The sequence below is a fragment of the Schistocerca americana genome, chromosome X, assembly GCF_021461395.2.
Source record: "Schistocerca americana isolate TAMUIC-IGC-003095 chromosome X, iqSchAmer2.1, whole genome shotgun sequence".
NCBI lineage: Eukaryota > Metazoa > Arthropoda > Insecta > Orthoptera > Acrididae > Schistocerca > Schistocerca americana.
In genome coordinates this window covers 121887375-121959463 of record NC_060130.1, presented here as the reverse complement: position 1 = coordinate 121959463, position 72089 = coordinate 121887375, and the positions used below count along the sequence as shown (strand labels likewise).

The 72089-nt window shown below is 41.2% G+C and overlaps 1 protein-coding gene across 1 annotated transcript; it reads right to left on the bottom strand.

Annotated features, from left to right (window-relative positions):
- Nucleotides 1-23160: 23160 nt before the first annotated feature.
- On the bottom strand, nucleotides 23161-63588 carry LOC124554757. The gene is made up of 4 exons (XM_047128408.1): nucleotides 62967-63588; nucleotides 33096-33389; nucleotides 27215-27430; nucleotides 23161-26016 (listed from the first exon to the last, which is right to left on the bottom strand). Exons 1-4 carry the CDS (start codon nucleotides 63249-63251, stop codon nucleotides 25588-25590), a joined length of 1224 nt encoding a protein of 407 aa, XP_046984364.1. The 5' UTR covers nucleotides 63252-63588; the 3' UTR covers nucleotides 23161-25587.
- Between the last annotated feature and the right edge of the window lie 8501 nt (nucleotides 63589-72089).

The window sequence follows — 72089 nt, the reverse complement described above, 5'->3', positions numbered from 1 at the left end:
TACACGAGATTTCCACACTCCTAACCATCCCTAGGTCCACTGTTTCGCCGGCCGCTGTGGCCGAGCGGTTCTAGGCGCTTCAGTCCGGAACCGCGCTGCTGCTGCTACGGTCGCAGGTTCGAATCCTGCCTCGGGCATGGATGTGTGTTATGTCCTTAGTTTAGCTAGGTTTAAGTAGTTCTAAGTCTAGGGGACTGATGACCTCAGATGTTAAGTCCCATAGTGCTTAGGGACATTTGAACCATTATTTCCACTGTTTCCTATGTAATAGTGAATTGGAACCCTGAAGGGACACGTACAGCACAAAAGGGTACAGGACGAACTCGTCTGTTGACTGACAGAGACCATCGACAGCTGGAGAGGATCATAATGTGTAATAGGCAGACATCTATCCAGACTATCACACAGGAATTCTAAACTGCATCAGGATCCACTGCAAATACTGTGATAGTTAGGTGGGAGGTGAGAAAACTTGGATTTCATGGTCGAGCGGCTGCTCCTAAGCCACACATCACGCCGGTAAATGCCAAACGACGCCTCGCTTGGTGTAAGGGGCGTAAACATTGGACGATTGAACAATGGAAAAACATTGTGTGGAGTGACGAATCACGGTACACAATGTGGCGATCCGATGGCAAGGTGTGGGTATGGCGAATGCACGGTGAACGTCATCTGCCAGCGTGTGTAGTGCCAACAATAAAATTCGGAGAGGATGGTGTTATGGCGTGGTCGTGTTTTTCATGGAGAGGGCTTGCATCGCTCGTTGTTTAGCATGGCACCATCGCAGCACAAGCCTACACTGATGTTTTAAGCACCTTCTTGCTTCCCACTGTTGAAGAGCAGTTCGGGGAAGCCGATTGCACGTTTCAACATGATCGAGCACCTGTTCATAACGCACGACCTGTGGCGGAGGGGTTACTCGACAATGACATCTCTGTAATGGACTGGCCTGCACAGAGTTCGCACTGAATCCCACAGAACACCTATGGGATGTTTTGGAACGTCGACATCGATACCTCTCTTCAGAGCAGCACCCCGTGAAGAATGGGCTGCCATTCCCCAAGAAACCTTCCAGCACCTGACTGAACGTATACCTGCGAGAGTGGAAGCTGTCATCACGGCTAAGGGTGGACCAACACCATATTGAATTCCAGCATTACCGATGGAGGGCGCAACGAACTTTTAAGTCATTTTCAGCCAGGTGTCCGGATACTTTTGATCACATAATTAGGTATCCCTCTACGCCACCCTGTCAAGTTTAGACTGAATCAGAGAGTGAGCTATGGCAGACTTCTCATGAGATCTGCTAGTTAAACCTCGCTAATTGATAGTGAGCCCTTGTAAGTGCATTCACAGAAGATTTACATCATCTGGACCTCATATTTGATGGTAATAAAGACCGCGCAAATATCGACAAGCAAAAATTAGAACACATTCGTGTGTCCATAAGAAGTTCAATGCATGAAGCACGCAACTTTCACTATTATACCTTAGTGCAAGTTCTTGAACACATTCTGAATTCGAATATAATAAATTTTCTTCAGACAGAATAGCTTCTGACCACAAATCAGCCCGGATTTGGAAAGAATTGCTCATTTGAAACTCAGATTTCCATTTTTCCACGATATCCTACAAACCACAGGAGGCGGCCAACAGGCAGATTCCATATTCCTGGATTTCAGAAACGTGTTTGAAAAGGTGCCCCACTGTAGACTGATATGGTAACGAAGGTACAGGCATATGGAAGAGGGTCCCAGATGTGCGAGTGGGTTGAAGACACTATAAGTAACCTAACATAGTATGTTGCCCTCGATAGCAAGTCCACAAAGGTACAGACAAGACTGCTCTTGTTCTTTGTACACATAAATAATCTGATGGGCAGGGTGCACAACAATTTACGTCTGTTTGCTATGACACTGTGATGTATGGGAAGGTGTAGTGGTTGAGTGACTGCAACAGGATACAAGGTGATTTGGAAAGAATTTCTAGTTAGTGTGATGAATAGTAGTTTGCTCTAAATCTGAAAAAAAATGTAAGCTAATGTAGATGAGTAGGGAAAAAACAATCCTGAAACGTGAATAAAACATTAGTAGTGTACAGCTTCACAAAGTCACATCTACACGTAACATCGCACAGTGATATGAAATGGAATCAGCACATGAGGCTGGGAGTAGGGAAGGTGAATGCTCGACTTCACTTTATTGGGAGTGCAGTAGCCACCAGACAGATCGGGGGAGGCGCACATCGGCAAGTCGCGTCACGGACGGTAGTTCCCGCAAGTAGAGTCCCGTCCACCAGAGGGCACGCGAGAATTCGGACGCGACCTCTGCCGGCGTAACAACAACAACAACTCAGGCAGCACGGGCCGTGCCCTGTCAGTTAACATCGGGCCTGCCTAGGACTCAGTCCCGGTCTATGCTAAGTGAAGTGCTACGTAAACGTGAACAGTGTTAATACACAATTGGCGACGAGTAGGGTCGTTCATTCGCGTGTTGCGTCGTTGTTCCGGTTTCGCAGCTTCTCCACGGCATGGAGGATTTAGTGCGTGTTTTGGTTGAGCAGCAGACGGAGCTCATGGCCACCATGAAACAAGTGCTTCTGGCGTTGCTCTCCACGCAGTCTGCTCCAGCGCCGTTCCCTCCTCCCTTTCCCCCGTGTGACGAGACGGCGGAGGATTGGGACGCATATGAAAATCGCCTTCGGCAGCATTTCCAGGCGTTTCATGTTGCCGATGCGGAGGTATGTCGTGCTCTCTTCCTTGTCTTGGATATCTCCCTCGCTGTATCAAGTTTTGCGGCAGCTAGCGCCGTTGCAGGAACCCTCGTCCTTGTCTTTTGACGCATTGTGTTCATTGCTGTCTTCATATTATCGCCGCCGCACGCATGTTGTGGCGGCTAGGGTCGAGTTCTATCAATGCAAGAAACAGCCCCATCAGTCTTACCGGGCGTGGGCCGCTACCCTGCACGGTGTTAGTCGCAAGTGTCATTTTGTCACGGAGCAGTCGCGAGAGTCGTATGCCCACGTTATGGTACGCGACGTCATTGTTCGTTCGGCCCCTGATAGGGAGGTCCGGCAACGGGCCCTGCAGTTAGAAGACTCTTCCCTTGAGGAAGTCCTGTCCATTGCTCAATTGTATGAAGTCTCTCACGCCGCAAGTCAACAGCTGGAAGCGTGGTGCGACGTCGCGGCGGTTCAGGGCGGCGCGTCCGCGTCCACTGTGTCCGAGGTGGACGACGTGCGAGCGGTACAATCCGGCCGTTACGGCCGCTCCCGCACGGCGCGTAAACAGAATTCCGGCCGCCGGCCCCTGTTGCCATCCTGTGCGTCGTGCTATATACATCACGATCGGTCAGAGTGCCCGCAGCGTTGGGCCGTTTGTCGCAAATGTAATAAAAAAGGTCACATTGCTAAAGTTTGCCGTTCAGCCTCAAAAGAATCGAAGGAAGCAGGTACAGAGAACATGGACGTTGACATTCAGGAAGTTTCATCGGGCCAGGCTCCCGACGCATCGGCCCACAAACTCGCCGATTACAACTGCAAGTAGATACGGGCGCGGCAGTTTCTTTGTTGAATGCACAAACTTACTACGACCTTGGGTCGCCCCCGTTGGCGCCAGTTTACCGGCGTCTACGCTGTTATGGTAAACAGTTCATTCCCCTACTGGGTCAATTCACTACTCACGTGACTTACAAATCAGTCACTAGGCCTATTACTTTTATTGTTGCCAGTGATACGAGCTCCACTAACCTTTTTGGCCTGGATGCCTTTCAAGCTTTCGGTTTTTCTATCGCTGACACCATACAGTTGGTCTCCGAAGACGTTCCCTATCAATCATTGGAATCTTTGATCTCAGACTTTCCAGATATCTTTGAGGAGGGCCTGGGGCATGTTTCAGATTTTGAAGCTCACTTAACGTTGAAGGCGTCGGCTCGCCCGCGTTTTCTACGCGCGAGGCAGATCCCCTTGGCTCTCCGCCCTCAGGTAAAGGAAGAGCTAGACCGGCTGACAGCCCTAGGGGTCGTTCTTCCCATTTCTTCTAGTGAGTGGGCTTCGCCCCTCGTTATTGTAAGGAAGCCCTCGGGAAAATTACGTCTTTGTCGCAATTTCAAGGCCACCATTAATCATTAATTCCCAATTGGTGGTGGACACCTATCCTTTGCCTCGTGCTGATGAATTGTTCTCTGCCGTGGCGGGAGGCCAATATTTTTCGAAAATCGATCTTTCGGAGGCTTATCATCAGATACCACTTGATGAGGACTCCAAACGGCTGGCGGTCATCAACACACCATTTTGTCCTTTACCAATACCAGCAGTTGGCCTTCGGAATATCCAGTGCCGCGGCGATATTCCAGCGTTATCTTGAGCATGTCACGCCGACAATCCCTCATTGTATTAATTACCTGGATGACATAACTGTCACAGGCCGCAGCACGAAGGAACACTTGCACAACCTTCGCACCCTCTTTCTCAAATTCAGGTCTGTGGACTGGCGTTGAAACCTACATAAGTCAAACTTCTTCCAACCGTCCATTGAGTATGTGGGCTACACCATCTCTCAGCACGGCATCCAGACACTAGGAAGTTTGGTCCAAGGTATCGTCGACCTTCCTCGGCCCGCTTCACTGAAACAGTTACAAGCTTTTTTAGACAAGATAGGCTATTACCACCAGTTCATTCCCAGGGCTTCCACCGTAGGCCGCCCCCTGTACTGCCTTCTGTGCAAGGGTGTTCCTTTTCATTGGTCGCCTGTATGCAGGCGAGCGTTCACCTCGTTGATGGGCCTCCTCACATCAGCGCCTTGTTTGGCTACTTTTGACCCCCATAAGCCATTGGTCCTGGCTACAGATGCTTCGCAGTATGGGGTGGGGGCGGTCCTGGCCCATCGCAACACAGACAGTTCCGAGCAACCACTGGCGTTTGCGTCTAAAACTCTTAGTCCCGCGCAGGCCCATTACTCCCAGGTGGAAAAACAGGCTCTGGCCATTGTCTACGCTGTTACCAAGTTTCACCCTCTCTTGTATGGCATGAAGTTTCAGTTAATCACTGACCATAAGCCGTTAATATCGTTATTTGGCCCCGCCTCTCAAATTCCGGATAGGGCGGCCCACAGACTGCAGCGCTGGGCCTTGTTCCTCTCTAAGTACCATTATGACATTCATTTTCGCCCTACTGGACAGCATGCCAACGCCAACACTCTTTCCCGTCTTCCGGTGGGCCCGGATCCTAAGTTTGATCGAGAGGAGATTATGTGTTTTCATTTGGATGTGAGTTTGATCGAGAGGAGATTGTGTGTTTTCATTTGGATGTGGCGTCCCGCCAAGTGGTTGATGGCTTCCCGATCACTAGTTCTAGAGTCGCAGGGAAATGGCAGCTGACCCGGTTCTCCGGCAAGTAGTTCGCCTCATTCAGCAGGGGTGGTCATCCCGCCCTCCAGGCCAGGCCTCGGACCCTCTTCGTAATTATTTTATTCTACGAGACTGCCTCTCGGTCTTGGAAGGAGTTCTCCTTCTGGCTACCGATGATACAGCTCCTCGCGTGGTTGTTCCTGCAAGTTTACGAAGGGAGGTCCTCATGTTATTACATGCGGGGCACTGGGGTGTTTCCCGTACTAAAATCTTGGCTCGCAGACATGTGTACTGGCCCGGTATTGACAGAGAAATTGAGCACTTGGTGGCCGTCTGTTCCCAGTGTGTGAGCCAACAGGCATCTCCCAGGGCAGCGTTCTCTCCATGGCCGCCGGCAACCCAAGCATGGGAACGTGTTCACATCGATTTTGCAGGCCTGTTTCTCAATGGCTTTTGGCTCATTGTCATTGATGCTTATTCCCGATTCCCATATGTGGTTCACTGCTCCTCAACCACTTCAGAAGTTGCAATCCAGGCACTAGCCAAAATCTTTTCTGTGGAAGGTCTGCCAATCACCCTGGTCTCGGACAATGGATCGCAGTTTATTTCGCAGACTTTCCAGGAATTTTGTACGCGCTTTGGTATTCAGCACATTTGCTCTCCCCCCTTCCATCCACAATCGAATGGGGAAGCCGAGCGCATGGTGCGCACATTTAAGACGCAAATGAAAAAGTATGTGCACGAATTTCCTGCGGAGGAAGCATTGACGTTTTTCCTGACGGCATACCAGACCACACCAATGGGAGAACACAGCCCCGCAGAGCTCCTCCATGGGCGCCAACCTAGGACTCTGCTGCACCTCCTCCGGCCTGGTCCTCGCCAGTCTTCGCAACACGGAGTACCTGGCTTTCCACTGGGTATGTCGGTCTGGGCCCATGGGTTTGGTCGCAATCCACGTTGGATACCGGCGGTGGTCCTGCGCTGAAATGGCCGCCGGCTCTATACCTTGCACGCAGGGGACCGGGTGGTACGTCGGCACCAAAATCAGCTACGTCCACGTTTGAGCAACCACCCTCCGACCTCTCGGACACAGTCTTCCCCATTGCCGACACCCGTGTTGGTTTCTCAGGGGACGTTACCGCCTCTCCCCACTGTGACTCGGCCGCATTGCGATGGTTCTCAGCCTTGGCAGCCTTCAGTAGCTCCAGCACCAGTATCGCCATTGTTCGAGATTCCCCAGCGAGAGCCAGCCCCCCTCGGAGGCCCGATTTCTCAGGAGGCTGGTTCACCTGTGGTCGTCCCTTCCCCATCAACCCCGCCACTGGGTCTTGCCGCTACTGAGGTGGAACAGGATCCGGAGTTCAACGGTTTGTCGCCCGTTCTGTCCCGGGCTCCGGTGGTGGGACAATGGGGGCCTCTTTGTGTGGGTCACTTCCAGCCGTATTCGAAGGTTCCAGCTCGAGGGTTGGCAGATCCCCTCGACTCCCGCCTTCCAATGGATGTGGAGGTCATCGCCCCTGCCCGACGCTCCCCCTTCTGACGCAGTGGATCACAGTGGCTTCACCCCCCGAAGGAGGAGGAGTGCAGTAGCCACCAGACAGATCGAGGGAGGCACACATCGGCATGGCGCATCATGGATGGTAGTTGCCGCAAGTAGAGTCCCGTCCACCACAGGGCACGCGAGAATTCGGACGCGACCTCTGCTGGCGTAACAACAACAACAACAACAACAACAACAACTCAGGCAGCACGGGCCGTGCCTAGTCAGTTAACATCGGGACTGCCTAGGACTCAGTCCCGGTCTATGCTAAGTGAAGTGCTATGTAAACGTGAACAGTGTTACTACACGGAGAATTTTGAGAAAGTGTAGCAAATCTATAAAGGAGACAGTGTGTGGAACACTAGTCGACCCATTCTTGAGTACTGCTTGAGTATTTGTGATCACCACCAGGTCAGAATAAAGGAAGACATAGCAAATCAGAGGCATACTGAGATTTGTTACCAGTACATTTTATCACTGTCATTATAGAGACGCTTTGCGAACTCAAACGGGAATCCCTGGAGGGAAGACGACACTTCACAAGACACTATTGTGGAAATGTAGAGAACTGGCATTGATTTTACTGCTACCATCATACACTGAGGTGAGAGAAGTAGTGCGAGTGTGATATGCACAATATGCAGATGGTGTTAGTACCGTGTACACCAGGTATAAATGGCAGTGCACTGGCAGAGCTGCCATTTATACTTACACGATTCATGTAAAAAGGTTTCTGATGTGATTACGGCAGCACAACATGAATTAACAGATTTTGAACGTGCAATGGTAGTTGGACCTAGACACACGGGAGATTCCATTTCGGAAATCCTTAGGGAATACAGTATTCTGAGATCCACAGTGTCGAGTGCGTACTGAGAATATCAAATTTCAGGCATTACCTCTCACCATAGGCAACGCAATAGCCGACAGCCTACACTTGACGACCGAGAGCAGCAGCGTTTGAGTAGAGTTGTCAGTGCTAACAGACAAGCAACACTGTGTGAAATAACTGCAGAAATCAGTGTGGGACATATGACGAATGTATCCATTAGGACAGTGCGGCGAAATCTGGCATTAATGGGCTATGATAGCAGATGCCCCATGTAAGTGCCTTTGCTAATAGCACACGCCTGCAGACCTCCCCCGGGCATGGCTTGTGACCGTATTGGTTGGACCCTAGATGACTGGAAAACCTTGGCCTGGCGAGATCAGTTCTGATTTGAGTTGGTATGAGCTGATGGTAGGGTTCAAGCGTGGTGCAGACACCATGATGCCATGGACCCAAATTGTGAACAAGGTGCTGTGCAAGCTGGTGGTGGCTGTGTTTACATGGAACAGACTGTGTCCTCTGGTTACGTTTGTCTACTTGGAGGTCATTTGCATCCTTTCATGGACTTCCTGTCCCCAAAAGACAATGGAATTTTTATGGATGACAAATCACCATGTCACTGGACCACAACTGTTTGCAACTGGTTTGAAGAACATTCTGGACAGTATGTGCAAGAGCTCAGTTCGTGCATAAAATCCTGCACCGTCAACACTTTCACAATTATGGATGGTTATAGAGGCAGCATGGCTAAGTATTTCTGCTGGGGACTTCCAATGACTTGTTGAGTCCACGCGATGTCGAGTTGAGTCCAGGCAAAAGGAGGTCCGACCAATATTAGGAGGTATCCCATGACTTTTGTCACCTCATTTTGCATATTAACCATGAAGATAAGATGAGAGAAATTAGAGCTCATGTGGTGGCTTATAGGCAGTTTTTTTTCCCTCATTCTGTTTGCAAGAGGGACAGGAAAGGAAATGCCATGTATTGTACTGTGGTTTGTGGAGTATGTATGTAGATGTGGATGTATCCAGTTGCTGCACTGCAATTCGGTTCTCTCAGGTCCATAATCTGTCTCATCACCCCTGCTAGCCAACCACATAATTAGTCCTTAGCATACGAGGGATATGTGAATCGAGACTGGGCATTGGGTATCTCACGTTTCCAGAATCAATGACCAGCTTCCTCTGCTTGATGTCATGGCATAGACCAGTTTTTCTGCTGATATTGTCAATCGGTCCGAATTTTCTACCATTTTTGTACACAGTGGTCCAATTGTTTTGCTGTGGAGTGTAACTGCAAACCACTTTAAATGATATTCAGTAAGAGCACAAATATTTCAAATATTTTATACAATTATGTTGGATAGTAGTTACATTTCTGCATGCTGATGAATGCAAACTGCTTCAGAGAGTTTGATGAACACATCATTGTTGTTGTATCATGATAAACAGCAATTCTATTAAGTTGTCTAGAATCTCGTAACTCAAGTGGAAAATGCCTTACAAATTAATCAGTTAAATTAAAACAAGTGTGTGTGTGGTGGGGTGGGGTGGGGAGGGGGGGGGGGGGGGGCAGCACATGCACAGTACAGTGAGCATTCCTCCATGGGACTTCTGTTGAGAGAGGTAAGGACAAAATGTTGAAATATTATCGTACAGAACTATACAATGAAAGGAAAGTAAAAACCACTCATTAACATGATTACTGTTATTGACACTGATCACATGAAGTTGTAATATGACTGAACCATTTGACAGACATTATCTTTTTTTCTTTCAACTTGTAGTTATCAAATATATTTAGTTTTCTAATGTGGAAGGTTTATGCAGGAAGTAGTATGACTAAGTATTTAAAAAATAATTTATTGATCAGAACGGTACAATGAAGCAAATTAAAAAAACGACTCTCCTATGTCAACACATTTTTGCCAGCAAGCTTTCTGAGTGTTGTAGGCATACTGGAAGCCCTGGGCTGAGTCTTTTAGGGCATGTGTAATAGCAGCTTGCAGGTTGTTGTTGGTCTCAAAATGGCCTGCTTTCAGGAGTGTCTTGACTGGAGAGGGAGTGGAAAAAAAAGTCTGCTGGAGCAATGTTATCAGGATTGTAGAAGGGGCTGGGGGATAGTGTTTCCACTAATTGGGGGGGGGGGGGTATGAATTGTCTTGGTGGAGATTTCCATGACTAGCAACGTGTGGTTTGATGAGTGTGGTTTTACTTCGTTCTATGATGTGCTAAAAATTATCGTTTTGTCCAAATATATGTTTGCAACAAAGTTCTTACTGCCTACCATTTCAGAACACTTGATGTTCCAGAGCCCTTCAAGGATCTCACTTACAGACATTGGAAACTGGTGCCAGTGTCTAACACTGCTCATCATTTTAGAAATCATAAAGTAATTTGTTGTTGTTTTTGTTTTTCCATGGATAATGTCTATGATAAATGGAGTGAATGCCTTGCTGTTCACATTTGATGCAAACATAGACAATCTGCTTTTGTGATTCCTGGATGAATTCATGAAGAAAAGTTTATTGAACGTGATCCAATAGGTATTGAAGAAAACTGTATTCATAACTGCCTAATTTTGAAACTATCTAGTGCAGTAGGGCGTGAGAACTTCGTGGTGCCTATAGTTGGTGTCAGAAAAATTCAACATGTTGTTGTGGACTTCAGACCAAAGATTGGTTTGATGCAGCTCTCCATGTTAGTCTATCCTGTGCAAGCCTCTTCATTTCTGCATAACTAGTGCAACATACATCCAGTTGTACCATCTCTGGCTGCTATGTGGATGACCTGGGTTTGATTCCCGGAACTGCTGAGGATTTTTCCTTGGTGGGAATGCCGGAAAGGGGTGCACTCAGCCTTATGACGACAACTAAGTAGCTACTTGGTTCAGACAACTGCCCAGACAACACTGAGCTGACACCATGCTCCTTCATAACTCATTAAATGACACTGCTTACAGATTGGATTGGACTGGATTGATGGGCCAAACTACGAGGTCATTAGTCACTCTCTCCTATATGTGTCCAGCTGGGAAGAGTCCTCAGAGAGGAAAAACACAGAAATAAAATCCTGATGAACCCAAATGTAACTGAAAATCAATCAAATCAAGAGACAGATGCAAGTAGAAGTGAGAGAGTGGTATGAGAGTGAAGATGGCAGAGATAGTCTGACCAGAAAGCAGCTGGAGCCCCAGGAGCATGTTATGCAATGGGAGATGTGCCTTCTGCACCTGACCAGTATTTTCACACCTTCCATTGCCATATGAAAACCAGTAACACAAACAAGTTGATAAAATCTCAGAAAAGAGAACAACAATGATGAGGTCATAAACCAATGACAGATGTAAAAGAATAAGAAGAATTAAAAAGGTGAGCAGGGTTGGAGCCTGGCTGGACTCCTCAGTAAGAACTGCCATGGCCCCGCCTGGGTTGCAGCAGACAACAGGGTACCCTTCTAAATCCTCAAATAGCTGACAAGACCAATGTGACCTATCTCACAGAGAGGAGTAGAAACCCCTGTTTACAGGTAAAACAAGATCAGCTATTTGGCATTATCTGCTAGCACTAGAGGCAGGATGCCAGCAAGTATAAGGATTCACTGTAAGATGGCCAAATTGGGGCAGTCGAGTAGGATGTGGGCCACCATTAGACAGGTACCACACAAACAGGGGGGTGGATCCACATGTTGTACAATGTGGCCAAGGGTCAGCCAAGTGTGGTCAATGTGAAGCCAACAGAGAATGGTAGAATGGAGGAGGAGGAGGAGGAGGAGGAGGAGGAGGAGAATAGCGTTTAATGTCCCATCAACATCAAGGTCATTAGAAATGGAGCACAAGCTTGGATTAGGAAAGGCTGCAGGAGTAAAGTGACCATTTGCCTTAAGCAATTTAGGTACATCACGAAAACCTAAATCAGGACAGCTGGACACGGCATTGAACCGTCATCCACCCAAATGTGAGTCCAGTGTGCTAACCACTGCACTACCAACCCTTGATAGCTAGGTTGAGACAGATCCAAGGATGGGACAGATACCATGGGGATATAGGCTATTGTTTCCTGACATGAGGCAACAGTGGGGGATGCTGTATTTCAGAGCACAGACACTGTATGTGAACTGAAATCATGACTGCAGACCTAGGCTGCTGTTGTCGGAGGTGGATCTTCCTATCAGGAAAAAGGGCATAGTGTATGGAAGCTCGGGAGGGGATGGGGGAGGGGGCAATGAGTGCATATTGCATGATGGAGCTGCACCTGGTGCTTGATTTATAGTGGAGGCCTCTGCGAGTAGGCTGTTCACAGGGGTGATCTGAATGACATCTGTAATAAGTTGGACCTCACAATGGCAACTGCAATGCTGAGCCATATGCCCAACTACCATATCATAGATGGGACAGGAACAGAGCTGTGAAAAACTGCAGAAGTGTAGAGCAGTCTGCATCCCAGCTGGTGTTACTGAGGCAGTGAAGAGTATTAGTGTCAGCAGCACATTTGCTTAAATTGGCATAGGTGGGTAAGCCACACCAAATGGGCAGCAAAGACTATTCTCATAAAGTGGTAAGTCTCCACCACACTGAGCAGCTGATTATCGAGTAGATTCTGGTTGTGGATGGACAGTATGATGGCAACAAAAATGTATGGCATGTCTTGGTGGCTAAAAAGTGGACAACGTGTGGGAGCCCAGGACTGCGCCTTTTGTATGGCAACCTGTAGCAGGCGTACAGAAACACTGACAGTGGAAGAGCAATAGTAAATGCAAAAATCAACAACACAGAGAGAGGGTAATTCTGTAGCCTCCACAGCTGCAGCTAGACCATTGATAGCCACTACAAAAAGAGGCACACTCAATAGAAACCCATGCGTGACCCCATTCTCTTGTGTATGGGTGGTACTGTGAAAAGTACCAACTTCAAGCCAGAAACTAACGTGTGACAAACAATTCTGGACAAAAATTGGGGGCAGACCCCACTCATGTAGGGTAACGAGGATCTGATGAAGCCATGTGGTGTCTTAAGCCTTTTGCAAGTTGAAGACAGTGATAAGGTGTTGACACTGGGCAAAAGCTGACCGGACAGCAGACTCCAAGCAGATCAAATTGTCAGCAGTTGAACAGCTTTCGCGAAATCCACCCTGGAACAGAACCAAAACAGCCACTGCCTCACCACATCTGGGCAACTCGCATAGAACATTAGTAAGAGTAATGGGATGATAGCTGTCCACCTTAACGGGGTATTTACTTCGTTTCTGTACTTGCAGTCCCCAGCAATCTCTTTCCTTCTCATCCTGTCCAATAAATATCCCCTGATCCAGGTTCTGGGGTACTTTTCTGAATTCTCTCCATTTCCTAAACCTCACCAGTCCTCCTTCTTCACTCCTCTTCCTTCTCCGTCATCGACACTTCTGCCAGGAGGAGGAGCCACTGGCTCCAAAAGATTGCAAGTTTTAGTACCTTTATATGTACGTGTTCTCCTGCTACCACTTTGTGAGTAGATTTTTTATATATCCAATTACATTACAATTTCAAAAATTGATTATTGTTGCTAATGTACAGAGGTACATTAAAGTATAGAGGTACATTAAAGTACACAATAAGCTGTCATGATAAAAATTTGTTCGAAAAATCAAATGAATTATTCACTTCATTAGTATTAAATTACCGCAAAAACATATTTTACCACAAGAAAAATTAGTTTGTCCAAAACATCACAGTCCTATAAAATTAGCCCACATGCAGTTTTATTGGAGTAACATTTCAGTATTACTGTAAAACTGCAGAAATATAGTGGTGAGAGTGGCCATACAAATGACACCAATTAAGAAATTACCCACATTGTGCAATAATCAAACAAACTGAATACACACAACAACAAAACCTGAAAATTATGTAAGCTGATGTGGACATAAGCAAATGCTTAATTCTGCCCTTTCAAATTTTTGAAGTACAGATCTGTCCCAGTGAAATGATACTAATCAAGTTACAATTATCTTACACTAGACGACTGGAAAGATACTGTGTGGCAATACAACGGAAGGGTTTGGGTTTGGCGGATGCCTAGGCAACATTACCAGGCATCATGCATAGTGCCAACCATGAAGTATGGAGGATATGGTATTACAGTATGGGGGTGCTTTCTGTAGTTAGGGTGTGGTCTCCTTATTGCACATAAGAAAGCACTAAATGCAGAAAGATATCAGAACATTTTACAGCACTGTGTACTGTGTGCAGTAGAGGAACAGTTCAGAAATGATGATCATGACAATGTACATTGTAGTAAAGCAGCATATGCAAGGCAATGATTTGTGGTCAAAAACATTCTTGAAATGGACTGGCTCGCCCACAGTCCCAAACTGAACTGGACAGAACACCTTTGGGACGAGTTATAATGTCGGTGTCTCATTGAAAGCTTCCCAAGCAGTGTTCAAGCCATCAAAAAGGTGGACATACCTCATAGTGTACTCGTTTTTTTTTAAGTTATTCTACTTCATGTGACTCCAGACAGTTATTACTTCGTATTTTACAGCAATTACTCTCTCCTGTGATTTTCCACCTGTAGGGTATCTCTTCACCTACTTATGCACAATACATTCTATTTATTTGTGTCCAGGGTTGACAGCTATTCCCTGCACTGTCACACCTGTGGAATTCTTACTGCATTTTGCTACAGTTGTCTGACATTGCAACCTTCCTGCACTAAGAGCATCATTTGTCAATAGGCTCACAGCGCCTCCAATGTTATTCTCTAGATCATTAATAATAATGGCCATATTATACACTCTTGTGTACTCCCTAATTAACCTTTACATTTGTCAACAATATTCCATCAAGAAAGATGTGTAGTGTTCTGTCTGCAAGGAAGTCGTGTATTCAATCACAGATCTGATCCAATCTTGATAAGCTTGTATTTTGTTCACTAAACAGTGTAGAATTATACTGAATGCCTTCTGGAAATTGAGGAACATGGTATCAACCTAAATGTCTTTGTCTACAATGCTTTGGATCTCGTGGGCAAACGGTACCTTTGTTTCACATGATCTCTGCAGAATCCACATTGAATTAAATAGAGGATATTTTCACTGTCAAAAATCATCATTACGCTTGAGCATAAAACACATTCCATAATTTTACAACTGACCAATGCCAGGGATACAGGCCTATAATTTTGTGCTTTGGCGTGATGGCTTTTCTTGATAATAGGAATGATATACACTTTTTTTACGATCTCTAGGTACCTTTCATTGCCCCAGTGATCTACGATAAACTACTACTAGAATCAGTCAAGTTCTATCACATAGTTTCTGTAGAACCTAACCAGTACCTCATCTGGTCCTGTTGCCTTCCCACTGTTGAACAGTTTGTTGATTTTCTGTTCTGCAAATGCCTATAACCGTATCTGTCATTTCAGAGTTTGTGTGATAATTCAGAGGAACTGGTGAAACAATTCTGGAAGACCAAATTCAGTATTTTGGCCTTCTCTCTGTCATCATCTGTTTCAGTACCAGATGGTGACCGAGTGGTTTAAGAGATGATTTTGATTTGATTACTAACTTTACATAAAACCAAAAATTTCTTAGGATTTTTAATAAGCTCTTTCCTTGCAATTCACTGAATGCTCCTCACATTGCTGTCTTCATGCTCATGTTGGCTTCATTTCACTTAAACCAGAGAGGAAAATCTCTCTGCTTTCACGGCAACTTATTACACAGCTATTGAACCACGGTGGATCTTTTCCATTCCTCACAAACTTGCTCGGCACATACTTGTCTAAGGCGTATTGTACAATGAGTTTCAGTTTTACTGATTTGTGCTCCACATATTCCTCCTCACAGCTGAATATGTGATGATCACTACTTTGATACTCTGCATTTTGTCCCATTGCTCTTCCTAGACAAAAATATTTAAATACCATTTTCAAAATTCCTTGTAACATCTAAATTCATTGATGCTATCACAGCCTTATGATCACAGTTCTCTCCTCAACATTCACTAAACCAAAAAGGTTGGTCAATTACTCCTCGACATTCACTAAATCAAGAAGTTCAGTCTGTTAGTTATTAGGAGGTCTAAAGGCATTACCTTCACACACTATTTCTTGAACTATCTGCTCAGATTAGTTTTCAGACAAGTAATTGAAAACAGCTTCACATGAATATCTTCCTCCGGTCCAGTTTTAATTGTACGACTCTCTCCTCCTATAAATGGCTAGTACAAATTTCCCCTTTTACAATAACATGATCAGGAAACATACTGGTGATAACCTCCAAGTTCTCTCTCAAGTAGTCTGACGCTGCAGCTCCTGATGCAGATGGCTATAAAATCACCACATTATCATGTTTGACCCACTTTTGGTGCTTACCTTCACCTAGACTATTTCACATTTGGAATCTGTAATAATCTCACTAGATATTATTGTTTTTTGTGCCAATAAATATGCTGCCACCACCACCACTGGCACCCAGCCTACCCTTGCGATATGTACTGCAACCTCAAGTTAGTACTTCAATGCTGTTCATTTTTGGTTTCAGCCAGCTTTCAGTTACTAATACTACATGGACACTATTATCTTTAATATGAGCATAGTTTTGGGAACCTACCATGCATGTTCCTACAGTTTACTAATAACACATTTTGTGACTTTGTAGGCTTTCCTGGTGAGATAAATCTTGGTAGTCCCCTCGGGTTTTCTGCCAGACCCTAAAATCAATGTGACTCAACATTTTGATGCTTCATCTGTCCACCATCTTCATGATAATGCTGCTGCTGATGCTAAGGCTGCAAACTGTTGTCCTATACACACTATGTGATCAAAAGTATCTGGACCCCTGGCTGAAAATGACTTACAAGTTTGTGACACCCTCCATCAGTAATGGTGGAATTCAATATGGTGTTGGCCCACCCTTAGCCTTGATGACAGCTCCCACTCTCGCACGCATACGTTCAATCAGGTGCTGGAAGGTTTTTTGGGGAATGGCAGCCCATTCTTTACGGAGTGCTGCACTGAAGAGAGGTATCGATGTCGGTCGGTGAGGCCTGGCATGAAGTCGGCATTCCAAAACATCCCAAAGGTGTTCTATAGGATTCAGGTTAGGTCTCTGTGCAGGCCAGTCCACTGAAGGGATGTTATTGTCATGTCACCACTCCGCCACAGGCTGTGCATTATTAACAGGTGCTTGATTGCCTTTAAAGATACAATCGCCATCCCCTAATTGCTCTTCAACAGTGGGAAGCAAGAATGTGCTTAAAACATCAATGTAGGCCTGTGCTGTCATAGCGCCACGCTAAACAACAAGTGATGCAAGCCCCTCCATGAAAAACACGACCACACCATAACACCACTGCCTCCGAATTTTATTGTTGGCTCTACAAACGCTGGCAGATGACGTTCACCGGGCATTTGCCATACCCACACCATGCCATCGGATCGCCACACTGTGTACTGTGATTCGTAACTCCACGCAACTTTTCCTACTGTTCAATCGTCCAATATTTACGGTCTTTACACCAAGCGAGGCATCATTTTGTGTTTACCGGCATGATGTGTGGCTTAGGAGCAGCCGCTCGACCATGAAATCCAAGTTTTCTCACCTCCCACCTAACTGTCATAGTACTTGCAGTGGAGCCTGATACAGTTATGAATTCCTGTGTGATGGTCTGGATAGATGTCCGCCTATTACACTTTATGACCCTCTTCACCTGTTGGCAGTCTCAGTGGACCTAGGGATGTTTGGGAATGTGGAAATCTTGCGTACAGATGTACGACACAAGTGACACCCAATCACTTGACATTCAAAGTCTGTGAGTTCCGTGGAGCGCCCCACTCTGCTCTCTCACGATGTCTAATGATTACTGATGTCTCAGACATGGAGTACCTGGCAGTAGGTGGCAGCACAATGCACTTAATATGAAAAAGATATGTTTTTGGGGGCGTCTGGACACTTTTAATCACATAGTGTAGGCTTCCATACAATACATGGCGCATGTGCCACCAACTACAGCTGTTGCCCCTAAGACTGTGCTAATGACGCCACCCCTAGAAGAACACTGGCAGAAACAATATATTGCACTGAAAGACTATCTTCAAACACTCAGGCCAGTTGCATCAAATAGTGTAGTGTTTTGTTGTGAAATAGTACACAGTTCCATGTCCTATTCAAAGAAAAACCCTTGTCTTTCTAAATCAAATCATCTGCCAGCCTAATTTCAATTCCCTCTTTACAAACACTGCTCCTAAACCCAGAAGTACTGGCAACTATCAAAGTCTTGTCAAATTTCATCCCGTGCCCCTCATTTAAACAATATTCTGCTAACACCGATTTTGTCAAACTGTTGTAGCCTACTGGGATGGCGATATTTCTCGCACCTGTCCTGAACTGTGCTTACTGAATGTCCGAAGGTAGCTTTCCCAACAGACACCAGGTTTTGTATACACCATGCTTCCTAGTCCAAATCATCTTTGACAGAGTCGAGTAGTGCCCTGATCTTGGAAGGTGGACAGAACACTCGCTTCATGCTGAAACTCCTTATAAGTCTTTAACAATACACCCCCAACAAAAGGAAAAGAGGCCACAGATCTAGGCTCCTCTTGATGCACCTCCAGGGTTGGTCCAGACTACATAGCCCAATGAATCTGCTTCTGAGTATCCATTTTCTTTAAACACAGCCATCCAGTTTGCCAGTTTCCATGTCAAACTGTCCACACTGGAAATAGCATATAATCTGCATGTCAGAATCCTAAGGATGCCATGCGTTTGCCGGGTGGATGGCAACTCTAAGCATGCAGATAGCGACCGTTACCCTAAAATGAGGTGAATCTGACCAGGTGGTGTGAATCCGATCATTTACCTACTTTGCAACATTTAGATATCTGAATGCAGTGTATTGACAAGAACACCTTACTGACCATTGTTGTGAATTATCGACAGATTTATCTGTAAAGATAGCATATTGGAGCACATGGTAATAACAAATGACAATGCCAGTAGATAAGAAATTCATGTACTGCCCTTGTAAAGTAAATACATCAGTATGAAACCTTCTGTTGGCATTATGTATTTCCAGTGTATTATTGGTTGTTGTAATATTTTTAGTTGCCTATGAACATCTCAGGTGCTGCTGTTTCATTTTTAAATGAACTGCTAATGTTGCTTATGCTATGCATGCTAATTACAAAACTGCATTTTTGTAGGGTAGATCCAATCATGCAAGTATAGCAAGGATGTTCTAAATCCAACCCAGAAATTCAACTATATGTCATGAAGACTGTAAAATCGGGAAACTTAAGGATTTGTAAAGATTCAGAAAATACGCAGTATTTTATACAACACTGATACAAATATAAAATAGACGGCCAAAGAGCAATAACTAATAATGGTGAATAAATCCAGTTGAAAGAATATTGTAATGTGCACAAAGATGATTTTGTTTAAGGAATAATAATGTTAGGAACACTGTACAGGCATCTCTTAACCAAGCAGGGCCAACTGAAAAAAAGAGTTCATGACAATCGACAGAGTTGTGTGTGGGTAAAATGTTTCCTGAAATGAAATAAGAAACCAACAGCTAGAGTAAATGAAAAATGTGAAGAGGGGAAAGGTAGCAGTTACTCAAGAAACAGTGAGTGATTATATCAAGTGACTTGAAGTGTCCTTGAATTGTGTTCCTCCCTTCAACATCGTAAACTATGATGAGACCAGCTTTAGTGATGACCCTAAACAAGTGAATGTAATGGTGAAGTGAAGTACAAGAGATCCCGAAAGGGTTGTGGATAGTATTAATTCAAATATCAGGGTAATGATAGCAGTGACTGTCGACAGCACAACGCTCCCACCATACACAGTTTATATGGCAAAACATCTCTATGATACTTGAACAGATAGAGCTTCAACTGGTGCCGGTTATAATATGAACAAAAGTGATTCGCTTGATCTAACAGTGTTTGAATCATGATTTATTCAAACTGTCTTGCATTACATCTGGCTTTTAGCGAGACTGAAAGTTATTATAGGTTCAAATCTCTCAAGGCATCCATCACTTGACATGATTAAACTGTGCCTGGAACATAACATTCAATTTGTGCTTCTATCACCTAACTCTACTAATATTTGTCAGCCGCTTGATGTGACCTTTTTAGACCCCTAGAAATTGCCTGGAGAAATAAGTTAGATGGCTGTGAAACGAATACTAGATGGTGGCAACAAAATACAAATTTCCTTGGTTGTTGAAAGGTGCCTGTATGTTATATCAGGGTTTTGATAAGTAGGAATTTCTCCTTCTGTCCTGATAAGGTCATTTCACAGATTTCAGACGAAACTAATACATAACACAAGGACTCACCAGAAGTTTTTTGGATAGCAGACTTCAGAATGTATATCTAACAATAATGTACAACAGCACCAGTCAAATGAAAATGAAGGGATCGGCAAAGAGAAGGATAGGGATGGCCAAGAATTCAATAAAAATGATTTTACCACAGTGAAATTTTTTATGAAATGAAGGTTCAGGTTTTTTACTGATAAACTTGATAACCTCTCTAATGACACTTATGAAATGATGTTTCCGAGACATAGTTTTTGATGGTAACATTTACTTTGTCTTTCTAAAAATTAAAGATGTAACTGAGGTATAACAAGCCCAAATCATTAAAAAAGTTGAGACAGAACATAGAAGGTGAGGTAAATATATACTTGAATGCATAGATATTTATGATACCGAGTCAACATCTTTCATGCTGATACTGAAATCTATTTGCCAACTTTCCTGAATGCAAGTGTTTCACAGCATTAATGTTGGAATTTAATGTACCTTTGAAAACTTATGTGGACTAGAAAATGTAATATGTTGTTGTAAATACACCAACATATTCTAAAATAGTGATCTGATTAACTACACAGGACAACTGATCTTGTTTTTGCATAAGAAATAAATTAGTGATCAGATTCATGCCACGGGCGAAGTGAAATTGATCAACAATTAAATTAATATAATAAATGCAATTGTGAATTTAAAATATACTAATACTTGAATACACCATTATCAAAGTTGTACAGTTAACACTTCAGATTCGTATTGCAGTATCATTACAGTAAATGGTTGACATCTCAAAAACCTGTTTTTTTTTTGTTTTTTTTTTTTTTTGTTGTTGTTGTATGTATCAGCTTTAAGTAAACACTATGTCCCAAAGTACCATCACGTTTCCTGTAAACCATGACATTCAAAAATGGAATTTCTCCCATAAGAGCATCACTTCCCCATGGCCAAACAAAAAATGTATTGTCAACATGTCTCCAGAAACATGTTGGATGCAAAGCTCCATGAATAAACTGGCAACTATCAGCGATAAAGGACTACCCATAGCCACTCCACCGTTCTGTTCAAAAATGTTTCAATTAAATGAAAAATATGTGGATGTCAGTACATGATGACAGATAGTTATCAACTCTTCATCCAGTTTTTCACTAATAAAACCCGAGGAGCCTTCAAAAGGGCTTATGTGAAGAGAGATAACACATCAAAGATCACAAGTAAATCTGAAGGTTCCAGCTTCAAAGACTTCAGCCTTCAAATAAAATCTACTGAATTGGAGATATGGTTTTCACACTTGCCAATGTATGGGTTAAGAAAAAATGTTTTGTATGTTGCCCAGTTATAAGTGGGTGCACACAAATTATGAACTATAGGATGTAAGGATACCCCTTCCTTATGTATCTTTGGTAGACCATACCAGCTATGCGGAACAACAGCATCAGTACGATGTTTTTTGCGGAACTCTTCTAAAAATGTACACATTTTCACAACAGAGAGAGTCTTGAGCTTAATCTTTTCTGTAGGTCACTACTACATCTACATCATCATCATCATAATCATCATCATCATAATCATCATCATCATAATCATCATCATAATCATCAGCATCTGTAATTTAGGACACCGAGCAATGAATTCGTTTTAAGGCTGTAATCATCTCATGTCGAAACAACTTTGGTATTCCCCTTGTCAGCTGGTAAAACTACGTCATCATTCCTAAGGGAACAAATAGCTGTTCTCTCCACATAAGAGATGTTATTTCATAGTGGCGAAGACCGATGGAACATGTGGAACACTTCTTGCCTAATTTCTTCTTCCTGGTCCTCAGAGAAGCTGTGTAGTGCTTGGCACTGTAGGACGAGGTTAAATAGACTTTCCCTGGGAGTGTATGAAGGGGAACATTGATCAATGTATTTCATGCCTAATGCTGGGGGCATGTTGTTTAAGACTGAAAGAATTTTAAAGAGTTTTAACATTAAGAACGTTTTGTGTCCACCTTCCGATATTTGGGGAATACTTATCTCTGACAAAGATGATTTCAGACTTAGAAAGCTTAGCATATACAAAATTCCATGTCAATGTGGAAAGGCTTAGATCAGCCACTTGAGTTGTACAGCACTGGATGGGTGTGTACAACACTGCTGTCACATGATACTACAATGGCCTGAAAAATCAGCAGAAGTGGAACATTTTTTTAAATGAGGCACATGGGATGAAATTTGATGAGACTCTGGAAGTACTGGCAACTACCAGACTCTCATCAAATTTCATCAACATACACATGGGTTAAGAGGCAATTGAAATTTGGCTGCCAAGCAATTTGATCAATAAAGACAAGGGTTTTCCTCTTAGTAAGATGTAGAACCCTGTCCCTGTACTCCATGCATCAAAACACAAAACTCTTTGATGCAGCTGGACCAAGTGTTTGAGTGTGATGTATTGTTGGCACCGGTATTCTACTATCAGCGGCACCACCAGCTCAGCCCAGTCTTGGGGGCAGCAGCTGGGGTGGGTGGCACATGTGCCATGTACAGTATAAAGGGGTATACATGACAACTATTTGCAGCACTGCCACTAATTTTCAATGGGACTAAGCTGCTGCAGAATCGTCTGAGCCTCTGATCTAGACAGTGCTGTATTTTTATGCAACATGACAATTGAATGTTTCTGATAACGTTCCTGGGACTTATTTATTCATTGTCTGCAATATCTCAGGTCATCCTTTTTATGAAAGAGTTAATATTCAAGATAACTTATCTAAACACAAAAAACAGGCATTTTAAGTTCAGTTATGTGTTCAAATAATTCAGAAGTGTAGTCTTTAGATTTACAGAACCTCTATGAGATAGGAGAGCACTCCCAGTAAGCAAATGTCTGGTTAGATCAGAAAAGTGTATACAAGGGTGTTAATGACTGGCATATTTTTTTATCCTCTTTTTAGAAGATAAATGTCAGAATTCAGTTTTTCTTGTCATACTTTCATGCACCAGAAACAACATTACTACACTCTGTACTTACTGGATAAGGAATCACAATTTCTGAGCAAAGTTCTTGTTACTTCTTAGATTTTCTGAAAAAAATTTTATGTGAAGCAAAACAAGAGAATTAATTTTTAAAATATTTGGATGTGATATTAAGACAACTACAAAGTACACAAAAATTTATTTTTTCAGTTTCACAATTCACAAGATCTCTGGATTTTAAAAATTTAACACAGTCCACTAGATACTATCAGAAGCATTGTTTATGTATTAAAAGCAAAACTAGTGCCTTTTTTTTAACACTAGAATCACACTGAAGATACAGTTAAGAAACCATTTAAAGTAACATTGACACTGGCAGCCAGTTTCAGCTACAGAAGAATACTCCATCACAAGTCAAAAGCAGAATATTTCAGCCACTTAAGTACACTAATTTAAACACCTCACAATGTCCAGTTCTTACATTAAATGAAAAGACAAGTATATTTGTTTGACTATTATTTTTAGTCTGATATCAGTGATCACTTCTTTTCTTAAAAAATAATTTATTTCAACATTTGTTTGGCCAGTGAACGATGTCAATTGTATCCTATAATATTACAGAAGACGATACTCAGTGGCTATAAGAACTATATGAGGGTTGAAACACGCACAATACAGAAACGAAATTTCGGAACTGCAGGATCAATGGGCGATTTAGGAGCTGCAGTAAACAAAGAAGAAACGAAGAGGGAGTGAAGGTAACCACATGATGCTCACACAGTAACTCAAAGAAGAAACTTACAGAAAATATAAATACAACAATAAATGAAATTGAATCCTGTACACATGAAAAACATGCTGAAAGAATAAAAATCAACTGCTCATTTAAATGTGCATGGGAAAAAACAGTTCTGGACACATAAAGTGACTTAGACAGGTAAGCTGAACCAAATTAATAAAAAGATATAAATATAATGACTAAATAAAGTGAAAATAAGAAATATAATGAAATACAGAAAAATGGGAATATACTTTTTCACAACAAGGAAGGACAGTCATTACAGTTGTGTGTGAGTAGCAGAAAGAAGAACTCTTCAAACTGCAAAATAAATGAAGCATACATCAAATTATAATCAGAGATGTAGAGTAATAGGGAAAAACAAGCTGAGAAGTGGGGGAAGAGTCATTAGTAATAGATGAGTTTACTGAACATTGTAATTTCAACATGCCTGTAAACACAAGTTATATATTGGCTGCGGAGTCACTTATCATGAATTTATTAGATAAGCTTATGTTACAATCAGGTGTACAGTAGCAGCGAAGTTGACGTTCAGTAATTGGCTTCCCTCTGCAGAGCTCCAAACAAATGGTACTAGAGAGGGAAACAATGGATCTAACAAGGCAAGCACTCTCTCCTGTCTACAAGATACTATTGTTCTGTCACAACAGGATGTCTCAATGACAACACATATACTAGTCAATAACTTTATGGCCATAATTTCAATGTAGAAAGACTATTTGTAGAATAACAAAGTGACAATTTGGTAACTTATGAGACTCCATCTTATTGGAAGAAGAAATGTAGTAAAATGTGGATTAAAAATGCACAAGGTACAGTGCTCAGTCATGGAAATAACACACAAGGACAGAAAAGCGGGCACATATAAGTAAGAATGGCATTAACAAGAGAAATATGGAAGAAGACATTGAGTAGGTCAATGTTTATAAGCAATGCAACCTCTACAAAAGTAGTTAGTTAACTTATTAGATGCATGTATTTTTATCGTTAGTACAGCGGCAGTTTGAAAAGTGGGAAAAGCACAGATATTTACATATGCAATGGGGTGATCTGATACCTGTGTGGGACAACCCAACAAGTGAGATTATTCCTGCAACAGGATTCTGTATCTTTAGTTGGTCCATCTATGACCTAAGGGAGGGAACAATTCTTGTAAAACAATTTAAAATTGTCACTGAAATTCATTAACCAGTGGTTGCCTTCAATACTGCCACAGGCTCTAAAATGAGTGAATATTCCAAATGTCAAAGAGCATGTAACTGCTGTTTAGTTCAGAATTTTCAAAATATTTACATTTAGTTTTCTCTAAGTTTGTAGAACATAGACCTTTTAAATTTGACTTGCACCTTAGGATATAAAAGCACATGTCACATTAACACAAAATGAAAGAAATAAACAGTAGCATACTAAGTTGCATTATAAATAGTGGTCTAATAAAAATTAGTTGCACTAAAATTGTAAGACACTAATAGTACCCAAAAGTAATACTAATATTTCTCAGAAATTTTTAAGTTTTTCAAAAACATTGTTCTTCCTCTAAAATCTCATTATCACCATTTTTGTGCTTCTTAAATGTGGCCTTGGATATAACCACAGCTAAATATGCAGCCAAAAACCCAAAATGAGGCTTCGTTTCCCATAAAATCACTAGCAAAGATTAACAATGAAAATTCCTCTATCAAACTCAGACCTGTCCTCAAAAATGCTTGAATAAGAGTATGAATTCCTTGACTCACACCCACCCAATCCTCAAACACAAGTAATGTCACTTGCACTTGTGGCAGAGACTGAAAGAAATTTTCTATTGGAGTTCTATCCTGGCCTGTGTAAATAAGAGACACGATTAATAAAATCTTGTGTCCACTTATCATGGGCACTGGTAGTTGGCACTACTACTTCATTAAATTTAGATCTGTGATATAATACATTAGCAGACAGTCTATCCGTTAAGAGGGTTGCTTTCTTATCTGATGATGTTTCTGACAACTTTATGCTACTTGTACACTGTGCTGACATATCTGTGGATTGCTTTAACCTTTGCTTTCTTTCTAAATAAGATGAAAGTTTGGTATATGCTTCCTTTGCTTCCCTTTGACCAAGTGATGCAGCATACTTGAAAAGTTCTTGAGCATGAGAGAGGTCCTTTGCAACACCACCTAAACCATACATATGAAAAACACCAAGATTGTATATTGCAGTTGGATGTCCTTTCTCTGCAGCCATTCTGTAATATGAAGCTGCCTGCAAAAGAATTTTATACAAAAATAAGTTAATGAAAGAGGATCATGGTAAATGAGTAACAAAATAAATTATTTATATAATGTGTGGTGTCTGTTCTTTCAGACATGTCTGAAAGAACAAACACCATACATTCATATAACTGGTTCACCTCAATGGTCAATAAACCCACCACCTTCAGTCTGGATGCACAACTACGTTCGATTTCTTATGGGAACATCAAAACAGCGAGCCTGGAGGGCATGGACAGGGACTGCAGATAGGTGGTGCTAGGTGGGAAAGTGGGCCAGCCGAGTGACATGCAAGATATTCCACGTAACTGTGATCAACACTGTGGAATGCACAGTGGTTAATGCAACTGCCTAGTAAGCAGGAGATCCAGGTTTCGAATCCTGGTCTGGCACACAATTTCACTCGTTGTTACAGATTCCACATAAAGTCCCAATGCAGTTGAAATCAACAGTTCCTTCCTTCCCCCCACCCCCACCTTCACTTACATAAAACCAATTATATATTAATAATTAATAGGGTTGAACAAAGATTTTTAAAACCAGTGCCCTCTCTTTTCTTGAAACTTCCAGGCTGAGAAGCTGCATCAATGCAGGAAATTACTCATTAACATTTCCTCCTTGTCTTCATCTGTGAAGATGTCATCCACAAATGTGGATGAAACATTAGTAAATATTCTTATATATCAACCTCAAGTTTCAACAGAAATCAGTTAGTGAAAAAGGCCTTTTTGTAAAAATACAACATTTTAGTGTTTGAATCCAGTTTCCAGCACTGTTGTGCTGAATCTGGTGGGACATTCTGTTCCAAACAACAATCTGCCAACTTCAAATTACACTTCTGAGAAACTGAGCTGCCCCCCCCCCCCCCCCCCCAGCCCGCATGCAAGCATGCACGCACACCTAGTAGCATGTAGCTTTCCATTTGTCCCGATGGAGGTAACTAAACAGAAAAGTGGCAGAATATATCTACTTGCATGATTTTTTCCCTTTTTTATGTTGGACTGTAGCTTACTTTCAAGTTGACATAACCATGAGAAATTTTGGGCCTTTTTCGCTAAAGGTGGTACAGCAACGCAAGAAATTGCTTGGATGTAAACAGAAGATTTTTAACATTATATATATATATATATATATATATATAAACATATATAACATTATATATATAAAAAATAAAGGATGCTCCAACCCACCTGAGTCAAATCCTTCTCTACACCAAGGCCCATTTCATAGCAAATGCCCATATTAAATATAGATGTTCTGTTGCCCAGCTTTGCTGATTTTAGAAAGTATGTAGCTGCTAGCTTCTTTTTTCCTGATTCCATGTGCTTCACTCCAAGCTTATTATCAACAGCACCAGCTAGTGCTTTCTGAATTTGTGCTAAATTGTCTGTAGCTTTATCCAGAGCCTAAAATGTAGAAGAAACTTAATATAACATAAAACTTAGTTATGTCACAGTTAAAGTATGCACAGTGTTTCAGGAGGAAACATACAATAATTAAAACCTGACTGGCTGATTGTATGCTATTTCCCCTTCAGACTGTTCCACATCAACATAAACACTATTCACAATAGTTTATGATGTAACACTTTTTGGCTTTTAATGCATACTGATATCACACAGACATTGGGAAGAGACCATATTCATGCAGTGTTTAATGTCTTTGAATACACTGTTCTGCAACAGGCTGTTCCAACAGTGCCCCACAGAGCAGAAGCACTCCAGAGAGTTCACTGCAGCAGATTGTAATGCACATGGGGGTGGAAAATGAATTTACTGCTCCCTGGTTGCATGAAGCCATAACTGATGCAACAATGTGCATTGCCGGCCGCGGTGGCCATGCGGTTCTAGGCGCTGTAGTCCGGAACCGCGCGACTGCTACGGTCGCAGGTTCGAATCCTGCCTCGGGCATGGATGTGTGTGATGTCCTTAGGTTGGTTAGGTTTAAGTAGTTCTAAGTTCTAGGGGACTGATGACCTCAGATGTTAAGTCCCATAGTGCTCAGAGCAATTTGAACCAACAATGTGCATTCAATAACAGCAATGGCTAGTTGTGGAAACCATGTCTCAATTGGAGGCTACATTTCTATTTACTGATAGGGATGGATGTCCACAGTGCCTGTATGTCACAAAATGCATAATTCTGCTACAAAGTACAACATACAGTGTCAATGTAAACATCCTCATGTAACACGTTACAAGCAGGTAGAAGGCAAAGCACATAGCATGTTAGTAACCAGGCTTACGAACAACATACCAGGAGACTCAAATTTAAAAAAGGAATTTTTAGGACAGAATTTATAGTAATATATGAGATTAGTTCACATACTGTATTGTGTTTATACTTTTCAAGTGAATGATAGTGAAGGAAATGTGAATGAGGCAGCAGTTTGAGCAAGCTAAAAAGTCGCCACATCAAAGCAACAAATGACAATTCATTTTCAGTGGGACCTCTTGTAAAATTGTATATGATAGCAGTTGAAGAATGTTTGTTTTTGAGAGAGCTGCAGGCAATTCAATGGGTTTGCCTTTTGAAGCGAACAGAACCTCATCAAATCCTGGATATGGCAGAAAATTCTGAGATGCAGCTCAGGAAAAAAGCCGAGAACTTGATTGTCTTTTCATTTGCACTTGACAAAAGCACTGATCTATACAACAGTGCTCAGCTTTCAGTAACTGTGCATGGTGTAGATGGAGCTGCAAGTAATGGAGAAACTCTGGGATGTGGTACTGCTCCATTACACTGCTCTAGGACTTCGCATATTTGTGAATCAGTGAACAATATGAATTTACCATAAGATAAACTACATTCTGTAGCCACAGACGGTGGATCACAAATGATCTGGCACCTTCAGGGTTTTGATTCTAATTTAAAATATACTCTAAAAAGTGAATTCCAGAAAGATGTTTTGATTGTTCACGGCTTCTTTCACTGAAGCACTGTGTGCTAAAACAGTAGAGCTAGGAGGCATAATGAAAGCTGTGGTCGAGTGGGTGCATTTTGTGTGGTCTCACATGGCAAACCAATGTCAATTCAAAGGATTCCTGCAAGATATGGAAACAGAGTAAGGTGACATATCTTACCACAGTACAGTTCTTTGACTTAGTCAGCGGAAATTTCTTGATGTTTTCTTTGTCATTAATAAGGAAACATTAATAAGGAAATCTCTCTCTCTCTCTCTCTCTCTCTCACACACAAACTGAATGGGGAAGAAACGCACTGTCTTAAAAATTTAAAATGAATATCAGACCTAGTGTTCCTAGCTGACAACTATGCATCCCAACAACTTAAATTTGTCATTGCAGGGCAAAGAGCAGCTAATGACATCCACCACCACATCAGAGCATTCATCAAAAAAATTTTCTTTGAAAGGCAAATGAGTAATGAAAGTTTAACATTCTTCAGTCTTTTGACTCCTTTAAAACTACCTGAAGGTACTAGTTTTCGCAGTTACCAAACCAAGATGAAGTAGCTCACTACGTCTTTTGAAAAAAAGATTCTGAAAGCCCACCATTTTGGAAATAGAAATGAAACTGTTCAGCACCCATTTCTCTTTTTCACCTGATGATTTGGCACAGTCATTCCAGTTAGAAGTCACAGATTTCCACAATTCAGCTTTGCTCAATGCTAAATGTGTCATGGTGGTCCCATTCATTACAACAAAAAATATCTCCCACGTTGCACAAAAATGACGCCCAGATCATGTGCATGTCTGGGCCTACTTACCCTTCTGAGCAGCTGTTCCTAGTAATCAAAATAAGAACCAAGGAATAATCTTTCCTTCAGGATGTGACAATGAAGAGTATCCTCTTTATTAATGCTGTGAACTCCTTGATGCCCAATATATTTCTGCTCTTGGTCTGGAGAAGTCAAATTTCAGAAGGCCAATACACTTACTCAGTTTCTTTACTTGTTTAGCTTCCTATTCCCCTGATGTGGCATAAAATTTCTCCATAGCACTTAAGAGTATGTCAGTCATTTTGTAAGGTGCGGGTGGCAGATCAAAAGGCTCGCAGTGCCACATGGTGGCGCACCTGATTGTTCAGAGTAAGTGACAATACTCTGTAGAGCAGAGAGTGCAAGAGCTGGAACAGCCTGTGCTACAGGCTAGTCTTTTAGGAAACTATCTCTGGCACTCTTGAACAGAAGCAATCAAATCTGCAAATTTCATAGAGGTACATGATGTCACCATAAGTGGCATGTGTAAATGCCCATGGCATCACAGAATATTTTCAACTATGCTGGCAAATTCCAACAACATTTTTAACTGGGGCAAGGTAGTATGGACTCATTATTTCATCCCTTTTCTTAAGCTGTTTCTGTGGTGTCACCGCCAGACACCACACTTGCTAGGTGGTAGCTTTAAATCGGCCGCGGTCCATTAGTACATGTCGGACCCACGTGTCCCCACTGTCAGTGATTGCAGACCGAGCGCCACCACACGGCAAGTCTCGAGAGACGTACTAGCACTCGCCCCAGTTGTACGGACGACTTAGCTAGCGATGCACACTGACGAAGCCTCGCTTATTTGCAGAGCAGATAGTTAGAATAGCCTTCAGCTAAGTCAATGGCTACGACCTAGCAAGGCGCCATTAGCATTACACTGCATGTATCTACAGAGTCTCACTTGTATCGTCAAGAGCGATGTACAACAAGGATGGATTAAAGTTAAGTATTCCAGCAGCTACGTACTTTTCTTTATAGCATTCATTACGTATCCTGTTTCAGACCTAACGCCCGCCTGCGTGAGTTAGCGCGTGCATCTTGGCCGCCTCTTTCAATTAGTGTGCGTAGTGTTGGCAAGTCTGCCGACACTACAGTTTCTATCTTTGAACAACTAATGTTTGGATTCCAGTAATCAATCTGTCAAATGTTGTGACTCTCCAACATTTGTACATCAAACTGAATATATGTCTCCCTCCCCCCCCCCCCCCCAGAAAGGTCTATATTATTATCTTCCAAAGTATGCCCATCACCTACTAAAACAACCTGTATACATACAACAAATGACCCATTAGCTTTACAGGTGAAAGTAGAATATTGCTAAGACATTCTCTTACAGGAAAAAATTAAAGCAATTGTTTGAAATGCATGAGAAAAGTATTACTGATGAGAAAAAATAATATGATATTTGTTATAGTGAATTAAAAAACTATTAACTAGTAATTGAAGTTTGCCTTAACCAAAATGTTGGTTTAAACACCATAGTGCTTCACTAGGCACTGTCACATCGAAAGTTAATTGACGGACACAACCCGTTGAAGAACCTATATATGAAGATCGACTCTAAATCATGATGCAACTTGGCATTTTTCCTCACATAAGTCCTACCAAGTGAGGACTGCACCCTCAATCTATGGGTTTGTAGGCTGGCACTTAACAACTACTGGGTCTATGTTCAGTGGTACATAAGTTATACTCGAGTAACAAATAATGGGTTTTCAATAAATTAAATCCTGTATCTGCAGCACTGTTCCATCAAACAGAATGGTATTATTAATATAAAATGTGAAGTTCACAGCACTTTTAAGGTTCGCAGAAGAGCTTCTGTAAAGTTTGGAAGGTAGGAGACGAGATACTGGCAGAAGTAAAGCTGTTAGTACCGGGCGTGAGTCGTGCTTCAGTAGCTCAGTTGGTAGAGCACTTGCCCGCGAAAGGCAAAGGTCCCGAGTTCGAGTCTCGGTCGGGCACACAGTTTTAATCTGCCAGGAAGTTTCATCTTAATTGTTGTTGTGGTCTTCAATCCAGAGACCAGTTTGATGTAGCTCTCCATGTGCGCTACTCTATCCTGTGCAAGCTTCATCTCCAAGTAACTATTGCATCCTATATCCTTCTGAATCTGCTTAGTGTATTAATCTCCTGGTCTCCCTCTATGATTTTTACCATTCATGCAGCCCTCCAATACAAACTTGGTGATCCCTTGATGCCTCAAAACATGTCCTGCCAACTGATCCCTTCTTCTAGTCAACTTGTGCCACAAATTCCTCTTCTCCCCAATTCTATTCAGTACCTTCTCATTAGTTATGTGATCTACCCATCTAATCTTCAGCATTCTTCTGTAGCACCACATTTTGAAAGCTTCTATTCTCTTCTTGTCTAAACTATTTATCATCCATGTTTTACATCCATACATGGCTACACTCCATACAAATTCTTTTAGGAAAGACTTCCTGACGCTTAAATCTATACTCAATGTTAACAAATTTCTCTTCTTCAGGAAACACTTTTCTTGCCATTGCCAGTATACATTTTATATCCTCTCCACTTTTACCATCATCAGTTATTTTGCTCCCTAAATAGCAAAACTCATCTACTACTTTAAATGTCTGATTTCCTTATCTACTTCCCTCAGCATCGCCTGATGTAATTAGACTACATTTTATTATCCTCGTTTTGCTTTTGTTGATTTTCATCTTATATACTCCTTTGAAGACCATCCATTCCATTCAACTGGTCTTCCAGATCCTTTGCTGTCTGACAGAATTACAATGTCATCAGCAAACTCCAAAGTTTTTATTTCTTCTCCATGGATTTTAATTCCTACTCCAAATTTTTCTTATATATCTTAATTACAATGACAATACTCTCAAACTCTCTGTTACTCATTATGGAACCATCATACACAAGGGCCAACCTGCTGTAGAGCTGAAAACATGTAATATAGCTCTTAAGTATAAAAAATCTTTTTGGCTCTCTGGCAAAGTGTCACACTACAGATCCAAAGGTCTTAGTTTTGACTCCCAGACAGTTCTACGAGTTGTGTGTCATTTTTCACTTCTTTCAACTCTAGCAATGTTTGTTAATGCGAAAGATGCCAAGTTGTACAGCAATTCAGAACCCACACTAAATTGCAAGTCCCCTTGTAACTGGCTGAGTAAATCGTGCCATATACATACAAAAATCCTCAAATAATTGCCTTTAGTTGGACCACACTATACAAAGTAGAAGAAATGTGAGCAAAATTGCTTGTAACTCTTGACTGATTCCAATCTGCTTATAAGATATAATGACTATGGATTTCATTAAATATATGTAAAGAAACAGATTATGAACATAGTGTGCACTTTCTTACCTCTTGCACTGTTAGTGTACTGCATGCACTATTTTCAACTCTGTGAGCTGTAGTCTGAGTGCAGAGACTGTCTTTTTTAACTACTCCAACAATTGGTTGTGCAATGGTACTTCTTGTCACTTCATAACTGAAGCTTCTGTTAGTTTTATTTATTTCAGTACTCGGCTGAGCAAATACCGTTCTTGTCAAATTGGGAGCAAGTCCTGCTTTATCAAATTTATTTCCATCAGATGGTAGAATGCACTTTCGGAAAAATGGCTGGCTCATGCACCATCCTATGGCCAATGCTGTACTCTATAAGAAACAAAACACAACGCATTATTACATGTTAAATTAAGAGTTTATTCTCCTGTATAAATTTAATTTTACTCCATTTCCACATTAGATAAGCTACTCCATCTTCCAGTTGCTTATCTCTTCCTTCCACAGTGAATCACGTTCACGATCTTATAAATGTATTTTGGATTAACTGAAGCATTCAATACCACTTCACCAATTAAAAAAACTCTCAACTTACAACCTAACCTAAACCTTGGACTACACTACAGATCAGTATGGCAGCACAGCTAAGATTTTGTATTCACAACCAAACTTAGCTTCCAATGTAAACAGACCTGAGACTATGCTACAGATCAGTCTGTCACCACAACTTACATAGCCTCATAAGAAATACTGTCACTGTTCTGTTCTCTGTCTGTCTGCACACACACACACACACACACACACACACACACACACACACACACAACAAGAAATGCCACATCATTACATTACAGGATGAAGCCGACATCCTGCGCACGAAGGTTCAGTTCACCCTGTATTTTTACCAATTATTTGAAATTCCCTAATGGAGTGTGCTGCAGGATTTCTCAAATCACCATCCACTTTCATATTATGAGTGCCTCTGAGAAGTTTTCATTTCTGCTGTAAGGGAAGATGACAAGTCTTATCTTGTTCCAATTTACTTAGTTCTCTTCTCTCACAAGAACTATACTTTCAACCACAGCACAGAGTGGTTGGGTTGGAAAAGGGGGGACAGAGTGTTTGGTATGTTACAGAGTACATCTGCTTGCTCAGTGTGAGGGGTGAGGACTTTGGGTAGGCATTACTAACACCATGTTTCCCAACAGTACCAGTTGCATGTCAGCCATCATTCCTTTTTGGCCACAACAAAGCCCTGGCTAATTTTCTAGAGGTCAGAACTTGTATAGTAGTATGGGCATTACTGTGTTGCCTGCATTCAATATGAAACGCAAAGCAGGTCTAGTCACGGTGTGTGCCTGTAACCACTAACCACCTTGTCAGTCGTATAATGGTGAACGAGTGTGGGGCGATATATTGCACAGAACCTAATGAGGGCATCTTCAGACTATGCTGTTATTGTCATCTTCTGCATTTAGGTTTTGAATGTCCCGTATTGCCATTTGATCTCTGTAGATACAGCCACTGTACCACAGCTGCCACCAATGCTGCAGGACAGAGTGCCAACACAGTAACTGCCACCCACTATTCCAATGGCACCAGTGGAGATACACGCATTCACCAATACAGATACCATCCAGATCACTAGCAACCCAATGGGCTGGTTATAAGGGGTAGGTATCTAATTGCTTTCACATATACAGATATGGACTTCAGCATAGGTGACACTGATGATAATATTTAGGTAGCACTCCCTTCAAAAAGAGCAAATTCCACTAGCAACCAGATGTTCACTCTACAACCTCTGATGTTGAACCTGCATTAGAGCATCAGCACTGCCTGTGCCCAGCATCATACAATAACATCAGAATCTGCTACACAGAGATACACTTGATCGTTTATCAGAAGCCTACTGGTATCACTGATGAGAATAGCAACAACTGCACATACTATGGCCTTGGCTGTTACTCGGAGTCTCCTTGGAGTGGATTAGTCTTCATTTACAAGACTTCATTTATTGCACTAGTTATTATTGGGCACTCTGTTTTTCACAAATCATTTGACAGCCTATGACAGTTCATTAATTACAGAACTTCAGATTTGTCGTAGTTTGGCTGCACCATGTACTTACATTCCTGTTGGGTATATAAATTAGAATCAACCCTAATACTAAAACCATCAACGATATGAAACATGTCCTACATAACTACCACACATGACCTATTACATGCCAACCACATTATAGATGGTGATTCAGCTAAGCTGATCAGCTCCAGTATTTCAGGAACCATTTAATAGTTTTTAGTTTTGTTTTCACATAGATGAATTGTGAGGAGGTTCTCATTAAAAAATATGCAGTTTCTTTGCAGAAATATATTTATTACAGAGACATAAGTATTAACTTCACTTTTTAAAATGAAAATCCTAATATCGTAATTCTAAGAGAGACAAGCTCAATGGTATTTTACCCTTCAAAATCTGAGTACCAGTTTTGGAGCAATTAAAACATTTAGAACTTAAGATTTGAACGTTTTGAACATAAATCGATTGCTGTTTCATACGGAAGTTGGTAACTTTGTACCCAAATAAGGAAAAACATCATGCCAGATACGGAACAAACAGGCTGTTTGCACCACTACAATACCTGTGTAAAAGCAGCAAAAAAGAAATATCACTTTCATTCTGTATATGTAATTTACATGTGTTGAGTGTTGGTTGTTTGGAGAAAAAAAAGCCTTTCAAAAACCAAGAGAAACTGGATATACTACTGCTTTAATGCAGATGGAACACAATGCAAACAGTTAAGTTGTACGTGCAAAGATATCCAGACTGACAGTGACTGGCAAGAACGACAATTCAGCGAATGTGCAAAAAGCTTATGTTGGAAGGGCACTGGAATATTAGGCAGAGGGTAAGGAGAAAACAAAATGTTCCAGCATCTGTTGCTCATAATCCACATCTTAGGTGAAAATATATTGTGAGTGCCTCTGGAGTAAGTCAGACTAGTGTTTGCATTTTGCACCCACACAGCTTCCATCTGTATCACGAGTCACTTTATCAGCAGATTAAGCAACAAGATTGCAGAGAACACACAGAATTCTGTAAGTAGTTGAGAACCCATGCTGGCCGAGGCAGGTTCAACATCAGAGGTTGTAGAGTGAACATATGGTTCTAGGAAAGCATTCAGCCAGCTCTTTCCTGGTCAATGGATAGGACATGTGGGTGTTATCAGATGGCCTGCTCATTTGCCACATTTGACACCATCAGACTTTTTTCTCTGTGGTAAACTCAAAGATTATGCCCATGCACATGTTCTGATGATCTAACAGGATTTAAAACACAAAACTGTAGCAGCACATGCAATGATGTCAAAGGAATCTCATCTGTCTGTCTACGAGTCCTCACACCAGAAACAACAATGTTTATTGCAGTAGATGGTCAGCATTAAAAAAACTTCACGATATAAATGGAATTTTAGAGAAGAGTTTATGACCAAGTTGTTTTGTGATACCCTTTCTGCTACTGTTGCTGATGTAATTCTGCAATGTGAGTATGTATCTTTACATCAAATTCATAAAACAAAGTTCTTATTTACCAATCTTTATAACTCAGTCCCCTGTATTACAAATCTATGTAATTTTTGACATACATCTTTCTTTTAAAGCTCTGGTAGGAACAAAAGCCAAAATGTCACCATAGTTAACTGGCAAACCATCCTTACATGATACGTTCTTTGCATTCCCATTCATGTGTCAGTCAAATCATCATAGCCTAGTGTTATTAGTATCAGTTTTAAATCAAACTTTTCTCCACTATTCCAATTTTTTAAGTAGTCTCCCTTAGATGCATCAAGCCAAAGCACCCCATCAGCCTGACATGACAGTTCTGTATAACAATGCGAACTTCTACATTAGGTAACAACTGGTTTCCAGTGCAAAACAGAAATATCGTAAGTTCCAAATATTGTAATTTCTCCAAAACTACTAATCAGATTCTGAAGAGTGAAGTGTCACTGAATTCATCATTTAGAACTACGAGACTAGCAGCAGAAATTAATATAATTCTACCTGAAAAAGCAAAGTTGATACCAATATCTCTAACATAGTTATGCAGAGAGAATATGCATCCTTTAGTGAAGACATTTATCATAATTCATTCGGGGAAAATAGAATTATGGTATCTTTAACAGTTCAAGAAACAACTGGGAAGAATAGCTTAGCTGTATCGCCTTGTATACTAGCAAACATAATCTTGTTCAGTTCACTATGATAGTCATAACAACCCCCAGTCTGTTGGTACGAATGAGAGGGATAGTCCCACAGTTGTAGCAATTTCACTTCAGAGAAAGATAAGAAATTGCTCAGTAGCCTTGATTTCGGTTGTGTGTTCCACCAGGTACCATTTCTAATGATCTTGCTGCCAACAGTTAACTACTTTCTTCGAACATGTGGAAATTTGGATTCTTTCCTCACTTCTTTTCTGCCACTCTGAAGTGTTGCTAACACATTGTGATTGTCTTCTATGACCATTCAAATTAGTGGCTGTTGAGATGCAATGTGTATACAGGGAGTGTTCATAAAGTATTTCAAGTGATTTCACTGTGAAGTGACCGTGTGTTGCAGTGCATTTGGATCATTTGGGCTAGACTCTGAAGGGGAAGGAGGAAGAGAGGAGGATGCACCAGGTTCACAATGCACCCCAAGTCAGTCTGGTCTGAGCAGTGGTTGTGTCAGCGTCTTTTTCATTCAGTGAAACTCATCTCCGAGACCGTGTCTTCATCTGTAATGGAGTAAATGATTGAACAACGGTATGTGATCAAGTTCTGTGCCAAACTTGGCAAGAGTTATACTGATACAAATCAACTGATTCAGCAAGCCTTCTCTCTTTTAACTGCATTGCAGATCTAGATTTCAATTGACAGTGCAGCTGTCATCAGCACACTGATCAAACGCCATGTCACAGTTGTCAACAATTACAGATCCACAATTACATACTGTTACAAGTAGTGATGTAGACTGAACGTAATTATGACGACACATTTTCCAATCTAACTCAGGCATGTACAAGCATTAGTCCAATTTGACAGATGACATTACAACCGATACAGACCGCCTTTCTGCCCTGGCTTTGTAATTATATGTTGAACAATTTTTTTTTTTTTTTTTTACAACACCAATTGTGTTACTTTATGAACACACCCTGAGCCTAATCAGTGATTTAAACACTCTCTGATTCTAGTAATAGCACTACCATTTTCATTAAGAACAACATAAAACAACTTGCTCTATGAAACAGATACTATTCTTCGGCACTTACTTTAGATAAAACTGTGTTTCAACTAATTCTATCAGCCATTTAATTTGAATTACTTGGTGGATCTCATGATAGTATCTTCACCACCATTATTACTGTTACCATGTCTTAGTGAGAATGCCACACAACTTTAAGTTTGCAACAGAGTTTCACACACTTCTCAAACACTGTTTTATACTTGCCTTCGTTAGAGTTGGTCACGAGAAGATCAAATTTTAGTCAGCCACAATCTTTTGCATCCTTCCTTCAGGGATACTCTCCAATCTACAAAATTACTTAGTCCATCTTTATGCTGCACTGACTACCAATCTCTTGCCACATAGGTCACATTTTGTGGAAGACCCAGGTGCAAGACTGTCCTATACATCTATTCAGCACATCTTACTGCAGCCCCATCACAGGCACATCTTATCCTATCAGAGGCAGTGTCACCTGTGAAATCAGTCTTATCACATAACAGTACTCCTGTAACTTATGGCAGTATTTCATGTGGACAATACCACCAAACAGCTGTCCAGTCAAGTTAATAACCAGAGCCAAACCGTGGCTGAGGACAGAGTTGAGCATTCAATGACAGAAAATGCTGCTCAGAACTTGCTTTGATTTCAATGACTGTTTCTCAACCTAAACCATTTCAATCGTCTCCTAACACCAGCTTTTCTGAATTACATAGATGGGGATTGTCTTTGCAACTTATCCTTCAATCCTCTAAACCCCCAATCTCCCTGTCCCACACAGACCCCTGCCCAGTAACTGTAACTTCACTCAACCTGCACTCATTCTCTCCTCTTTGGATTTTCCATCTTCCTGTTCTACACTGCCTGACAAAAGGAGTTAAGCACCCAGAAGACATGGTCTGATATCAATGTAACTTCTTACTCATACACACTATAAGCAGGTATGTAAATGATTTAAAGTTGCAGTTCTCTGTGATAGGTAGAACAGCCACTGGAGTGGACTAGTGTTGTTCACGTTTACTATTGTTACCATGCCTCGTAGGATAAATAAGGAGAGTGAACAGCATCAGACTTAGCGACCACTGAAGGACACGGAGATGCCACGTGCGCCTGTGAGACAGCATTATCAGCACCTGATAAGAGTCTGATAGGGACCTCATTGTGTGTTGCCATTTGGCCAGCTGGTCAAATCGTGCAGTATCCAGATGTGTGGGGCATTCAGGTGTGACAGCATCCCAATGTTGAATTGCATGGGAATGTCGGATTGCATGGGAATAGGAGGGCAGGCATATGCATCGTCAAGCTCCCAGTCGACCATGTCTCGACACCACATGGTAGGATCACCATATTGTGCATGGAGCACATCACGACCCCTTCACACTGTGCCTACCACCCAAGAACACGTAATGCACTCCCTGCAATATTCCATCATCCCCCACCACTGGTTGGAGGCTAGTGGCAGCTAGACTAGGGAATTACTCGCACAGACCGCCAATAACACCACAAAAATGGCCGTGTTTCGATGGTGCTGTGGTTGGCAAGTACGGATGCTGCTGAATGGCACTGTATTGTGTTCAGCAAAAAATTGCAATAGTGTAGTATGCTGGATAATCCTTGGCAAGTATAGCGGCAACCTAGCGAGAGGTCCAGTCTTCAATGTTTTGGACAGGCACAGTACTTTTACTCCTGGTGTCACAGTGTAGAGAGACTGAGTGTGATTTAGGTCATGGCTGGCAGTGACTGAAGGAAGTCAAATGGCACAATGCCATGTCACGGACGTACACAGTCTTCACGTGTCACCTCTCTTGTGACAGTATCTCGGTGTCATTTTTCAACACGACAATACTTGTCCGTATGTGACACGTGTTTCCACAAACTGCCGGCATGATAAGGTGCTCACATGGGCAGCAAGATCCCCAGACCTACCCTGATGAAACATGTAACAGACATCAACTCTGATCCAGTGCCAGTACCAAGGACATCACGAACCAGTTACAAAAGTTGTGGGCCGACTTGGCTCAGGAGAGGATACTATGGCTTTATTATACCCTTTCCAATGAATTAGTGCATGCATCCAGGCCAGATGGAGTGCAGTGACATACTGATAGGTGGGCTCATACTGTCAAGTTCTTTGAAGTTCGACTATTTGGTAATCAATGAAGTAACATCAAAAACCGTCTCAATTTGTGGAATTTCATTTCTTTCTCCCTTTCCGGGTGCTTAACCTCTTTTTTTTTTTTTTTTTTCCTTCTTCAGACAGTGTCCTTCCCTATTCCATTCTACATCATGGAGCACTGAGCACAGCTCCATTTCCTTGCAATCGACGCAAGCTCACGAGTGCACTGATCACGGCACATGTATGTTATGAATGGAATTAGGAACAAAAACTGCGATCTTCGGGTTGAAGACTGGTTTGATACACCTTTTTTTTTCCATTTTCTACCCTGTTAAGCCTTTGCATAATTATAGCAACCTACATCCAGTTTAAACAGGTTAATGCAATCAAACATAGGTCGTCCTCTACAAATTTTACTCCATAACCAAACTGACTATTCTTTGGTGCCTCAGAATATACCAAATCAACCGATCTCTTCTTTTCGCCAAATTGTGATGTAATACTATCTTTTCCGCAGCTCAATTCAGTACTTTATCATTAGTTATGTGAGTGACTCATCCTATCTTCATTATTCTTTGGCAGCACTATATTTCACAAGCTTCTATTATTTTCATGCCTATATTGCTTACTGCCTACTTTTCACTTCCATATAGAGCCATGCTATATACAGACAAACATTATCAAACAGCACTTCCTAATAATTTTTTCTTTCTCAGAAATGCTTTTCTTTCGACAGACATTCCACATTTTATATCCTCTTTACTTCAGCGCCATCATCTGTTATTTTTCTGCCCAAATGGCAAAGCTCATCCATGACTTTTAGTTTATCATTTACTAATCTAATACCCTCAGCATCACCCTGTTTAATTCAACTAAACTCCATTACCTTTGTTTTAATTTTGTTGACATTCTCTTTATAAACTCTTTTCAAGTCACTATCAATTCTGTTCGACTGTTCCCTTTCAAATATCTCCTTGGGTTACTTTATTTCTTTATCAACATAAATGTTGTGAAACACAGGGGATGGGCTACAGCTCTCTCTCACCATCATCTCAGTTACTGCTTCCCTTTCATGTCCTTCGGCTCTTAAAATTATAGTCTGGTTTCTGTACAAGTTGAAAATAACCTTTTGCTGTCAGTATTTCATCCCAGTTAGCTTCTGCATTTCAAAAAATTTATTCCCGTCAACACTGTCAAAAGTGGTTTTTTTTTTAATTCTCCAAATGATGTAAAGGCAGATTTGCATTACTTGCTTCTGTCTTTTAAGTCAAGTCACAGGGTTGGTATTGCCCTGTGTGTCCCAACATGACTCTGGAACCCAAACCTGTCTCCAATGTTGCCTTCCACTTGCTTTACATTTTACCATAAATGTCCTGAGGTTATTTCACCTGTCTCATATATCTTGCAGACTAGACACAATAATATAGCCATGGCTGGCTGTCCAAGAATGTCAGTAATTCAGAAGGCATATTATCTACTCCAAGGAAGTTGTTCCGACTTAGGTCTTCCAGTGCTCTGTCAAGTTCTCCTAGCAGTACATGTCCCATCACTTCATGTACTTCCTCTTGCTTTCCATAATACCAACTTGAAGTTACTTTCCTTTGAACAGTTCTATATATTTGATTCACATTTCAGCCTTCCCATCTTTGCTTAGTACTGGCTTTCCATTTGAGCTCTTTATGTAGATACAGGTCCTTTTCTTTTCTCCAAAGGTTTCCACCATTTTCCTATTGGTGACCTCTATCATTCCCACAATCACACATACATCGACAGCTTTGCATTTCTCCTCTAGCCATTCCTGGTTCACTATTTTTCATTACTTGCCAACCTCATGCCTTAGATGTCAATTCCTCTTTCCAGCTAGATATTTATATTTTCTCCTTTTGTACAAAAAATTCAGTATGTTTGTGTGTTATACAAGAATTTCTACTGGCCATTGGATTTTGCCTATTTGACTTCCTGCTTTCATTATTTTCTTTGACTTCTACTGTATTCACTCACCTGTTCCAGCCAATTGTTGCTTAATTCTCTTTTTGAATCTTTTAGAAACCTCTAGTTCTTTTAGTTTATCCCAGCCCTATCTCCTGAATTTCCCAAGTATATTCTTCAGTTTTAATCTGGAGTTCATAAACAAGAGCTATGGACTCAGTCCATGTCTGCTTGAGGAAAATTTCTGAATATAAAAAAAAAGTCTGATTTCTAATTCTCTTTCCTACCATTATGTAATCTACTGGCAGCATTCTGGTGTCTCCAGGATTCTTTCACATATACAACCTTCTTTCATGCCAATCCCCCCCCCCCCCCCTCCCTTCCTACCTTCCCCAGTATTTAATTCCAGTCCCTCATTACAAATAAAAGTTCATCTCCCTTAAATGTCTGAAGATCTTATCTCATTAAATATTTTTCCCAAAATCATCATCTGTGGAGTTAGCAGGCACATAAACTTATACTACTGTTGTGAGTGTTGGGTTCTAGTCTATGTCCGTAATTGTAACGCATTCCCTATTCATATTGGTTCCACATATTCTTATTTTCTAGTCCTGTATTACCACTACTATATTTTTTGCTGATTATCATGTACTCATCCATTCAAAAAGGGTCAATGGAAGTGTGTGATTTCACCCGTCTGCTCTGACCCTTGACATAATAGTGTTGTGGTGTGTGACGTCACTACGGCATGGAGTTTTTGAGTTGGTTGTGTTTGTAGATGTTGTGTTGTTATATCTGATGGTGCCCTCTAGAGGTGGAGGTGGACATGCTGAGTTTAACATGTGGTATTGGGTTCATTTGAGTTGTTGTTGTCATCATGCTAACGTGGTTCTGAGTTTATGTTTTTGTTGCTATAACGAGTGTTGAGGAAGTGTTTTCAGTGAGTTATTAAGGTTTGTTTTGTTCATGTGTTTGGCGCTTTTCTTGGGCCTGATTAGTTTGGTGTTTGTTGTGGGGAAATAACTAATTTTTTTATTGCTTTTTTGTTAGGTACAGATAAGGCAGTTAAATTCATGAGGGTATCGCTACATTTTGAGATAGGTGATGGTACAATGACTATCATACAGCTTCTGCAGATTTTTGGTCACCATGGACATGTGGCATTTTTGTGTGTGTGTGTGTGTGTGTGTGTGTGTGTGTGTGTGTGTGTCAGAGGCGTTTGTTGGTAAGTAATATTTGTTTTGGTTTTATTCTATAGTAATTATGATGTTTTGTGTGTTGTATATTTATGGAAGGTCAGTTGTGTTTTAATTGATGTCGCGAATATGGGATATTTGGGTTTTTGAGTTGGTTTTGGTTCCACTTTTCAGAGTTGTAGTTGTTGGTTTTTTGGTACTGGAAGCTGTGGTTGAGCTGTATATATCAAAGGAAGTTTCCAATTCCACTTTTTGGGACTGTAGGTGTTGGTGTTTTCTTTTTTTTTAATTTATTTATTTATTTTTTTTTTTAAATAAAATCTGTGGCCGAGCTATATACGTCGAGGAAAATGTCCAATTCCTGTTGGTGTAGTGGAATTTAGTAATTTAATTTTTTATATTATTTGTTTTGAGATTGTGCCGTGTTTTTTCACTGGTGTATATTTAGCTTGTCCCCGCCCTAAACGCCCAATTTTCCATGGTTGTCCCATTAAGTTTCATTTTATTTTTGGAGTGAGTCATCATTTTGTCATTTTTATTATTGTTCGCGTTTATTGGTGTGTGTATGTAGTGACATCATTGTAGTCATTTTGTATAAGCTGGAAGTAGCCATTTCCGCCATATTGATGGCATCATGGGTCAAAGAAGACAGGTGGAATCGGACACTCCTGTAATGCCCTCAAAACTATGGTTCTTCCAGCCACTATACTTAACTAATACCCACTTAAAAATAATGTGGGGTCATTCCATGTCAAGTGTCCCAGTTTAGAACATGCTCCCAGCACAGCCATCTCCAATTTTGATGAAATATGTACAGTATATAACTGAGGGCACTACATGAACTTATGCAAAGTTTCAGGCTCACCTGTAACTTAGTTGAGGTGCTAGAGCCACTTTTGTGAAGACCACTTTTACAGAGACCAAAAAGTCGTGAAGAAATCTTCAAGTTTGGCATTCCACTGTTCCTAATGTAAAAGAGCTAGACTGTAGCTTCTGGGTATAGTGGTACAACTTCTTGTGCTCTACACACAAATGATGGAAGTAGAGTTCAGAAAGCAATGCATTTGGCATAATCTAAGTTCAAAGAGGGCAACAAATCACGTCACGAGAAATTTGTCCCATACTTTAACGAGGCATAAGTAGTGGAGAAAGTGTGTTATGTCCCTAGTCTTTTGCCAAACTACTGTCTGTCTGGGTGTTTAGTACATCACACATTTGGGTCTGGCTTGTGTGTTTAATTTCTGTGCTACCATCCTGTAAATTTGCTAAAAAACATGAATGTATCAAAATATATCTGCATTCAAAGTCATGTGTCTCAAAATGGACACCTACCACATTACATTCATTAACACCCCGCAACAGAGCAGATTTCATTCTATTAGAGAAACTTATTTTCATTTTGGTGTCTCTTTGGGTAAGGTGCAAAAATTGCACCTTAAATTTGAAATTTTGTTGATTATGTCTGCAGTGTTTAAATGTCCATTTTGCTTTTTATTTGGTGATTTTAAACCTGTTTGTGACAGGTACATTGCTAAATTTAACCATTTAACTGTACTCGAGACTGCTACGTAATTTTTGTGAAGCTGAATGATAGTTAATTTTATTTCTTTACTTTATTTAGGACTCGACAATTTGATTTTTGTGCCTGAAGCACATGAAGTTGTCGCTAAAATGGAAAAACAAGAGGGGGATTCCACATCAAATCATCCAGAAATTTTAGGAAATGATACCCATCATCACGCAAATCCTTGAAATTTTGTGTAATGCAAGTTTATCTATATATTTTCACATTTCCAAAATGTAACTGTTGAAAGTCAATTATTTTTTCACTTATGATAAAAAGAAGTTGTATAGATTCAGGAATTCAGGCTTTCATAGATGAGCTACTTTATAATTTAAAAATGCAATAGTTCCTACAGTTTTTGCAGTGGAAGCTTGATTCCCCCCCCCCCCCCCCCCCAAAGAGGAAGGTTTATAGGCAGGCTTCTTGTAGGGAATATATACCATATACATCTCAGAAAAAATTGTAAATAATTTCTTTTAAACAAAATCCATGGATGGACATTATAATTTTTTAAAGGTAGAACCCCTCATAGACACCTTTTGAAAATTTACAATATTATTATAAATATTCCATTATGTCACACAAAAAGAATCAGTTTGCAGAAACAATGGGAAGTGTGAAAAACAACATTACAGTACAAGATATATTGAAGCTGCTAATTCATGACTACCATGTCACCACTGAATTGCTGAATTTGGTTACACTGAATTTCCCTAGGAAACAATAATATCTGAGAACACTGTTTTATTGCCACAACATGTATTGCATCATCTGGTTCCTTTTGTTTTGGGTCATGTATTCACCGAGCATGCAGTTCTGAGCTCTTGTACTGAGTTGTACCCAGAGTCATGTACTGAGTCGTACCCAGAGTCAATTACTGGTTAAAAATTCAATTGTTGCAGTTTTTAAGTATTCATTCCAAACCGAAAGTCCCCTAATGTTACAATAACAATGTGAAATACTTTTGTAATGAAACAATGGGATAGAATTATTTTTCATTATTTAATTACTTTTTAGGTTATACCAATCATCTTTTGAATTATTTACGACAAATATTGGCTTTATGACTGAAGTAGTACGGAAAGTTCAAGCAGGCAGTGTTTTCTTGGAAAGTATCTGCAAGATATGTGTGATAATGTCCTGACTTGTGTGAATGAACTGACTAGTGAAGAACAAGAACTTTTATTATGACGAAGCAATAGTCATTCATTCTGTGATTTAAGTGTTTCATGTGTGTGTGTTAAACAAAAGGACAAGTACCTGCGCAGATTCTCTCTACGCAAGAAAATTTGCTGTGATCCCTTCAAGTGCCATAGACGATCTGTTTCATCTGGATAGCATGAAATTACTTTAGAAAAGGCAAAGACCTTCAAAATGAGAGGCTTTAGCGTTATTCCTGGGGAGAAAATGTGCCCAACCTGTATAAAACTTATTAATGAAAAACAAGCAAGTGACGACTCATCACCAGACTATATAAATGACAGTAATGTGAAGGTGCAGGCTCCAGAAAAATCTGTGCTCAATACTGGCTTAACTAGCTTAGCAGTATCTCCTGCAAAGCTGCATTCAGTTGCTCAGCATAGTCGGTAAGCAACAGCCAAACAAAAACTGGAATCAGCAGCTGGGGCTTTGAAAACTAAAATTTCACATACATATGAAGTTGAGCTGGCTGCTAATGCAAGCACTATCCCTGACAGTGGTTTAATAGAACTAGAAGAAAAGGTAAAACATCATTATGAACTCATGGACAAAATCAAACAGAAAATTGAATATGCAAATAATGGTGAAAAAATTCAGTTACTTACTCTTGTGCTGCCAACTTGGCCAGAACAAAAAGTCAGTTTCAAATTTCAGGTTTCTGAATATTTGGTATGACAAGCAAGGGCTCTTTTAATGGAGAAGAGCTGGTTGGTTGGTTGGTTTAAAAGAGGGGGGAAGGGACCAAACTGCTAGGTCATCAGACCCTTGTTCCCATTAAAATAATTTCACAAGGTTGGGAGTAAAACAATCGAGACATACAAAACACAGCTGGAAGAAAAGAGAAAACCACAAGAATGACAGAAGAGCAACAAACACTAAAGTGGACAAAATCGTACAAGGAAACCACAGAGAGATGCAAGAAACACGTAGAAGAGATCAAAACAAGAGAGCAGATTACCATGGCTGGCTGACCATGAGAATAAACAGGAGAAGCCAGACACTCTGCAATACATTACAACCTCCACCCTAAAAGCACTAGGGTGGAGAAGACAGAGGGACCAAGGACATGTGCTAAAACTTAGATCAAATGATAAAACCCACCCTGACGAATAAAATGTAAAACTAAAGCTTCTGTTGAGGCATTGTCACCCAGCACTGAAGGTAGAGTGCTGGGAAAGTTAAAAGTCCGCCACAGAGCGGCTAAAAGTGGGCAGTCCAGCAAGAAGTGGACAACCGTCATTTGTGAGCCACAGTCACACCGAGGTGGGTCCTCGCGATGGAAGAGGCAATCATGCGTTAGCCACGTATGGCCAATGCGGAGCTGGCAGAGGACAAGTGATTTCATGTGAGAGGACCGCATCGGAGACTTCCACACATTCGTAGTCTCCTTAATGACACGCAGTGTATTGTGTGTACTGTTATGCCATTCCATCTCCCAAAGCCGAAAAATCCTGTGGCCGAAGACAGAATGCAGGTCAGTTATGGGGATGCCAATCTGCAGAAGCGGCTTCCATGTAGCCTGCTTGGCGAGCCTGTTGACAAGTTCATTTCCTGGGATTCCGATGTGGCCTGGGGTCCACACACACACACACACCACTGAATGACAGGACCGTTCCAGGGCATAGATGGACTCCTGAATAGATGCTACCACAGGATGACAAGGGTAGCACTGGTTGATAGCTTGTAGGCTGCTCAAGGAGTCAGTACACAGGAGAAATGATTTGGCAGGGCACGAGTGGATGTGCTCAAGAGCACAAACTATGGCCGCCAGCTCTGCAGTGAAAACACTGCAGCCATCTGCAGGAGTGCTGTTCAGTATGTCCTCCATGAATATACGCAAAGCCTACGTGACCACCAGCCACTGAGCTGTCGGTGTAAACCACTTCATGGCCCAGGTACATGTCGAGAATCGAGAGGAAATGACAGTGGAGTGGCGCAGGGTTAATGGAGTCCTTGGGGCCACGTGAAAGGTCCAGGCGAAGCTTTGGCCAGGGTTTACACCATGGAGGTGTAAGTGAATGGACCTCAAGTGGAGGTGGTAAAGGGGACTCCAGTTCAGACAGAAGGGACTGGACGCGAACCACTATTGTAAGCCCTGACCCGGGCCGCCGATGCGGGAGATGAACTGTAGTGGTTGGGAGAATGAGGGACTCCGGCCTCCACCAGGATGCTGGTCACTGGACTCACCCTAAAAGCTCCTGTCGCTAGGCAAACACCACAGTGGTGCACTGGGTCAAGTAAACGCAACACTGGGGGTGCCGCTGAACCATAAAACAGACTCCCATAATCAAGGCAGGATTGAAAGGCGTAGAGTGATCTGCACCCAAGTTGGTGTTGCTCAGGCGGCAGAGGGCACTGAGGTGCTGCCAGCACTTCTGCTTAAGTTGACGAAGGTGAGGAAGCCAAGTCAATCGGACGTCGAAAACCAGTCCTAAGAACTGATATGTCTCCACCACAAAGAGTGGATCATCATTAAGGAAACGTTCTGGCTCCGGATGAACGGTACGATGCCGACAGAAGTGCACGACACACAACTTTGCAGCTGTAAACTGGAAGCCGTGGGCTACAGCCCATGACTGTAGCCTTGAAGATGGTTCCCTGTAGGCATCACTCAGCAACACCAGTACTGGTGGAGCAGTACGAAATGCAGACGTCGTCTGCATACAGAGAAGGTGAGATGGACGGCTCTACAGTATGGCCACTAAAAATAGAGATACACTCAATACAGAGTCCTGGAGGACCCCATTCTCCTGGATATGGGGGGGGGGGGGGGCACCAACTTGGACACGGAAAGTATGGAGCAACAAGAAGTTTTAGATAAAAATCGGGAGTGGGCCCTGGAGACCCCACTGATACCATGTGGCAAGGATATGATGTCACCAGGTAATCTTGTGTGCTTTACATAAGTCAAAAAAGACGGCAACCAGATGTTGGCAGCTGGAAAAGGCTGTTCGGATCCTCGGCCGTAAGCATGGTGCCACCCCACAAGGGGTTATGCACATTAAAATCTCCAAAAAGTAGGAAAGGTTTAGGGAGTTGATCAATCAGTGCAGCCAATACGTTCAGGGGTACTGTACCATCTGGAGGAAGATATACATTGCAGACAGTTATTTCCTGTGTCATCCTTATTGTGACAGCCACCATAAGAGGGTTTTGAAGGGGCACAGGTTCACTACATACTGAGTTCAGGACAGATGAAAACTCCACCTGACACTATTGAAGTCACTACGGTTCCTGCAATAATCCTTACAGCTAAGAGGGTAGGGGTCTGCATTGCCGGGAACCAGATTCCCTAGAGGGCAATGCAGAAAGCAGGTGTAAAGCTTAACAGTTGCTGCTGTAGCTCAGCAAAGTGGTGGAAAAAACTGCCGCAATTCCACTGGAGGATTATATGATTGTGAGACTGAGATGGCATGAAATACTCCATGAGGCAGTCTACGCCTCAGGGTCACCTGCTGCCACTGGATAAGTACCTGTGCGATCACTTGGTGCTCCTTAGGTTTGTCCGGCTGGGAGAGATTCACCGAGTCAGTCTCAGGGACTGAAGTAGGTGTGCAGGAGGAACAGGGAGGGAAGTGTCCCCCACCAAGGGGCAGATGGAGTCTGACGGCTCTGAGAGCCAACTGTGCATGGCAGAAAGGAAGATGGTAGTACTGTTGTCGTAGCAACAGTGTAGGTTGACGTCATATGCACAGGATGTAGCCACTCATATTTTCTCTTGGTTTCAGTGTAGGTCAGTTGGTCCAGGGTCTTGTATTCCACTATTTTTCTTTCTTTCTGAAGAATCCTGCAGTCTGGCAAGTAAGGCAAATGATGCTCTCTGCAGCTGACAGAGGTGGGAGGTGGGGCACAGGGAGTATTGGGATGTGAAGGCACAATCCTGACAGGTGACACTGGAAGTACAGCGGGAAGACATGTGGCCAAACTTCCAGCACTTAAAGCACCGCATCAAGGGAGGGATATATGGCTTTACATCACAGCGGTAGACCATCACCTTGACCTTCTCGGGTAATGTGTCACCCTCGAAGGCAAAGATGAAGGCACAGGTGGCAACCTGATTATCCCTCTGACACCAGTGGATGCGCCAGACAAAATGGACACCTCACTGCTCTAAAATGGGCGCGCAACTCATGGTCAGGCTACAAAAGAAGGTCCCTGTGAAATATGATACCCTGGACCATATTTAAGCTCTTATGGGGCGTGATGGAAACAGAAACATCGCAGCAGGCCCTGGAGACCCCACTCTCATAATGTGGCAAGGACATTATGTCGCCAGGTCGTGTCGTAAGCTTTTCGTAAATAAAAAAACGATGGCAACCAGGTGTTTGCATGTGGAAAAGGCAGTTTGGATTGCAGACTCAAGGGACACAAGATTATCAGTGGTAGAGCAACCCTGGCGGAAACCTCCCTGGCATGGAGCCAGTAGGCCATGTGACTCCAGGACCCAACACAACCGCTGGATCACCATAAGTTCTAGCAGCTTACAAAGAGGTGAGGCTGATGGGCCGATAGCTATCCACATCAAGTGGGTTTTTACTGGTTTTGAGCACTGGGTTGATGGTGCTCTCCCGCCTTTGCAATGGAAAGACACCATCGAACCAGATTCAGTCGAAGAGGACGAGGAGATATTGCTTGTAGTCGGACGAAAGATGTTTAAGCATCTGACTGTGGATCCAATCTGGTCCATTAGCAGTGTCAAGGCGAACTGCTAGGACGCTGAGGAGCTCTCACTCTGTAAATGGGGCGTTATAAGGTTCTTTGTGGCGTGTAGTGAACAAGGGGATCTTTCCTTCCATCTGCCGTTTGAGGTTGCAAAAGGCTGGAGGTAATTTGCTGATGCAGGGGCTCGAGCATAGTGCTCGGCAATCATGTTTCCTTTGGTAGAAAATACGCCATTTATGGTAATGCCGGGGACACCTGTTGGGGTCTGGTACCCAAAAACACGTCCGTTCTTCGTTCCGACTTGGGAAGGTGACATATGGCACCCAATGGTTGAGACATACCTCTCCCAACACTCCTGTTTCCGTCTTTTTATAAGGTGGCGAACGCAGGCACAGAGCAATTTAAGATCTTTTAAGTGCTCTAGGGAAGGGTGCCGCTTATGTCACTGTAGAGCCCCTGCACTCCTTAATGGCTTCAGCAATTTCCAGTGACCACCAAGGTACTGACTTTCACCGCGGGCACCCTAAGGAACAAGAGATTGCGGTTTCCACTGAAGAAACAATCTTTCGAGTGACCAGCTCAACCACCATATTGATGGTACCATGTGGGGGAGATTCAACGGAGACAGCAGAGGTGAAAGCTTCCCAGTCTGCCTTGTTTATAGCCCATCTGGGTAGGTGGCCATGGGCATGACGCTGCGGGGAGTGACAGGAAGATGGGGAAGTGGTCACTACCACACAAGCCATCATGGGGTCTCCAGTGGACAGATGGGAGAGGTCCTGGGCTGCAAAGCGATAAATCAATGGCCGAGTAAATACCATGAGCCTCACTGAAATGTGTGGCGAACCCAGTATTGAGGAGGTAGAGGTCAAGTTGAGACAGTAAATTTTTGGTACCTCTACCTCGGCCAGTAAGCACGGTGCCACCCTGCAAGGGGTTATGGGCGTTAAAATCTCCCTAAAGTAGGAAAGGTGTAGGGAGTTGTTGAATCAGTGTAGCCAATACGTTCAGGGGTACTGCATCATCTGGAGGGAGATATATGTTGCAGACAGTTAGTTCCTGCATCGTCCGTATCCTGACAGCCACAGCTTCAAGAGGCATCTGAAGGGGGCACAGGTTTACTACATACCGAGTTCAGGACATAGATGCACAACCCACCTGACACACTATTACATTTGCTATGGTTCTCGTAATATCCCCTATAGCGTGGGGGGCAGGGGCCCACATTGACGGGAACCAGGTTTCCTGGAGGGCAATGCAGAAAGCAGGTGTTAAGCTTAACAGTTGCTGTAGCTCAGCCAGGTGGTGGAAAAAACCGTCGTAATTCCACTGGAGTATGACATTATTGTGAGACTGGGAAGGCATGAAACACTCAATGAGGCAGTCTACACCTCAGGATCACCTGCTGCCACCGGATGAGTACCTGTGCGATCAACATTCATTTTGTCTAAGGGCCCAGCGAGATCTAGGTCCTCAGCAGACACAACAATCACCACTTCATCCTCAGATGCAGGGCTTGTAGGTAGCGGTTGTGTGGGTGCCATCGCAGTGCCTTGGTTCTAGCGGGTCCTTTTCTTTTTTAGTTTCTCTCGCTGCTCCTTAGGTTTCTCGGGCAAGGAAGGGCTTCACTGATTCAGTCTCAGGGACTGAGGAGGACTGTGAAGCCCTATGACCAGCTACCTGTGTGTGCACTTCAGCCACTGGCGGGTGTCCGCTTTGCCACTGGTAGTATCCTGGGAAGGGAGTGAGCCAAGGGACCACTTCACAGCAAGAGGAGCTGAAGAAGACTTACACTTCTCCAGCTGCAAGGTGGGACTAATGTCCCCGATGGTGGGAATTGCTCGCGAAGTAGGTGTGCAGGAGCAACAGGGAGGGAAGCGCCCCCACCATCAATGGGGCAGGTGTAGTTTTACAGCTCTGAGACCCGACTGGAATTGGCGGAACTGATGGGGTGATAACTGTTCTTGTAGCAGCGGCATAGGAAGATATCATATGCACAGGGTGCAGCATTCAAATTTCCTCTTAGCCTCAGTGTAGGTCAGTCGTACAGGGTCTTGTATTCCATAATTTTCCTCTCTTTCTGTAAAATCCTGCGCAGTTGACATAGATGAGAAGCGGGGCACAGGGAATATTGGGATGTGAAGGTTTGTCCATAATATCGACAGGTGACACTGGAAGTACAGCGGGAAGACATACTGCCGAACTTCCAGCACTTAAAGCACCACGTCGGGGGAGGGATATATGGCATAACATCACAGCGGTAGACCATCACCTTGACCTTCTCGGGTAATGTGTCACCCTCGAAGGCCAGCATGAAGGCAACGGTGGCAACCTGATTATACCTCGGACCCCTATAGACGCGCCGGACAAAATGGACACTTCGCCACTGTAAATTGGCGTGCAGCTCGTTGTCAGACTGCAAAAGAAGATCCCTGTGGAAAATAGTACCCTGGGCTATATTTACGTTCTTATGGGGCATGATAGTAACAGAAACAGCCTCAGCTTGTCACAAGCGAGTAATGCCTGTGACTGGGTAGAGGAGGCTGTTTTTATTAAGACTGACCTTGACCGCATTTTGGACAATCCTTCCACCTCCCCAAAATTGTCCTCCAAATGTTCTACAAAAAAATGATGCTTCATCGACACAAAGCATTCCCCATCAGCTCTCGTACATACTGGGTACCGGGGCGAGTAAGATTCACTGTCGTCCTTAGCCTGGCGTTCCTCCCATGGCATCGTCAGGGGGGGAACGAGTTGTGGTTATACTTCCGTGCATTAAATTGAGCCCTTGAATGCTTGGAGACTGCTGGTGGTTGACCACCAGCAAGAGGTGATGTAGTACGCTTCATGAAGTGTCAACCGCCCTGATGCCACCCACTTCGACCAGGGGCCCTCCCCTTGGGTGCCACCCAGCCGCAGCAAAGGCCACCTGGCAGGATGGCCATTACTGGGAGTTCTGATGCCCCAGGGTGACGGGCATCTACTCCTTGGCATACATGGGGACTTAATGGCAAAGGCATCAGCAGAGCGACTCCTGTGTGGCCAGGGGGCTACAACCAACACGATACGTGGCAGCCCCACCACAACGGACTGGCTACCATGCTGGATATCAGATGCAAACAAGTAAACAAGTCCATTATCACTGTCAGCGCAGAGAACGTTCCTGCACAATGGCTGGAGGAAAATGCACCCAGAAGGGTGACCTCGCCCAACAGCTGGAAAATGAGCCGAAGTGCAGATCCACATTGATGAAGGATGCGAAAGGTCTCAGCACACGATGGACACAATGCACCATGTAAGGCGCCCTTCCCCAACTGGCTCACTCTTCGGGAAAATTTTGAAGAATGGAGGTCAAACTCTACAGGGGGCTACCACGTGAAGTCCAAACTGTGAGACTTCCTTTAGTTGCCTCTTATGACAGGTAGGAACACCTCAGGCCTATTCTAACCCCGGACCTGCAGGGGGTTATGGAAAAGGATATTTTACCAATGAGTGAGCAGAAAAGAGAAAAAATATTGCCAGACAATACAGTGCAAAAAGTAAAGAGTTTTTATTTGGATGACGAAAACACAAGAATACTGCCTGGAAAAAAAAGCCAAAGTGAGCACCAGCAAAAATACCTATAACAAAAGTGTCTTGTTTTAAGTAATTTAACTGAACTGTATTCTCTCTATTAAAAAATTATCCTGAAGACAAAGAAGGATTCTCAAAATTTGCTTATCTTCGACCAAAACAGTGTATACTTGCAGGACCATCAGGAGTACATACTGTGTGTGTGTGTGTGTGTGTGTGTGTGTGTGTGTGTGTGTGTGTGTGTGTGCGCGCGCGTGCATTTACCACCAAAACGTTAAATTGCTTCTAAATTCCATTTCTATTAAGGAAACATACCAAGATATAATTAAAATAGTAACATGTGATATAAATAACTGAACCTATATGTTTCATCTGTGCGAAAAATGTCCCATCAGTTCATTGCATAAAACACACAAAATGCAATAGAAGACTATGATCCTAATGAGATGGTATAGTGCAGTCAATGGGTATCAATCGATAGAATGACTAAGTGTTCAAATCACTTCTGTATCAAAATTCTGTGAAAACTAATTAATAAAATTGAAAAACTTACTCCACACTCTTTTATTTCTCAATCGAAATCTGATTATTTGAAAATGAAGAAGGAAACACTTGATGGAGGATCAGTGTTAATTTTAATGGATTTCAGTGAAAATCTCAAGTTTGTTGTTCAAGGTGAAGTACAGGGGTACCAGTGGAACAATGGCAGCTGCACTGTTCACACTGCCCATATATATTACAGAAAGGACAAACAGCTGAAGCAAAAAGCATTTGTATTGTTTCTGATTATCTAGAACATGATGTTGCATTGGTGTACCAGACTCAGAAGACTGTACTGATTTTTTTTAAAGTGTGAATTTCCAGAAATTCATCTTGTGTATGTTGAATATTTCACTGTGGTTGTGGTGCACAATATAAAAATTATTAAGAATTTCAGAAATATCTGCTACCATGAACATGACTTTAGTATAAAGTGCAGCTGTTCCTTTTTTGCTACCGGCCATGGCAAATCTCCCTGTGATGATATTGGTGGCACTGTTAAAAGGCTTGTCACAGAAACAAGTTTGCAAAGAGTTTACAAAGATCAAATACTTACAACTTCACAGGTAATTGAATTCTATCACGAGAACCTGCAAGGCACTTCAGTTCTCAATATTTCAAAAGATGAAATGCTACAAGTCAGACATTACCTTTCTCGGCACTTAATAAGTGCAAAAACAATTCCTGAAACACGATCTATGCATCACATTGTACCAATATCACCAACCAAGATTGGAGCAAAAAGGCTGAGCTGTGATACGGATTTTAGTATTGTGCATGATTTCTCAGATGCACTTACACCACTAATGCCAGAATGCACTGTGCAGTCCAACTGCTATGTTGCATGTGCATATGACTTTTCTTGGTATTTGAGAATAGTTGAGAAGGTGAATTGTGAAGGAGGAGATGTTACAGTAGGGTTCACGCATCCTCATGGACCACTCCCATTCTATTGGACTGATAACGATGTTTGTGATGTTTATTTCTCTCATACGAGGTGTGACAATAAAGTAACAAGACTGATTTTCTTTGTGAGATGTGGCAACCCTGCAGGCTTGCGTAGGCACAATACCTTTGACCTTGGTCTATAAGCTGCTTCTAGCCCAAGCGGCACATCGATGCAACTGCTCAGTCGTGAGATGTGCTGTAATAAGTTAACACATGTTTGTGTCATTTGTCGTGGAAATTGAACCGCATAATATTGCGTAACGGTATGCCATTTCTTTTTGCGTTAAATTGGGTGAAAACGCAACGACAACTTATGGTAAGCTTCAGAAGGGTTTTGGAGAGGAGGTAATGTCAAGAGCTCAAGTTTTTTCTTGGCATAAAATATTTAGTGAAAGCAGAACGAATGTTGAAGATGAAGACCACAGTAGATGACCATCAACCTCACGGACGGATGTAAACTTGGCCAGGGTGCGTGAACTCGTGCGATCTGATCTAAGATGATCCGTGAAACTGATTGCAGAAGAACTGAACATCAATTGAGAAATAACTCACAATCTTGGTATGAGAAAGATTTGTGCAAAAATGGTTCCATACTGCTCTGTCAGTACAGCAATTTTTAACCTCAAAACAAATTTCAGTACAACCACAGCCACCTTATGTACCAGATATCACTCCATGCGACTTTTTTCTATTTCCAACAGTCAAAACGGCAGTCAAGGGACACCATATTCAAACAACACAAGATGTCCAAAAAGCTATGACGAGGGTCCTGGAGGATATTACAGAAGATGAGTTCCAGGAATGTTACCATCAATGGTAGAAGCACTGAAAAAAGTGTGTGCAGTCACAAGGGAACTACTTTGAAGGAGACAACACTAAACTTGACTAAAACGGTAAGCAACATTTTTTTTTTTTCACATCAGCCTCATTACTTTATTGTCGCACCTCGTATTCTAAGTTGGTATCATCACTGCAACTTGCCATACTTATTCTCTGAGCAAAGAGTCCTCAAAGTTGATGGAAGAAAAGTGGTTCTCATACAAAAAAAATATTATCTGAGATCAAAGTGTATTGTCACATGCGTAATTCCGAATCAACTTAAATGCAGACGGCAGCACCACCATTTTGGGCAGTGTTGACAATATTGGCTTTTGACAAAATGCTTAAATATTATAAACAAAATGCTATGTATTTTTACATTCACTTAATTTGGTTATGACAAGTAAGAAGGTGTTCATGTGTCATGTAATGTACTGCAATTTATGTTCAATTTGGATATTGTTATGTGTACTTATATTGTTAATGTCTTTTGGGTAGTAATTGTATTTCTCTCCAGGATAGTGCCATTCATTTTTCAAAACTGATTTTTTTGTGGGATAAAACTTTATTATTGGGGGGAGGGGGACACTTGTCCAAAATATTTTTCTAAATTAACAATAACATTAATTTACAAAAATTTAATTGGGCAACTCTAACATGTTTTCAGAAACTACAGGTCCGAAAGGATATTCAGGGAAAAAACTGTCAGCATACCATATTTTCTTTAAAAACTGCAGCCAATTTTCAAATTTTTACAGTTTGCTTTGAAGTAACGCACTGCATCAAACTTTCAACAATTGCTACCAACAGAATGTATATAAAGCAAAATAGAATAGAGAGACAAGTAGGATCTAATATAGAAGAGTACCAAGCCAGATTTATGAACGGTAGACGTGCAGAACTGATTCGTAATTTAAAAACAATTATGAGAGTTGCAACAACTCTTTTACGAGATTACAATTTTCTCGAGTACTATTGTTCTCTTCGCGAAAGATGATGTCACTAAACAAAGTCTCCCAAATATTCAATATACGTACACGGACCTTGTGCTACAAAATGAAAAATATACACTGGGAGAAACCTGGAGGACGAATAGTTTTTACTTCATACGAAGAAAAGCAACAACTGTGTAATTGTGTGATTCAAATGGGTGCCTGGGGGTACCGATTTGATTTGTTTGATCGAAGAGCGAGCAGTAAAATTTTGTTGGATAGAATGAGACGGAAGGTAGCTAAGTTTGGGACTTCCCACCTTAGACTGGGCTAAGTCATCCCCAAGCATGCACAAAACACTTATCAGTGAGGCAGTGTAGTAACATTGCTACAATGAGAGCAGTTCTGAGTAAAGAGATTGTTGAGAAGTATTTTGAAACTCTTGATATCTCACTAGATGGTATAGCGCCAGAAAACATTTCAAAATTTACAAAGCAGCATACTATGGTTACTTCCATTCTTTGGTGGCATATAGAATTATTTTCTAGGGAAATCAACCTCTTGCAAAGAAAACATACATTGCTCAGAAGCATGTTGTAAGAGTGATGTGTAGTGTAGACCCTAGAAGTACTTACAGAAGCCTATTCCAGAATCTGGGAATTCTTACAACTACTTCTCAATACATATATTCACTTATGTGTTTCATAAGTAAAAACACTGATTTATACAAATGTAACAGTGAATACCATCAGTACAACACAAGGAAGAAACATGATTTCCACACTGAAGGTAAAAATTTGAAGGTTGTGCAGAATCGTGTACAGTACTGTGGTATAAAGATATTTAATGCTCTTCCTCCAGAAATCAAATGTGAAATAGCCAACAAATCTACATTTAAAGAGCTTCTGAGGCAATTTCTTTTAGCCATGTCATTTTACAGTTTGAAAGAGTTTATGAAACACAGTGAGAAACTGCCTTAAAATCAATGTATTATCGTATAAATTGAACATTAAGCTGTACATTCTTGCCACACATGTAACACTTTCAGTGTTAACTGCTTATATTTAACTAGCCTATCTAGGTTATATGACCTTTTTCATATTTAATCTACTATGTTTTATACTTTGTCATCTGTAGGCCTAAGGTTTCTCATTTCATCATATTGTGTTATGGATCATTGTAGCAGTAACGTAACTTTCTAATCTTTACTTGTAAACGTAGTTTATAAGTACTTGTCATTGACAATGTCAAAATTGACACACACTACATCCATGTGAAATTCTCACAGTTGGATCCATGGTGTAAGAAAAGAATAAATAAATAAATAAAATTGGCCAACGTTCAATATAAGATACAAAAGCAGTACATAAAATCTCAGTTCACAACTAGGTAATGGGTGTCATGGCCTGGATGACTTGACATGGAATGACCCAAGATCAAGTTAATGTGTGCAGTTTTGGAAATACTGATTCCCCATGCCATTTAATAACGTACAGTGTCTTAAAAGGACAAAAAGCTGTAAAGGAACTTTCCTTAAAAGAACAAAAATTACTTACTAGACGGAATGGTTTACACCCTAGTGAAAATTCTCAACTATGCTTCCACCATGACACTTTACTCCTACAAAGATTTGAATTTTTGCAAAGATCGTGCCGCAACCTGTTTGGTAAGAAAAACCACACTGCACAAAAAAGTTTGCACTTGATCAACATAGAAACAGCTGACCTTCTAAAAAGTATAACTGTGTCTGGTATTAAACCAAGCCAAAAAAAGTGCCCTTCCTGTTGAGAAGAATTTGATACACTGAAATATTCACAGATGGAAGTTACATCTCGGTCAGATGAAGATGACGAGACTAATGTTGCTCACAATTTGAGTACAAGCTTAACAGCTGTTGGAACATCACCATCAAAATTTCAACGAATTGATGCAAGGGATACAAAAGGATATGCAAAGTGAAAAATACATCAAGCTGAAGGTGCAATTATTAAGAAAGTTGCAGAAGTGGGAGGACTTGATCCCAGTGAACTAGAGCAACCATCCGCAAGCAAGCAATGCTTGACTCGTTCAGATTACAGTCAGCTGATCCTAGTACTGAAAGACAAATTACATATATCAAATCATAATCAGGAAATTCAAACTTTGACCTTAGTTCCCCAAAGCTGGTCTATCAAAAAGACTATGGAAGAATTTTGTTTTTCAGAAAGAATGGTATGTAAGGCTAGAAATTTAAAGGCTGAACAGTGAATATTGGCACAGCCCAAGGTAAATGTGGGGAAAAGCTTCCCGAGGCTGTGATGACAAGAGTCATAGAATATTTTTATGATGAAGAGTTTAGTCAGTGCACTAAAGTTGCTAGTAAACATGTTGTCATTACTGAACTACAGCCTGGCCAGTATGTCGCTTGCATTTATGGGGGAAAATGGTGGATAGAAAATATTTGAACTTTCATGTGAAGAAAAAGATGCCTTGATTAATGTCATGAATCCTCATGGAGCTGCTCAATCATTTCACTGGCCAGTTAGAAGAGACATATGCTGCATTTCAGAACAACAGATAATTACAGTCATAACAGTTCCAGCTGCTTCAATGATAGGGCGGCAATACAGTTTGCCGCAACACTAGTTTTGGACATCAGCAACAAATTTAAAGCATTTAATGACTGAAAAATTCTGCATTATGGCTTGTGAACCACAAAGAGACCCAAACAAGGCCCGGGAACCTGTTGGATACCCACTTTCACATTTGGGAACCTGCTAGATACCCACATTCAGGCTTGACAACCTGTTAGATGCTCAAATTTCGGTTTGGGAACCTGCAGTAAAGAAACCCACCTGTGGCTGACTTTGCATGGCTATCAGGCGAGGCCCCTTGGCAATGGGGCTACGAGTCACTGAGATTGGTAATGGCGTAGCCACTATGGAGCAATGCAAGGATTTTTCTCAAATTACAAAAAAAATCAATAGTTTGGGCACAATTTTTGCACCTTACCCAAAGAGACACCAAAATGAAAATATATTTTTCTAATAGTATAAAATATGCTCTGTTAAATGCTGCTAATGAATGTAATGCGGTAGGTGTTCATTTTGAGATATGTGACTTTGAACACAGATATATTTTGATACATTCATGTTTTTCAGCAAATTTACAGCATGGTAGCACAGTAATTAAACACAGAAGCCAGACCAAAATTTGTGATATACTAAACTCCCAGACAGACAGTAGTTTGGCAAAAGACCAGGCCCATAGCCCACTTTCTCCACCACTTACGTCCCATTAAAATATGGGACAAATTTCTCGCGACATGATGTGTTGTCCACTTTGAACTGAGACTATGCCAAATGCATTGCTTTCTGAACTCTACTTCCATCATTTGTGGGTATAGTACAAGAAGTTGTACCACTATACCCAGAAGCAAGAGCCTAGCTCTTTTGCATTAGGAACAGTGGAATGCCAAACCTGAAGATTTCTTCACAACTTTTCGACCTCTTGTAAAAGTGGTCTTCACAAAAGTGGCTCTAGCATCTCAACCAAGTTACAGGCGACCCTGAAACTTTGCACCCTCAGGTACATACTGTACAAATTTCATCAAAACTGAAGATGGTTGAGCTGGGAGCCTTAGGCCACTTCACGTGGAACGACCCAGTGGTGGTCGTGCTGTGGGGTAATTGTTCACCATTTTCCTCTCCAAGTTTATCCACTTTACCTAAATCGATGCAGTGAGCTTGTGATACTATTGTGACCTGCTTTTACATGAAACATTCTTGTTTGTTTCAATTTCTTTTACAGCTTCCTTCACTTTATTTGCAGCATGAAAATAAAATTGATGATACACAAACAGTGGATGTTGCTGACGCTGCTCTGTGTTTTGACTTTAAGCAGACTCTGCTGCAATAGGGCACGATATTCTTATATAAATAATGTTGTGACTGTGTAAGTCAGAAACATTTACAGCTAATAGTTACTTTTTAAGACTACCACGTGTCTTATTAAATGACAACCTTCTAAAATGGCAAATTTGAATGGACCGGCATAGTATATTATCAAACCTCTTACTTATTAGGTTGTTCAACCCATGTGTGATTGTTTTAAGCCTATATTCTGATACAGAACACGACAATACTAAAGGTTGGCCCATCACTGGAATGAGGAAATTTCCCCGAAACAATTAAATATAGAAAATTAAATACTTTCCTCGTGTAATTCCTAGTGCTGTCCAATCTAAACCTGAAAGGATGGTCGAAAAGTAGATAAGATGTACTTTTTCGTTCAGAGATCCATAGGGAGGAGATCCTAAAGCATGCAGACTATTTCAGGAAACAAGGTTGAGTAATACATATTTCTAAAAAATAATAACATGCCTTTCACAGATGCTACGTGAAACGTCCTTGTGGGGGGAAAAAACACCAATTTCATGCAAGAGGTAATAATGTATGTAGTTAGGCACTGAACCATCGGAGCGTCAATAGCAAAATTAAGTGGGGATGGAAAGTCGTGTTCTACCCCTCCCCCTCGCTAATTTGATTATTTTTCAGTTTTTATGTAATATAGAACTATATGTAGCGGTACATAATCGGCATCAAACTAATCGTCCACATTTATGTATTACGTAAAACAGGTCTTCTGAATTAACTTCGAAACTTTGGTTCTTAAATCGCATTAATTATAGAGCCAACTTAAACCTTTGGACTACACTTAGGATTCATCCATTATTACAACCTTAATTTCATATTAATACCCCCCCCCCCCCCCCCCCAAGTTATTACATGTTAACCTAACCTAGGCTTTGTGTAACTTCCCGCTCAGTCTGTCATCTCTAACACTATTCCAGTGGAAGACACTATCACATTTTCTGACTGATGGTGTCTAAATTCGGTGAACAGCTCCGTCTCAATGTTATTATATGTTTTAAACTTAGTATATTTAAAAGTTCATAGTATCGTAGGGGCAAATTTGTTTTTGTTTTAGGAAATCTTAAAAACCTAAGAAATCGTCAGTTCAACTGACACGCAGAATGCCTGAAAGACAAAGAGCACCCTTTCTGAGAATGGAAGACTATTGGTAATATGCAGAATATCATAAAGCCAGCGTTATCATTTTGTCTTTACCTCTTTAAAATATTTACACGAATTTGTTACTCACACTCGAAATAACGATTCAACACTGTTATATTTAACAATAGTAAGCATAGAAAACTTACCCATCCCAAAAATTCAAGTGCAGAATGCTCCAAGTGTATGGAATCTGTCCATGAATCTTTTTTATTTCTTCCAAATCCATCTTCGCTATTGGTATTGACGCCTGCATCACCAAGGCGGTTGTTGACATATTTCCTATTTTGTAAACTATTTGCATAATATGAAGTTGCTCCTCTCGACTTGATTATACATGAACTGACCTTGCGTAACTCACAGGTATTCACCAAATTTTTAAAACTAAATTTGCCAAATATGTCTCTAGCATTTTTTGTAAGATGTCTTAGCATTTCTTCTAATGTAATTGTCTATCACCTACCGGAGAAACGTTGTTTGTCAACCTAATTAATACCGCACATTTTATCCACACAAATTAACTGTACGAATAAATTAACGGTGAACACCAGCTATAGTTCAAGCATTTTAAGCCACCCTCTCCCCACAGAAACCAAACGGCACCACACACACTACGCAGTGCAGCCAGCCGGTGTATAACTGTATACACAACATTCAGTGTGTGTGTGTGTGTGTGCTACTGTACACAACTACACAAACAGTGACCATCAAAGAACTTCCAGTAGACGCAACCATGGAGGCAAGAATTACCTCCATGGACGCAGCCGAATGAATGACTACCAAAGAACACGTTCAATATTTGTTGATAATAGTAGTTTATCGAAACTTCAATATACTGAAGCGACCTCACACTATCAATAATATTAACAAAAATTGTCAATTAACAAGGCGATTTTAAAGGTTAAGACTTCTACGGCGCCTGGTAGAGTTTTGCACAGAGCATAATTTAATCATCGCTAAAGCTGGGTTTACACTAGCAAGTCGCTTGCAGAAGTTATTACTGAAAGTTATTGCTAGCCTCTTGCAGCTGTGTTTACACAGCAGCGCAAGAATTAAGCAAGATTCTTCCACAAGTTCTTTGGCAAGAAACTTGCGTCAACAACTTGCTGATACTGTTCACATATGCTTTCAGTACCACTACAAGTGTGAGCCGAAGTGTAAAATGACAAGTAGGCGGGTGAGATATGCTGCATCTCTTGTAATTGTAATGCAAAACGTGAAAAAGAAAAAGAGAAGTATTTGGGTTAGAGAGTAGATAATGAGAACATCGCAAATTGGTGCCTTTTGCAAGAACTTAGTATCGAGAGCATGGATACTTTTGAAAACTTTTGCAGAATGTCCTCAAATGATCTGGAATATTTGTTGATGTTAACAACGCCAGTCATATCAAAACGAGACACAAACTTCGGTACTGCTATTTCAGCAAAAGAACGTTTGCTAGTCACTCTGGTTTATAGCTACCGGTGAGCTAGGAATAAAATAGGCATTTCATTTATTTATGTGAAACATACAACCAAAAAAAGTTTGAATTTTGAAATCTTTTCTTTGTAGGAGACTCATACAAGTCCCTAATGTACTTGTTTCATATTCCCGTCAGCACGATTTCTCTGATCGTACCCGATGTATGTAGAGCCATTTTAACGTCTTGAAAAGGGAAAATTATTTGAAGGTATGTGAAAACACAACAATGAAATTAAATTTGCATTGAAATAAACTGCATTTTACAGAATGATATGCTTATAAAAATGTTTTTTTTTTCTTCTAATGCTCATAAAATGGAAAGTGACAAGCTAAGTAAACAGACTTTCTATGTACTTCTTTTGTAGATGTGTCGAAATCGACGAGATTTCATTTAATGCGCTCATCTTCTTCACTCTATCCTTATCGGTTATGCACGTTCCCTATTTCGGGGTAGCTCTCCACGGCTTCAATAAAATGTTCTGTATCCTGCTTCATCCATTCCCGTTTCTTCCCCATTTCTGAAATTTGTTTGCATATAATACATAAGATGGTTGCATAAAATTAAGTCACCACATTAAGTAAAATGTTAAATATGAGTGTTATGCAGACGACATGCTAACTATAACTTGCGCTTCCTACTTGCAAGAAATAGAAATAAATCCTAAAAGCTGCAAGTTACTTGCAGATACTTCTTGCGTGGTGTTTACACTGGAAGCGGAAAACGTGTGCAAGTCACTTCCGCAATAAATTGCTACGGTCGCAAGTCGTCTTGGCGATATGTTTACACTCGCAAATCGCGCGGCAAGTTCCTCCGCGGATGTAAATTGCTGCAATAACTTGCTAGTCTAAACCGAGCATAACAGTTGGTTTAAAAATAATAAAAGACGGTTGTATACTTTGAAGAGACCTAGAGACACTGGGAAGGTTTCAGATTGACAATATAGTGGTTAGATAGAGATTTAGGAACCAGATTTTAAACATTCCCGGGAACAGATGGGGGCTCTGACCACAATTTATTGGTTATGAATTGTAGATTAAAACCGAAAAAAATTGGAAGAGAGGTAGGCAATTATGGAGGAGGGAACCGAAAAAGTTGAAAGAACCAGAGATTGTTGAGAGTTTCAGGGGGAGCATCAGGCAACGGTTGACTAGAAGAGGGGAAAGGAAATAAGGAGTACAGTAGAAGACGAATGGGTAGCTTTACGAGATGAAATAGTGAAGGAAGCAGAGGATCAAATAGATAAAAAGGCAAGTAGGAATCCTTGGATAACACAAGACATATTCAACTGAATTCATTAAAGTAGAACATTTGAAATTTAGCAAATGAAGCAGACGAAAGGGAATACAAACATTCAAAAAATGAGATTGACAGGAAGGGCAAAATAATAATAATAATAATAATAATAATAATAATAATAATAATAATAATAATAATAGCTTTATTCAACATCGAATGGTACACTACACATGTACAAAGAAACAGTAATGATTAAATTTATTTGTACAATACACAAGACACATTCTTCTGAATACGTCATTAATTTACAACAAAATTACAGTAAGATGTTTACTGATTTCTATTCACATAATTTCACAAAGCATTTGTTGTTCTTCATATAAGTATGTTACTCTTCTAATGAGTAGAAAGGGTGTTTTACTAAAAATTTATTAAGTTGATGTTTCTGTTTAATTGTAGGAAGAGCCATGACTGCACTAGGCAGTGCATTAGCTAATTTTATACCTGCATACTGAGGCCCCCTTTCGGAAAGTGCTGTTCTGTGGCTGCCAATGTAAAATCTTTCTTTATTTCTAGTATTGTACTGGTGGAAATCTGAATAAGTGTTTGGGTGCAGTCTTTTCACAAGCAATATGATGGCTTTTAGAATGTATGTGTTTATATCAGTTAACACCTCTGTTTTTGGAAACAAGTTGCGACAAGATTCCCTATATTTTGCTCCACAGATTATTCTCACACCCCTTTTTTTGAAGAATGAGTAGCTTATCTAGATTGGCTTTGGTTGTTGCCCCCCAAATTTCAATAATGTAGTTCAAGTGAGAGGAGAAAAGAGCATGGAATGCAGTCTTTAGGACTACGTTGTCTCTACAGAACTTGCTAATAATACTGATTGCAAATACATTTTTTGACAACTTAGTTGCTAGGGAGTCAATACGTGTGTCCCATTTCAGGTTGCTTTGGATTGTTATGCCAAGGAATTTTACACTAGACTCTTTCTTTACCAATTCGATGCCCATGTATAATTTAATTTCATTATTCAAACTACTTTTGTTAAACTCCATCAAACATGGTTTACTGGTGCTTACATTTAAGTGGCTTTTATTAAAAAACTGAACAATTTCTTTTGTCACATTGTTGCACTCTGCTTCTAGTTCATTACATGATTCCTTTTTACATACAATGGACGTGTCATCGGCATACAGAACAATTTTGGAATTTATAGTACAGTATTTAATATCATTTACATAGATCAAGAACAGAAGGGGGCCCAACACCGAGCCCTGGGGCACACCATATTTTATGCACGTGATCTCTGATTTGTAGACACCACATTCCGTTTTAAGTAGAACAAACTGTTTTCTATTGCTCATATAACACTTTATTAGGTCATAAGCAGCGCCTCTATTGCCCATTTTCCATAGCTTGTCTAATAGGATGTCAACATTCACACAATCAGAGGCTTTTTCCAGGTCTAGGTATACACCTGCCACATATTCCTTGCTTTCGATACCCCCTATCACCTCTTCAATTAGTTGAGCAGCTGCAGTGCTAGTTGATTTACCTTTTAGGAATCCATTTTGAATTTCGAACATCAGGTTGTGTTTGTTAGGAAAGTTTATAATCCTGTTGTATATAACTTTCTCAACTATTTTGGAAAAGACAGGAAGGATTGAGACTGGTCTGTAGTTTTCTATTTTGTTGTTGTCACCTTTCTTAAAAATGGGTGTTACCTGTGCTATTTTGAGTCTGTCTGGAAAGGTGCCTGATTCTATTATATTGTTGACTGCTGCAGACAGAGGTACAGAGACATTTTGGCTACAGGCTTTTAAAACATTAGTATTTAGGTCATCAGGCCCAGCTGAATTGGAGGGTTTTAGAGAGCTAATGATGCCCATTATTTCTGCACAGTTTGCTAAGCAGGAATGGCTAGAGGACAAATGTATGCATTCAGAAACATATTTCAGCTGGGGAAGGGCAGGCACTACGTACAGGAAAATTAAAGAGGCCTTTAGGGAAAAGAGAAGCAGCTGTATGAATTTCAAGAGCTCAGATGGTAAACCAGTCCTAAACAAAGAAAGGAAAGGCGGAAGGAATATATAGTGGGCCTATACAAGGGAGATGAACTTGTAAGAAAAATTATACACAGAGAATTGGACGTAATGAAGATGAAATGGGAGATGTGATAATGCGAGAAGAATGTGACAAAGGTCTGAAAGATCTAAGTCGAAACAAGGACCTGAGAGTAGACGATATTCAGTCAGAACTACTGATAGCCTTGAAAGAGCCAGCCATGACAAAACTCTTCCATCTAGTGTGCTAGGTAGGCGAAATACCCTCAGCCTTGAAGAAGAATGTGCTAATTCCAGTTCCAAGGAAAGCAGTTGTTGGCAGGTGTGAAAATTACCGAACTATAATTTTAACAAGTCATGGTTGCAAGATACTAACACGAATTCTTTACGGAAAATGGAAAAACTCATAGAAGACGACCTCAGGGAAGATCAATTTGGATTCCAGAGAAATGTAGAAACTCATGAGTCAATACAGACCCTACGATTAATCTTGGAAGATAGTTTAAGGAAAGGCAAACCTACATTTATAGCATTTGTAGACTTACAGAAAGCTTTTGACAATGTTGACTGCAATACTCTCTTTGAAATTTTGAAGGTGGCAGGTGTAAAATACGGGGAGTGAAATGCTGTTTACAACTTGTACAGAAACCAGATGTCAGTAATAAGAGTCGAGTGGCATGAAAGGGAAACAATGGGTGAGAAGGGAGTGAGACAGGGTTGTATCTTATCCCTGACATAATTCAATCTGCACACGGAACAAGCACTAAAGGAAACCAAAGAAAAATTTGGAGTAAGAATTAAGACTCAGAGAGAAGAAATAAAAACTTTGATGTTTGCCGATAACATTGTAATTCTGTCAGCAAAGGACCTGGAAGAACAGTTGAATGGAATGGACAGTGTTTTGAAAAGAGGATGTACGATGAAGAGCAACAAAAGCAAAACAAGGATAATGGAACGTAGTCGAATTGGATCAGGTGCTGCTAAGGGAATCAGATTAGGAAACAAGACACATAAAGTAGTAAATGCGTTTTGCTATTTTGGCAGCAAAATAACTGATGATGTCTGAAGTGGACATGATTTTAAATACAGAAAAGCAATGGGAAGAAAAGCATTTCTGAAGAAGAGAAATTAGTTAACATTGAATATAGATTTAAGTGTTACGAAATCTTTTCGGGAAGTATTTGTGTAGAGTGTAGCCATGTATGGAAGTGAAACACGGATGATAAACAATTAAGATAAAAAGAGAACAGAAGCTTTCAAAATGTGGTGCTACAGAAAAAAAAGTTGGATCGATCACATAACTAATGAGGAAGTACTGGAAAGAATGGAGGAGACAGGAGATTTGTGGGGATCAGTTTGCTAGGACACATCCTGACACATAAAGGGATCACCAATTTAGTATAGAGGGAAGCGTGAGGCGTAAAAGTCATAGAGGTAAACCAAGAGATAAATGCAGTAAGCAGATTCCGAAAGATGTAGGTTGCATGGAGATGAAGAGGCCCATAAAGGATAGAGTAGTATGGCGAGCTGCATCAAACATGTCTTCAGTCTGAAGACCACAACAACAAGATGTCAAACACCCAATTATATTAGCTACTGCTTAAAAAAAAAAAACAAAAAAACAAAAAAAACAAAAAAAAAAAAACAAACGAAAAAGTGGAAATGGGTCCGAGATTGGTTGAAAAGAAGGAGCAACTGTTCACATGTGAATTTACTGACTGAAATCAGAATCATGGATCCGAAAGATTTCCTAAATTATTTTCCAACAAGTTATTAGCGTTGATACAAAATAAAGTACAGAAGTACAATACGTTAATGTGAAAGGCAGTCACAGTCAGCAAGAGTTTAGGAGAAATTTGGAAATGTCTGGCGACAGACAGGTCATTCTAATGCTCAAAGTTTACTTCTGTAATATCAGCAAGCTCAATTGCTAAAATTCTATGCAGATGTGTGAAGAAATTGTAACTGCCTGGCAAGGACCTATTGAGACAATCAAAGTAATATTTTTATTACTCTTTGTGATGTGTTAGAGAGACTGACATGCATTTCGCAGATCTCTCCCTAGTAATTGCAGATATATGGCGTGTTTTTAGAAATGGGAGTGTTTTTCAAAAGTTCTAAGTAACACAACAATGTATACTATATTTTCAAATTAATGCAGTAAGCAGAGTCACAGATAATCCTCTGTTAATCATCCTAAACTGACATATACAATGATTACTCTTGCATAGCCCTATTAAAATTCTTGTGTTTTATAGGCACTTTAAAAACAAGAGCAGACAGAAAACATTAGGACTACTTTTGTTTCTGAAATTCAACGTCAAAGATGGACAGCTACAAACGAAAATAGACACAACAGAGAAAAAACATCGCAGAATCGTGAAATTCTTATAAGAAAAAGCAATGAAACGCAGTACTGCACTGGGAAAGAAGTATTTCAGGAGGAGGGAATATGTTTCATAGTGTTGAGGGGTGTGGGAATAAAAGATAGGGGGTCTGTTAGGTAGGAAAATTATCGAGATGAAGACATATGTTGGGGAGGATAGTGGGAAGACAGAAGGTAGGAAAGAAAGAGGGTAAAGTGGAGCTTGGTATGTGGATAAGGTAGTGGTAACAAGAGGAAAGGGGTGGGGATGGATGCAGAAGGAAAAGGAGAGAGGATCCCTGATGTGGAGTGGGGTATGTGGGGGAGCGTTCAAGTTGCTAGGAAATATAAATACCAGGGCGAATCTCATTGTATGGGAGAGGGAGTTGATTGGAGTAGTGTTGGGATAGGACATGGAGTGTGTGTAGATGTAAGGATGATGGGGTGCATTTGTAAATGTGTGACAGCATATCAGGGTTGATGATCAGAGTGCAGACAGTGGAGTTATTGTACTTTTGTTTGCAGATGGTATAGGAGATGTGGAAGTATTCAGTGCTGGTAGGAGGGGTGGTAATTTGATGAGCTGGTAGAGGTTCCATGTGAGGGAAGGTAAACTGATGCGGAAAATGAGATGGAGTGTATGGGATTTGAGGATCTGGAGAGACTTATAGAACTTTGATGGGGCAGGGGTCTCTGCAGCATTTGCATAACAGAGAATGGGTCAGATCAGTGTTTCGTATGTGTGAATAATAGCGGAGGTGTGTAATCCACAAGTTCAGCGTGTTAGTAGTTGCATTCTATAGTGAGCTTTCTGTTGAATGGTTAGTAAATAAGGTTTCCCCATAAATAGCTGGTCGAGGGTCAGTCCAAGATATTTAGTCTATTAGTGGATAATACAGTCGTAAATGGATAATACAGTCGTAAATGATAAGGTACAAGTCATGGAGATGGAAGTTGTGGTCGGTTCATCTTTTAATTATTGCCTGGATTTTGGAAGGGTTGATCTCGAGGAGCCATCAGTTACACTAGCAGATAAACTGACTGAGGTGGATTTGTAGGAATCATTAGTGTTTCTGGAATGTAGGGTAGAGGCAATAAATGTGATGGCATCAGAATACTGAAGGAATTGGACTGGTGGATGTGGTTTGCGTATATGGGCATTGTTGTTGTTGTTGTGGTCTGCAGTCCTGAGACTGGTTTGATGCAGCTCTCCATGCTACTCTATTCTGTGCAAGCTTATTCATCTCCTGGTACTTACTGCAACCTACATCCTTCTGAATCTGCTTACTGTATTCATCTCTTGGTCTCCCTCTACGATTTTTACCCTCCACACTGCCCTCCAATGCTAAATTTGTCATCCGCTGATGCCGCAGAACATGTCCTACCAACCGGTCCCTTCTTCTTGTCAAGTTCTGCCACAAACTCCCCTTCTCCCCAATTCTATTCAATACCCCCTCATTAGTTATGTGATCTACCCATCTAATCTTCAGCATTCTTCTGTAGCACCACATTTCGAAACCTTCTATTCTCTTCTTGTCCAAACTATTTATTGTCCATGTTTCACTTCCATACATGGCTACACTCCATACAAATACTTTCAGAAATGACTTCCTGACATTTAAATCTATACTCAATGTTAACAAATTTCTCCTTTTCAGAAACACTCTCTGTTATATAGCTAGAGAAGGCCGAAATGCACGCTATAAGCTCACGCAGGATGGCGTGAGGTTTGAAACAGGATACGTAATGAATGCTATAAAGAAAAGTACGTAGCTTCTGGAATACTTAACTTTAATCCATCATTTGTATACACCGTTCTTGATGAGACATGCTTCATACGATAAATATCAATTGCTATGGCGCCTTGCTAGGTCGTAGCCATTAACTTAGCTGAAGGCTATTCTAACTATCTTCTCTGCAAATAAACGAGGCTTCGTCAGTGTTGCATCGCTAGCTAAGTCGTCCGTACAACTGGGACGAGTGCTAGTAAGTCTCTCGAGACCTGCCGTGTGGTGGCGCTCGGTCTGCGATCACTGACAGTGGGTCCGACATGTACCAATGGACCGCGGCCGATTTAAAGCTACGACCTAGCAAGTGTGGTGTCTGGCGGTGACACCACATTCCTCCCCCGCAAATCGGC

Excerpts from the sequence above, each read along its gene's own strand:
- LOC124554757 (XM_047128408.1), bottom strand. The coding sequence starts at position 63,251 with ATGCTAAGACATCTTACAAAAAATGCTAGAGACATATTTGGCAAATTT. Across the intron at positions 33,390-62,966 it reads CACTTGAATTTTTGGGATGG|AGTACAGCATTGGCCATAGG; the intron begins GTAAGTTTTCTA and ends TGTTTCTTATAG. Across the intron at positions 27,431-33,095 it reads GTACACTAACAGTGCAAGAG|GCTCTGGATAAAGCTACAGA; the intron begins GTAAGAAAGTGC and ends TCTACATTTTAG.